Genomic DNA, 60,948 nt, shown 5'->3' with positions numbered 1-60,948 from the left:
GCACTTATATTTTTTTAAAGGAAAAAAAAAAAAGAAAAAAAAAAGAGACTTTTTTGACTTCAGCAAAAAAGTTTTTACGTTAACTGAAACTTAATCACTTCTGTTTTAATTTAAAGTTTAAATCTTACAGGAGCTGACAGGAAATAAGAAATGTATAGTACGAGTGATATCAATAAATAACATATTATTTTGTATAAAATTACAAACTAGTAAAAGTAGTCTTCCCACAACTTTCTTGCATTCTCTCTAATAAAGTTATTTTCCTAGATAATGCTTTGCATGGCATTGGCATACAATAATTAAGAAATATTACGCGAATTTAGCATTTTTAATGAATTTAATTTGTGAACTAATCTAATTTTATTGAATCTAAATAACATTTTTTTGGCGCTTTTACAGATTTAGCATTTAAAAGCAATTAATAAACGAAGCCTTTGATACTCGGACATACGTTAATGTGATTACTAAAATGCATTGAAAGTCTTAGGCCTGGACGTGCTATTTATGACAGTACATCTATGAGATAGATACTTACCATGCTTAATGTTATAATTAGTTCACAGTAATTTGAATGTTTGTCACTCATTAATTCTACGAAAGTGAAGATGTTCAAAAGATGGAGAAAATTACGAGGGATTAAAATTTCTTTTTCATGAACGATTTTCGCCAATACTTTCTTTGGAATCAAGCTTTCATCATTTTCACCAGCCCTTTTAAAAGTTTTGCCCTGCATCTGCTGTTCGGTTTGTCTATCTCTTTTTCTAGTTAAATTTGTTTGATCAAAAAAAAAAAAAAAAAAACTTGAACGATTTCTAGAAGTATTAGCTCAACGGACTTCTTGGTATCTTAGTTAGAAAATCAGAAGGAGTTAGCAAAATAACCACTGAAAGTATTTCGAAATTTTTTTTCTGTTACCCATTATTATTTGTACATTTTGCAACAAAAAAGTAAATAAATACGCATTCCGATTCTCGATAAATCAAAGCACTTTTATTTAAAACAAATATCTTATATTTACCGAGGATATTAATTAAATTGCCACTGAGTCGGTGAACGAATAAAATATTCACTGCAATATTAAAATAAGTAATTTAATCTTCTGGGTGTACATCACGAAATTGTGAAATTGTAAATTTTGATATGGACTAATATATTGTGTCAAATGTTATTCATTCCAAACTTAGAAAGAAATTCCCTGCGATAGGACCTTTCAGATTCCGGTCTTTCACAAACTGGTTGAGATCGAAAAAATTTCGCTTTACACCTGTGTTCTTATCGTCGTCGTTCAACATTTCTCTGTTGGGTTGCTCGTAAACCAGGAAAATATGTCTATGAGGACCTGCAAAAGAAAATTAAATGTCTCATGGTATTTAATTTATTTTCAAAACAAATGTTTTTTACAAATGCCTTGATTTGAAGTTAAAATTTGCGTTTGTTAACGTATTTGAGATGGGGGGAAAAAAAAAAACTTTTTTCTTTAAAAAATATTTATAAATATTAATAATATAATTTATAATATTATAAAACTTTAGCTTATTTATGAGATTTTCTAATGTATTTTTAAAGAATCTTTTTAAAAATAATTTTGAAATGTATCTTCAGGAGAAGAGGCAGAATAATAGAAGAAAGATTTTCTTTCAACTGCAAAAAATGCTTTAAAAAAATTATATACAGAGTGTTGCCGAATTCGTCCGACAAATTCAGAGGAGTGATAGTAGGCATCAAGAGTATAAAGAATCACCATACAACATAGGGTCCCAAACGACGTTTAGTAGGTGAAAATCGCAAAATTATAAGGAGTGCTGGATTTGTTGGAAACTGTGAAAAATTAATAAAAAAATAACAAATGAGGTTTCAACTATGAATTTTTTTCATGTAGATAACACGCCAGTTTGATGCTCTAGGGGGAAGTAAATTACTGAAAACGAAAAAGTAGTTAAGAACCATTATTTGCAAAAAATATAAAAACTTGAAGAAAAATAGAAGCTTGAAAATGTAAAGAATTTTATACTCTTTAATTTGATGTAAGTATGTAATGCAAAAACCGGGGAGTTTTAAAAATATTCAAGAAAACTGAAATGAATACTAAAAACATCGCTGCAACATCGTTGCCGATGTTTGCAGAGTGTGTTGCCAAATTCGAAAGATAAATTCAGATCGGGGACAGAAGGCATTAAGACGATAAAAAATTGTACTGAAACATAGGGTCGCAGTTAACATTTTTCAGTGAAAATTGCAAATCGGGTGGAGTTGCCAAGCTGGATACTTGATGCCACACAGGAAAATTCACACTTTTCTGCTAGATTTTTATTGTCAGATGAAACCTACTTTACGACAAAAGATCTCTTCATTTTGCACAATGCGCATATTTGGTCATTCGAAAATCTCCATATCACTAACTCGTCGAACTTAAAACACAAGTTTAATATTAACATCTGGGCAGGGTTATCTGTTGGAATAGTATTTTCTACCCGAACGCTTCAGTGGCACAAAGTACCTTGTTTTCGTCCAGCACGTTCCTCTGGATTTACTGCAGGGAACGCCGACAGTTGTACGTCCGAACATTTGATTAATGCATGATGGAACACCAGCAAATTTTAGTTGCATTCATGAAATCTGACTTGTTGCTTGCGAATGAACTTTAACGACCATCAATTCTTCAATGCTCATTAATGAATACTTGGTTGTTGCATTTATTTTCCTTGAACTCATGAAAAATGTATATACGAGAAGCTTTTTCTTCTCGATTATCATGTTCATAATCCTCACATTCACAAGGCCATTCTCTTCGCCAGGCTCATTGTCTTTTTGACGTCTGTTTTTGCGATTTTCACTGAATAAACTTTACCTTCGACACTGTGTTTTCTGGTAATTTTTTATCTCCTTAATGCCTATTATCCTTGCTCTGAATTTATCTTTCGAATTAGACAACGCTCTCTGCGAACATCGATACTGATATTGCAGCTTTGATTTCTGATGCCCATTTTAGTTTTTCTAGAATATCTTAAAAACTCCTCAGTTTTCACACGATACGCTTATATCAAATTAAAGAGTATAAAATTCTTTACATTTTTAAGCTTTTATTTTTCTTCAAGTTTTAATATTTTTGCAAATAATGGTTCTAAACTACTTTTTTATTTTCGTTAATTTACGACCCCCTAGATCATCAAAGATGCATGTTACCTACATGAAAAAAAAAAAAACACTTTTAAGAATGTGCTTTTACTTGAAAAAAATTCACAGTTGAAACCTCATTTTTTATTTTTTTTTTAATGAATTTTTTACAGTTTCCAACAACTCTGGGACTTCCTATAATTTTGCGATTTTCATCTACTAAACATCGTTTGGGAGCCTATGCTGTGTGATGATTCTTTATCTTCTTGATGCCTCTGTATGTATTACATAAGTTAAAACTTTTTTTGGTGATAAGTCACCAAATGTGATAACATTTTTTTATTATTATGTTCTAATAACTCTAAAAGCGAAAAAGTGGTGTCTTAAAAGCGATAAATAGCCAATTTTCTGCAGATGCATTTTGTGGCTTCAAAACCACAAACTAAAATAACATCATGTTCTCACATGATAATAAGATTTCCCTTTTTTTAATTTTAATATTAAAGTAGATTAAAAACAAGTATATAAATTAAATTTCAAAAAATATATGATGTGCTAATTTTTTGAAAACTATTTTGTTGACTTTGTTAGTTTTCTATTCATTTCTGAAGTTACTTAAAATTAATAGGCAACAGATTTCATGATTATGATTCATGTAAAAATGGTGAGTAAGCATTTTATTCATAAAATCTTCTCAATATGTTTGATCAAAATCAATTAAAGTTATTAACAAATAAATTATTAGTAATATTCAAAGCGCATATTACAATACCAATACCAACCACAAATATACAAGCACAAGAAAATCGATTTAGGAATGCTACAAAGCTACAAAGCAATGTTTTTTCTAAAAAAATCTTGGATTTTATTTTATTAATTATTTTACTTTACATTTTAAAAATTAGGTTAAGGATTGCGAAATAAAGTGAAGCTGACGGAATTGTGAATTTCAAAAGGATTAGTAAAGCCAATCTATTATGAGATCAATTTCAAGATTTATTATGATTTTCGAAAATACATTTTTTCTGGCCCGAATTTAAGGATCACAGATAATAATACTTATTTTTCATAATATTTTTCAGCCATCTTTAATATATTTTTTTATTAACTTTCTATCTTTAATAAAGTTTTCATTCCAAATTGTATTTTTGTATTTCAAAAATAATTTTTTCCTTAATTTCTATCATTATCCTAAATGCGTGTACCCAACAATTTTTAATTTTCCGTGGCAAAGCCCTCAAACAGGTGCCGAAATCTCCTAACTTGATATACCATAAACATCTGGTAAATACTTTCATTCAACATGTAAAGAGCTATGTCTTTCATACTGCTCTTTTCATTATTGTAATATACATTGAAGTGCCAGAAAAACTGGTATACCAATCTAATATCGTGTATAGCCCCCACGAGCAAGCAGAAGTGGCGCAACATGGCCTGGAATGGATTCAAGTAATTTGGGAAGATATTCTGCTGGCAATTCACACCATGATTCCTGCAGGACAGTCCACAAAGCCATGGAAGTGCGAGGTGGTGGAGATCTCCTAAGGAGAACACGTTGCAAAGCATCCCAGATATGCTCTATAATGTTCATGTCAGGAGAATTAAGTGATCAAGAGGGGGAACGAAATTCTGAAAAGTGCTCCTCAAGCCACTTGGTAGGTACTGTAGACCTGTGAGGTAGTGCATTATCCTGTTGGAATTGTCTGCGTCCGTCAGAATGCACACAGGACATGAATGTATGCAAGTAGTCAGAAAGGATGTTAACGTTTCCTGGCCTGTAACGGATCCAGTCTAGACGTATCAACGTTTCTATTTCATGCTAATTTAACACGCCCCATACCATCACAGAGCCTCCATCAGCTTGAACAATTTCTTGTAGGCATATCCATGGATTCATGTGTTTTTCTCCATACCCGTACACGGCCATCCACCTGATACTATTCGAAACATGACTCGTCTGACAAGACAACGTTTTTACAATCATTAATAGTCCAATAACGGTGTTGGCGAGCCCAAGCAAGGCACAGAACTTTGTGCCACTGAGTCAACAATGGTATTCGAGATGGTCTGCGGTTGCAAAAGCCCATATCAATTAGGGTACGTTGCACAGTTCATACGCTGACACTTGTTGATGGGCCTGCATTCTAATCCGCAACAATCTGAGGAAGTATTGAACATCTCTCTCGTCTAACGATTCTTTTCAGCCGTCGATGATCACGTTCTATCAAGGTCTTTTTCTGGCCGCACTGCTGTCGGAGATTTAAAGTTTTATCGGAAACCTAATATTCGTGGTACAATCCCTTGAAGTGATCGTGCACGAAAATCCAAATTTCATCGCTACTTCGGAAATGCCGTGCCCCCTCTCCCGTCCCCGTTGAAAATCACTTAAATCTTGATAACCTGCCATTGTAACAGCAAGAATCGATGTAATAGCCTCCTCAGACATCTGTTGTCTTATACATGTATTGTCGACCGCATCCCGTTATGTGGGAGGGTTGAACACCTCCATTATTTGTATACAACCTGCTTAACCAGTTTTTCGGGCTCTTCATTGTACATTAAAAATATTTCTTATTGTATCTCAATTTGTGTAACTATTTGATTTATCGTAGTATATAATGCACTTTTCTTTTAAATAAATTATGTTTTAAATTTTATCCACATTAGTCTGCTCTAACATTTGAGATAATGACTATTTTTTTTCATTTAATTGTTCGATACCTTTTGCAGAAAATGTTATATACCTTTGCGGTAGACATAATTGATTTCATCCGTTGATGAGCAAAGAATGAGTTGACAGTTAAAATGTTGGCAATCCTATTAAAAAACATTTGACAGCAACGCAAGATTTGAATGAAATAAAAAACACAGTTTTTTTTCTTTAAATTGTTATATTTTTATTGAATCGTAAAAGGCACAGGATAGGGTTATGCATGGAATAACAAATAGGACAAATTTTCTCCATGGCTTTGCTGACACATACTCACTCTTTTGTCGAAATTTTCCACGACCACTTTGAATAAAAGTGGCTGAATTTCTTTGATGCAGCGTTCATTTCTTACTTCATTGAACTCGTAAGGTCTATTCAAAAAGGTTTATTTCAAATAAGTTTACAAGCAGTAAACTTGTTTGAAATAGACCTTTGATTTCAAAGAATTCCGTAAAAAGAAGTTCAGTGATGTTGAATCATACGATCTAGAGGCCACTCTCCAAATTTCTAACTGCGGCTGCCAGACTTTCATTACTTTTTGAAATATTGTTCAGCAATGAAAGCACGTTGTTTTATCGTGTAAAGCTCCATTTTTACTAAACTATCAACTGTTAAATGTTTTTTTTTTAATAGGGTTGCCAACAGTTTACTGCATGAATGGGGGCAAATTAAAATTTTGCGTTCATTTTGGGACATCCTTTACTAATATCTGATTTTGAAGATTCATATGAATTGTTTACTAGTACGTATGGATTTTTTTCAGTCAATAATCTTTTTCTTAGTTCACTTTAATATTTCCTCTAACTAAAAATAAAAGATATTTTAAAGACGGAACTGATGCGTGAATGTTTTGTTAGAAAGTTAAAAGTGTTAACAATGATTTTTTACGTGGATAGATCTTACCAGAACCAGTGGATGCCGGTGGAGAGTACGTGAGAACAGTATCCCCATTGATAACTAAATTTTCGGGAATATTTTCCATCAGCCAGTGCAGAAAATGGGCACTTATTGGATTCTTTGGATCTGGAAAGTCAGGATCTAGCAAGAGAGAAAGAAGAAATCGAAATATGTAAAAGCCAATGACTCTTCATTTTATTTCAGCAGAAAATGGGTATGCAGTTAATTTGGGCAGTTGATTATATGTTTTGTTAAATCTATTTGAAAATTTTAGCAAATAATAATCAAGTGATATCAATAACCAAGCAACCAATATTAAACTAAAATTTTATTTTGCAATTTATATTCAATCATTATTATTATAAATAATAAAGAGTATTAATTTTTCCTACTGTTTGAATTTCCCCATTGAGAAATATTTTTGGACTCTTTTTGGCCAAAGAAAAAGATAGAAGATCATTTGTGTTAAAATTTTGAAAATACAGGAGGCTTGAAAATGATTTTTATACGTTAAAATATCATTAAAAAATAACAAACAGTAACTTCCTGAAACTTTTTATATACTTTCTAATAAACATGTTATCCTTCCTGCCTCCGAATGAAAATTCGAACTTTGGAAAAGATAGTGCATTAAAATATTTACTATCCTTAGAATTAAAGGCCGGCATGAGACAGACGGATAATTAACAACTCAGGAGGTGAATTCCACATGCCCTTTCCGATCCTCAATATAGAGTAACCAAGTCATGCGTTTGTGTTTTTTGTTCTTTGTCATATAAATAAGTACTGCATTTAATAAGTACTGCATAAGTACTGCATATAATAAGATATGCATTTCAGACATGCATATTCATACATATTCTTTTTAATTTATAGAAACCAAAATTTGAGACGATCTGCAACTTTAAATCGAGATTACACACCAAATTTCCTTTACATAAGTCTTAGAGTATTTGGGTTATTGCGTTTACATACAGTCTACCAACAAACAGTCAAGTTAAGGAAGGAGCAAAATTCGATAAAAATCTAATTTCCGGATGATAAAACAATGTTCAAAATGATGTCCTTATATAACTCTTTATATATTTTTTGGTTATCTCGTTCATTCCTATGGACAGAAAGATCGATATACGAACTTCCTATGGACGGATTTTGTATAAAGTTTATTTCTAATCTAACATTTTGGAGTAAAGATCACGCATTAATTTCATTCGTTTACCTCAAAGTGTTTTAACTTTTTTTTTGTATGCGTAGAAGAGAGAAAATATAATAATTGTCAAAAATTTGAATTCAAGATTTTGACGAATCTCCACGTTTTAGACCTACCTGAGTACGAAAAATATAATTTTTGGAAAATTTCCTTCTTTCTCTCTGTGAAAAATGTAATTCAAAAATGCTTTGAGCTAATCGGATGAAATTTGGTACACGATCTTTATATTAAATTTGTAGATTTATAAAATTTTAAGTAAATTCCTTTCAGTGGATGTCTGTCTGTCCGGTACTTTGAATATAAATTAACACGATAACTGCAAAATGATCTAGATGGATTACATTCTTTACACAGAATTAACATCTGTAGTCTAGAAACTTATCGAACTTTTAGTTAAATCCAATAATCCAATAGTCTATCGGTCTGTACTTTTAGAAATATGCAAACGGAATTATTTAAATTCTTCAAATTTGGTACAGGATTTTGTGACTTCATGTATAGTTTTGATTGAAATTTATTTTTCAATCGAGTGGGAAAAAAGCATCTGTAATACAAATTCGATTTTCGGATACTATTAATAGTACACCAGGGATTGATATCAAAATAACTCGCCAATGATCACACGATAGATTCAGTAAAAACGCTATATTCCCGCCAAAGGCTAATATTTCGTAGCTATACTAAAGGCTATTATTTCGTAGCTATACTAAAGGCTAATATTTCGTAGCTATACTAAAGGCTAATATTTCGTAGCTGTACGGCAAAGCCATGCAAGGCGTTCTATGGAATAACACTTTTATTAGAAGAGAGAGATATGCGAGAAAATGTAAGGGAGACCACTTCCGGTTGCAGAAGGCACGGATTAGATGCTATGTGCATTAGGCGCACACCATGGGTTCCGGATTGAAAGAGACCCATAACGGGTAACGACCCATAACACTCAGCAGCCAGGTTATTATCAGAAAAATATGGGAGAAGTTATTAGCAATGTGAATTTCATTGATAACAGTTGGTATTGCATACTGACCACCCGTATGTACTGAAACTCGTAATTGTGGTTTCGATTTTTGGGGAAAATGCTAACCAAAATTGACCGTTCATTATTCTTCCAGCCCCGAAAAAGGTCCACTAACCAAATACTATCATTATACTTCACAGATGTAATCAGTTCTTCTGTATTTAGAGATTCCTTTCCTTGTTAAAATAAGATATATCTACCAGGTTTACACAGATGTAAAAGCCAAATTCAAATAGTATTTTGGATGACCATGTATTTTTTTCTCAGGAATTTTTTATCTAGAAAATAAATATTCAAAGGAAAATTTAAGATACCCTTTTCTTTTCAATGCATATCAATGGTCATTAGTAGTAAATAGATGACTTCAGTAGATTAGACCCCTATTTTGGGGGTTTGAAAATCTTTCAATCCTAATGTCCATCTATTTCCATTCACATTTTAGTTCAAATGCCTTTTAAGTATCATAGAAGAATACTCATTAGTTTTGTAGATCATGGCGACTAAACAGAAAACATCTGATTAAACTTTGATATAATCTAGTATTTCTTGATCGAGTTAATGTGGGAAATCTACTAAAAATATAATGTATATGCTATGTTCATATAGATGGAATGTGAAAAAATAAGAGAAGTTTTAGACTGTCAAATTTCAAAAAATAATTATTGCATAATAAGTAGGATAACAGCTCCATTTTGAGTGGCAGATGATATGCAATTCTAGCTAGTTTTGATAGTGAATCTAGAATCCGGAAACGACATTTTAGGTAAACTTAATGTCTAAATATAATTTAGTATTTGCTCACTTGAGCCAGCAGTAAGAAGAACTTACCAAACATTATTAAGGTGTATAGTTTGTTTACATCTGCTTTGTAGTCAACGACCGAAGGACGATCACGAGTAAGGTTCAGTGTCAAGGTATTGCCGCAAGTGACTGGTTGGCCTTGATATTCAATCTGTAGAATAAAAACAGTTTTAAAGTAGAGAGCCAAATATTTTAAGAAAAAAATTGAAATTTTATTTGAAACCTGCCATGGACTAACATTTATTTTCCAGTGTGGCCATCAAACTTCAACCATTGACAAGAAATTATGAGCTATCAATGTCAAGAAATAATGACTATTAATGGAAACCGTCCATTCAATTAGTTGATTTCATTTAGCACATGAGAAAGAAATTTTAACTATCCGTGATAGCGTGGAAAGTAAATTTCAGTCCCAGAATCCTATATACACGCTCTACTAGGTACTACAGTACTCTCTTTTTCTTTTCATCGCAGTATATCTGTAAGCTTCAGAGCCACAAGAGTTCTCTGTCATTTGTACGGTAAAAGTGGAAAAAGTTTTTGAAAAAATAAAAGATTATATTTGGTTATACTAAAAATATATGAAAAGGTTAAATTTCGACACAAACTGTGCAATATAAAATATATTTTTGTGAAGAAGGGTGAATTCATAGAATATTATCTCATCAGTTAATTTGATTGAGGAAAAGGCTTGATTAAGAATATCAGTGAAGTCTTCATCTATGTGATCTGAATAGATGGAAATAAAGGCATTATTCTGAGTTTGGATCTATGAAAGGAATGTCTTCGATAACCAGAACAAACTATTATTTGTTTCTTTTATTTGAATTTTGATCAACCTTTGTTTCATGACATTGTTACATTTAATCTGGTTTGATAACGGAGTGAGGTAATTGGTGGATTTTTTTGGCTTAAAAAGATATGGTGAATGGGCAGTGGGTGGCTTAATGCAATGTATTATTCACTTTACCATAGTCACAGTAATGAAACTATTTGGAATTTTATAGGAAAAGCCAAGGCTGTCGTAAAAATGGTGTTTCAGTTTTTCTTTATCGCAGCAGTTACCTGGTTGAGAAGGTAACTTTTATTAACGTTCTAACAGTTAATATCTGAATTGATAAAAACTGATTATGCTACCTCTGTGTCCTTTTTTCAACTTAATATAATCAAGCACACTTTTTGATAAAGAATTTCTACAAAAATTTTAAGTTATAGGTCAAGAACTTTTCACTACATCTCCGCAAAATTGGTTATTCTTTAATCAGTTGTTCTGATAAAAACCATCCAAACAGTCTTAATGAACTAAAATTTAACAAATTTCGAAAGCTATTCCTGTAAAAAATTCGTTTGGCAATAGTACATTGTTTCGAGTCCAGCCAAATTTTGATTTAAGATTTAAAAGCAGAATGTGGTGCTGTTACTTACTAAGTGCTATTTCTAATCGTAGTAAGTCTGCTAAATTGACTTAGGTATGAAAACAGATTGCTGTTCTGCCATCAAGTTCATCAAAACTTTCTGTGGTTAAACTTATGATTAATGTACGGTATCCAAAGTTGGGTTATTTTGGAGCAATTTCTCGTCAAATATAATTTTGGCAATTTTTATTATAACGCTGAAGCCGTTTATTGGTATTTCTGGTATCAATCTAAGATGGTGGACACTTGTCGAGTTTTTAGACAATTGGCATGGTTTTGATTCGCTTGGCGAGAATCCGTATATTAATTTTAATGCACCCTTTCATCAACTATTAAAATTGCAATGAATCGTCACCATAAAGATTATCGAATCTAATAACAAATTTCCCGTTTTGACACCAAGTATATACAAAAGTGCACATATAATTAGTTAAAAAATATATTTGTTTATAAAATATAATGACAAAACTTTTTGTTTGAATTAGGAATTAAGTTTAACCTATTTTTTATGCATAAGCATTTTCATAAAATGTAATTTATGCATCTTTATATGAAAATATTACATATAAATATATATGTAAATATATTTTGAATATCGTAGAATCTTATATCAAAGTTCGGTAAAAGTTTACAATTGGGTGCCCCTTGTTTTTTTTTTTTTTTTTTTGTCAATTGTTTTGGCGGCAAGATCGGTGGTAACGTAACAGTAACGTCAATGAAAACAAAACATTATGGAAACCAGAAGCAGCGCTTCATCGCTGAAATTTGTCGCCAATCGAAAGGGCACCCGAATCTACACTAGAACCCAAAGGTCATCTAAAATTAATGCAACTGTATTAAGTTATTCGCTACCAAACGTTCTAAATCGAAAAAAACCCCTCAATTTAAGGGATTCCTCATTTGTCACATTCATACCAGCCATTTTACACCACAAGAAAAATCGACGAAAGTAAGAAAAAAAAAATACTTTACAAGCAGAAGAAATCAGAATAAATCCAATCGTCAATTAATTGAATAGAAAATCTGCCCACGAAAAGCTGCCAGCACAAGAGAAATCGAAGAAAGTAAGAAAAAATACGTTACAAGACTTGGGGAGCAGTAGAAATTAGAAATTCCCCGCGAAAAGCTGCTCTTATACCTAATTGGTTGATATTCAAAGTCAATTCATACCTGATTAGTTTATAATTACATCACCGACATCACCCCATTCTCTTCACAGGGTTGCCATACATTGCAGGCGTAGAGGGGTTGCCATATTGGCAACTTTAGCTTTAAAATTTGGCGCCAAACTTGGCGGTACCCGTCTCTAGAATTTAGCCATAAGTTATTACACAAATTAAATATACTTTTATAATTTTAACGGGAAAGATATATTAATAAATGTCACCTGTATAGAATTTGGTGGAACAGCTGCTATTAAAGTGGGTACAATATTACTGGTTTGGAATTTGTTCAAATCACATTGGCTTTTTTGAGCTTCAGTGCCTACGAAGAAAACAAGAATAGTCCAGAAAATTAACTTGTAAGCCATGACTGAAGACGACAGATTATTAAAAGCGCAAATACAACAAAAAAATATCCACGCGTCGTGAACAGTTGCGTGAACGAGGAAACTTAAAAACAGAATGCGGTTTCTCGCAAAGCAAGCACACTAAGATTAAACCAACTAACTATGCAAAGATTTGTCATTTTTGATGGCAATATAAAATGGTAAAAAAAAAAAAAAAAAACAAAAAAAAAACGATTTTTGGGAGGTGCAAAGAAAGTTGTTTGGATTAAGATATTTGGCGAGTAACTGCCAAAAAATTCAGCTTTGATGACCTCACCTTACTTTTAAATGGAGACGCATGAATTTTTAGTCATTTCAAAACTGCCCATTTAAACTTTCACTTGATTCTTATTTTTATAAAAACTTCCTTTTTGGCATGGTGACAGGAAAACAATTCTTCTAACTAATTTGCAAATTCTCTTTTATTTTTAACTGGTGTTATCATATGTTTTTAACTTTTCATTTCTTGTTTTAATTTCATATTTAACATTGCATTTTTATTTTAACTAGGAGTTTCGTAATTTAATTAATTTATGAACAGAGGTCTAGCTCTGAAAAATCCCTCTTCATTTATGTTAAATTTAAGACAAAAATATGCTATTTATCTTTAAAATGCATGGGTGATTATGTGAATTGATATATGTGATTATGATATATGGGAAAATGTTCTTGAAAATAATGTCCTTAATGTTTGTGCGTCTTTTGGAAATAACAGCATCAGCGAAAAAAGTGCTGTAAGTGCTGTCATAATGTGATACAAGCAAATGGGGGTTGGATTTTTTTTTCATTTCTATAAAACCATTTATTTAGTATTGAAAAAAAAAACAGTATTCCATTTGTATTCTATCACTTCTGAATTTAAGTCAACCTAATAATAATATTCAGCTATGTAATGCATTTATGACGTATTATAATTGAATTTTTTTATAATGGATATTTATAACTGCTGAGAATAAGTTTTTAAGGCAACCACAAATCATGATTATCTCTTTTTTATTGAAATTGAACTTGAATATAAACAGTGAGGAATATAGCGATAAAGGCTGTTATCCAAAAATATCTCTTTATTAGTTTCCTCACATAACGTTATTATAATTTGCAATTTCCGATGCAGATTCTTTTTCATAAAGAGGACATGTTGTTTTGACAACTTATTTTAAAATAGTAGCTAAATTATTTTTCTGAAAATTCCACAAAAACGAGTTTCATGGAAAGAATGAATAACGCAAATTTCTAAATAAATAATTCGAATACATTTAAGATTTTAATAAATGATGAGATCAATTTGTAAGTTAAAAAAATACCCCATTAACCTGCTATTCCAAATCCCAATTCATTCGAAACAATGCTCTAAAGCATTCCCTTTCTTAAAAAAATAATTATAAAAAGTATTACTTTTTATTAAATAGTTAATAGTGTTACGGATATACTTCACTTCAAATCCACTTCTAAGTCCGTAAATTCACCGAGGTCGCCTGTAGTGAGTGTATGGTGTGAAAACAATCAGCAGACCACAATAGCGAACGACAGCGACGTTTATTGAACACGAATATAAAGACGACAAATACACAGCCGAGACGAACACAGGACAGCACAAAGTAACAGTAGCCCATAAGTAGTAATCGACCATAACACACAAAGCGGCCAGACAGATCTTCGTAGCTTCACTCTACTGTCTCTCCAAACGGCTGTAATTCTTCCCTGTCTCCTCGCTTTAGCTATATCCAATTGCCGACACACTACTACACGACTGGCTACTCCTCAGAGGCACGATGCTGCTTCTACAGTAAACAACAGGACTCGGCAGACAGTTCAGTTCAGCATTTGCTTGAGTTCCACACAACGCTGGTCTATTCCGCCTTTGCTTCGTTATCCTCTCGATGACTCGTTTCACGGTTCCAATTCAATTCACTGCAGCTTGAGACTGCTGGCCTTTTATAGTTCTCGAGAGGCTGGCCGAGAAGGTTCTGGGCAATCAGGCGTATTTCAGTTCCTATTGGCCGGATCACTAAAATTATCGAAGTTTCCAGTAATATCTATTTTGTAGCCAAATTCGTCGCCAAGTTACAAAATGGTCGCCAAGCTCTGAGATCACTGGCTTGTCACCCGAGCAGCATCCAATACAGATGATTGCAAATCGGTTTCTCCGGTGATAAAACTAATCGTGCTGGGAAGCAACATTACAGGTTTGTAACAATAGTTTTTAAATATAGTAATTCTGAGATATATTACTTGAAATTTTATAGAAAATTTAAACACTTAGAATATTCCAGAAAAGAAATAGTTTGAAAAATAGCGTTATTTTTTAAGAACTTTCTTTTGAAACAAGAATGATAGATCTCTTCATTTATCTGACGAAAATGGAGAGTATGGGTGCATGCTTAATTTTTTATGTTTACTTTATTCTAACGATTTCACAGTATATTTTCCCATTGAATTTAACTTTTGTTATTCTTAACTGAATATGTCAATTCTAAAAAGTTTGTCATTATTGTTTCAAACGCCGATTGTTTTCCAAAGTACAAAATGAAAATTTTCTTTTCTAATAATATTTCTTACGTTTTTCTTCTGTAAATAAGCACAGCAATTTATTTTCTACATAATATGAAGTTATTTATGATCTAAATAAGATATTATTTTTAAAGAAACATAGTAACTTTATATTAACTTCAAATTTTTGTTGTAATTCATAAGAAGGAATTGAAGTATTCTTATGAAGTAACTTCATAAGAATACTTGGCTAGAATATCTTTCTGAGTAAACATTTCTCAACAGATTGTTTTGTTTGTGTACTCCCTGACTTATCATCACCGTTCCAAGTACTCTAACTTCATTCCATTATATATAATTACAAACATCTTAATAATATTTGCTTATAATAAGGATGAATGTATGTACGTTGGCGCTCTATAGGACAGACCGCTTGATCTACAGCAACCAAATTTGGCAAATATATATCTTGGAGGGTGGAAATGTGCACCTTGGAACGTTTTTTAAAAAAATTTAATCAATTAAAAATTTTGCTGCAATTTCCAAAAATATTATTGCACGAATTAAATTTTATACCATGTAAAATTTAAAATATTGCCTTTTTAATTATTGTCTTTTATTGTTTTTTTTAAAACCACTTTATTAATTGTACAAAAGTTTTCCGATTTTTGGCAATTTTTAAAATATTTTTTGTGCTTAAATTCCCACATTAGAATACATTGTTGCCCTAAAATTCAAACCATTTTATTATTTCATCAAAATGTGTTATTATTTCATAAAAAATGACTATTTCATCAAAATATGTTATTATTTCATAAAAAAAATCATTATTTCATAAATCAAATGTTTTATTATTTCATAAAAAATGACTATTTCATCAAAATATGTTATTATTTCATAAAAAAATCATTATTTCATAAATCAAATGTTTTATTTTTTAATAAAAAATATTTAATCACTGATTTTCTTCCATTGTTGAAAGCTAAGTAAGAAGGATTCTGTTTAATAACTGTGTTGTTCACTAGACAGAAAAAAGTGGAGTCGAAATGCCACGAAATTTAGAAGATAGATGAACCGTGCATTTCCCTTTTTAATATCGCTATGATGTTGTACGGCTGGTCAATATTAGACAGGTTCATTCATACAATGAACAGAACATGTATAAAACCAAACTAACTAAAACGGCTTTAATGTCTTATAATTTGGTGGATAGATAATACTATGAAAATATATCTAAATGATTTAACTGGAATTAAACATAACCAATATCAATGGCGAACTAATTGATTGCTAAAGTTTAATAACTGTATAACGAGAGGCAATTTTATTTTATGAATAACTGTTTTAAAGCATTTATTTGTACCAAAATCTAAAAAAATTATAAATATTGTAATAAGAAGAAATATTTAAATAACTTTCGCATCAGACAATAAGAATTCTACAAAAAAATTGCTTTGAAAACATATTTTGAAATAGTATGTTTTATTCATTCGCCCATATTATCTTATTTCATCATTGTTTGGAATTTTGATATCGAATTCGAAATGTATTAATCGATTCCCATTATTACTTCAGTGTAAACTTTCATTTTCTTCAAGTTATTGCAAACGATTTATTTATTTATTCATTCCATGCAATTCATCTATTTGGTTAAAAGTTATTTGAAATACCATACTCTAAGCACAGCATGTATATTTAAAACAGTAAGAATAGCATTAATAGATGTTTTGAAATATTATTGTAATATTATTTATGAATTTTTGTTTTGGTTTAAAATTTATGAGAAATTTGTCTCTATGAAGTTTTGTGAGGAATAAAGAAATAATATTTTATTTTACGATTTTTATTACAATTTTATTCCCTGTTTACAGATGAAATATGTTTGATTAAATTTTAAGATTAAGGTTTCTTTTTAAAAAATTTTAATCTGATAGAAGAAAATTTCTGTTTATTCCTCGTAGAGTACTTTCTTACTATTTCAAGTAATCATTTTGAACAGTGTTTTATGTTGACATAATCATCAAATCAGCACGCTTCAAGTTGTGTTTCAGAAATTTTATTTGAAGTAGAGCCTAAAACTTTGTAGATGTTAAATGTTAGAAAATACCACAGAAAAAAGGATAAGCCACTTAACAAATAAATATTCTCAATGGTATTAAGTTTGAGAGAGATACGTACAAAACGTTTGTCATTGAATCTAATTTATATAAACTATCAAATTATGTCTATATTCTGAATTTGGAAATGAATGAATCATTATAAATGACTGCTTGTCTCTACTATTTTCCTGCCAGCAATCTATGCGTAGTTCTGTGATGGCATGACGTTCGGCCGCACACAACTGTCTCTACTATTTCAGGTAAAAGAAATTGCCAGCGATCGGCCCTGTCAGCTTTCGTTCTTCTACAAATTTCCTCAGATTGAAATAGATTCGTTTGTCGTGATCAAATTGATCCTTCAGTCTTGCTGGTTGCTCGTAGGCTAGAAAAATGTATCTGTGGGGATCTGAAAAGAAAAAGATTTTCTGGAATAAATATCTGATCTTGATGAATTGTCAGTCGCGATGTAAGAAATGCGCTATAGCAAGCGAGTCTATTTTGATAAATTAGAATGTCATTAAAAATAAACCAAAAATTCTATTATCCGCGTATTTCTGTTAAGTTCTATTCTATTAAAAATTCTCATTATCATACTATTTAAGCAAGAGAAATGAAGATATAAAGGAAATCAAGAGAAACAGGCTTCAAACAGGAAGTTTAATCGAGGCCAAAAATAGGCTTAACCGTACCAGATAGGGAGTCATTTTAATTTGTATATGAAATCGATGTTCATATCTTTCAAACAATTATCTCACGAAAATGTTTTTTTTTATTATCTTAAAGAGTCAAAAAATGCATTTCTAAGGATGTAAATTTCATTTCCTAATATTTTTTCCATTAATTTTTGATTCAATTTGATACACTATTCGTAATACTATTTCTGTTATGATGGAATTCAAAAAATTCATCCCTCAAAACTTTCAAGAACCTGCTTTTGCCAATCATTAACACCGTTATAAGATTTTCATTTCCATTTTTATTTCTTAGTATGTACACTTCTTAATTTGTTGTAAAGTAATTAATTCAATTGAATTCAAGTTTTTTAGTTGCATCAAATAACAAGGGCAACATTTTTTTTTTTAAATGCATTCTCATATGAATCATTTAACATCACAAAATGTCAATCTGGACGAACAAACTAATCGCTAAAGACGGCTGTTAAACATAATTTAAAAGCCAATTGCACCTAGGAACCACTGTGAAAGCGGGTCATGTGCACGTTAAATCTATCGGGTACAAATTTCATTTAGCTGGTGTGAAGCGGAAGTTGGAAAGGGGAAGGAGGTTCAGTTCAGGTTTCGTTTTCGTCATCTGACTGCCGTTCAAAATGACGAGGTCTGTCCCCAAAACGGCATATTAATATAACTAAACTAAACAAACTAGAAATTAAATTAAATTGAGCTAAAATAGAAATTAAACTAGACTAAAAACTAAACATTAATATTTTCTTTAATAACAGAAAATAAAATAATATTTGAAATGAATTGATGCTTGATTTTCTAGTCAGCAATCATTGATTCTTTATGAAGAGACCTTACCCGAATGAAGGGGCGGATTCGGTGGATAGTAATCAAGAACAATGTCTCCGTGCTTCACCGCATTTTCTGGAATATTCTCCAACAGCCAATGAACAAAAAACGCAGCGACGGGATTTTGCGGAGTTGGAACATCAGGATCTGATGGGATGGAAAAAAGAAATTAGAAACAAGCAACAGCGAATTGCGGATAATCACGTTTCACCGAATATTCTGGTATCTGATGCACACTTAACTGTATCACATATTAATGGGTATGCCCATTAATATGTGATAATGGGTATGCCCATTAATATATAGTGGGAGTGGTCTCCCCAAAACTTTCTCATATGTCCGCTAATAAAGATGTTACCCAGAACGCCTTGCATGGCATTGGTGTACAATAGTTATGAAATATTAACCTTTGGCGTGAGCATAGCATTTTCACTGAATATATCGTGTAATCCTTGGCGAGTTATTTGGCGATTTATCACTGCATGCGGTTAATGCTACCCGAAAAACGAATTTTTATTTTTGATAAGTTTTTCCCCAACCGATTGAAACAAAAATTTGATACAGAACTATACGTATAGTCACAAAAGTACCTGCAGCGATAAAAACATTTTAAATGCAAGAGTTAATGGAACGAACTCACTTAGCGTTACTAATTTTTCTATTTTAAGTTTTAAGGAAATTACAAGGAAATTAAAATTTCAATCTTCCATCATGTCCACTTTTTTTGAGCTAGATGACCCATCTATAAATTGGTTCCAGTTTTAAATTTTTGACATTTATCGCAAGCAGGTTAAAATACAACCAAAATTATTCTAATTATCAAAAATGACTGCAAGATAACATAGGCATATATATGTATAAAGTTTTGAATGAAGAAAAGTTTTAGGGGGGTTCTAGGGACTGATGAAGATCTGCAGAACTTTTTTTGAAGTCTTGTCATGAGAACCATTAAACATGTAGTTTTCCTACAGAAAATTTGCCTAAAAACAAAATTATTCGGGTAACAAAACAGTCACCTAAGTGTGTTAAAAAATACTATTTATAATGTTGGAGCGAAATTTCTTTCATAATTCTTTTCCATAATTCTTTCTTAACCCACCACTGCCATTTCCATTCGGACAACAACATTTAATTTTAATATTTAAAAGTGTCTAACAACTGTTACCCTACTAAAGAAAAATATCATTTTAGCAAATCTTTTATGACTGGAATAATATTTCATATCTATACTTATTTTATTGATTTTCCCTTCCCTCAAAGAACAAAGGATGGAAAACATTTAAAACAATAAAATTAAATAAGTCAGTTAAAGTACTATCGCTAGAAGAAGTATTCTTTACTAAGTCTTCAAAAGTAATAAAGTTGCTTAATACGACATTTGTATTATGCAACCAAAGACAAATTAAATTTCCGCTTGATTTTCGATGATTGGTCAATAAGCGATTCGATTGTTGCTGACAAATCATTGCCATTACAAAAATTAGATGTAATTATGCAACTAAGAACAAACTCAGAAACAACAACTCATTACGAAATAATAGATTTTGCAGCATCTATTATTCCAAAATGTTGAAACTGTATGGAAAAAAAATCATGCGCTGCAATTTTCAAAAATTAATTATTACATTATAAATAATCTATCATAAACATAATTACAGCATCTATTTTGGGTGCAAATGAAACGCATTTCTTCATGTTTTTGATAGTGAATCTATGCTCTATTAGAGGATAAATAATGCGTAATATCTTACAGCATTTTCTCATCAGAACAAAGAAGTAGGAAAACTTACCTAGCATAATTAAAGTGTATAACTTATTTACGTCCGCTTTGTAATCAGTGCTCGTAGGACGCTCATGAGTTAGGTTCCGTGTCAAGGAATCACCACAAATGACTGGCTGATCTTTATATTCAATCTATAAAATAAAGAAAGTTTTTTAAAAAGAGCCCCAGTTATTTAAGGATAGAAGTGAAATTTTATTTGAAATCTTCTTTATAGCATGATTATTACATATCACTATTATTTAGAGATTTCAAGTTAAGAATGTCAAAAAATTAACGGTATACTAAGATATAATTCCTCTTGAAAGGATTATTCCTTTTTTTGTATTCGAACGAAATTTGAAATATCTTTGCTGATGTGGAAAAATTTTAATCCCAGAATCCAGTGTACACACTCCACCACAGTTAGTCAAGTATCATCACCAACTCAATATAAAGTACATCAAGAGTATTTTTTTCCTTCTTTTTCACTGCAGTATAATCCCGAATTCTGAATCAGTATAATTTCCAATCAGTAAAAGGGGAACACGAAGAAAAAAAATTTATTGAAGGGGGGGGGTGTTGCAAAAGGATACATAACAATGTAGAATATACAATGTAAAATATGTGAAGTGAAGAACGATGAATTCATGAGATATACTGTAAAGTTTTTGATTGAGGATAAAGCCTGATTGTGAATATCAGTAAAACCTTGATGTGAGTGATCTGAATTTTGGTGGTATTAATGAAATTATTTTTATTCTAGATCTGCAGAAAGAATGCCAGTATTATTTTCGAGGAACTGCTCTGGATTTTTTTTCTATTTTAATTTTTCTGTTTTAATTAAAAGAATTAAAACCCAATGAACTAAAGTAAGAATAAGAACTTGGCTCAGCCGTTTACAATGATCCTCAGCAGACGTATTTATCAACTATAGACTTTCACTAAACATTTTAGATACTCACTATTTTTTCTATAAATTATTAAACCAAACGACTTGGTGTTAAAATGCAGGTTATATCTTTGAAACTTTTTAGTAAATTGGCATTTAAATAAATGTATAAGGTTAATACTACCGAACGGAATTGCATGGTCATGTATGTGGTCCAAGGTTTTTTTTTTTTTTTTTTCTTTTTTGCAAATACTGTATAGACAACAATGGACCGAGGGTTGTTAGGAATAAGCAATTAATAATGAATTAAAAAGTTTGTATTCATGCAAGATACATAGGCCCGAAGTCCCACTGTATTCATCCCAGCTGCACTGCCGATCTGCCCAGCTGATTTTGTAATGAAGCGGATAGTTAGATTTGCATTTGAAATATGATCAATGCGGTCAGGGCCGGTTTATGGAGACTAAGTTTTGTTTGTGTATGGAGCTGGATGAAGGGAAACTTTGAGTATAATGAGGTGGATGCTTTTTACGATTCAAAATATATACATATTCTAAGTTTTTATCATTCTTTCTGCACTCCTTCAGTATTATATCATTATACATGTTATCATTCTCCCTGTACTGCAAAGAGCACCATGCTTGAACAATCATGTTGGTGACTGGAAGAGTGAATATATTGGCTTTGCATAGATTTCAACCGGAAATTTAACTATGATCGAAAAGTAAGATAAATAATTCAGCGTTGTGTTTAACTGCTCGAAATAGGCCGTTGAGGAATTACTGTGCAGATTTTTTTATTTTTGCCGCTTTTATCACTTAAGGAAAAGTTGTGATGATTGAATAAGAATTTGAATAAGAGAGAAAAGAAAAAGCAATTGAAAAAAGAAAAGCAATATCTATTTCAGTTCAGTGCGTTTCAAAGAGAAAAAATTAATATCTTTTCATGCATGTTATGTATTTATTTATAAAAGAATATTTTAAGATATCGAAAACATTGAAACATACATTATTAATAAATCAAGAAAATCTCAGCACAGATGAAAGACTGAAGATTAGAGTCTGCTTTTTCACCAAGCACGACAAAATCATGTGACCTTCCAAAATACACTAAATGTCCAATGTCTTGGATATGGTAACAACTGGGTTTAAGAGTTGCTATAAAAATAGATCACATGTGGCGAAAAATCGCTCCAAAAGCTTTGGCGAATGGAATATTATTTTTAAATTGCATCCGGCAGAAAAAGATGGATTATTTACGCGAGCCGAGTACTAGAAATACATCTGTATCCCTTTTTCTGTTGATTTCAATATTAAGTGATATGATATAATAAGACGAATTTGTTAGAAAAATAATAAGTTTCACATTTCATTTAAGTAAAGTTTATTTTTAAATTAATAACATTTTAAAGTTGGAACATTCTCTATGAACTGTACTACTCACTGACCTAAAGCTACTAGTTAAGGCACGAATTTTTGACTAAGAAAATAATTTTTGAAAATTCCAATTAGATTCTTAATTAAAAAGAAATCAAGTAAAATTTTAGCATTTCTTTTCAATAATTAAGGATCATATTATCGAACAAAGCCTTTTAACATCGCTTTCAAATTCAAAAAAATATTAACTTTTAAGATATATTAATTTTATTTCGATATAATTGTTGTAATGAAATTTAAACCAATTCTATTGATTGTGAAACCTTTTATTATTAATGTTACTAATATTTTATTAAATACTTCACTCGCGACTTTTGCCAGTATTGCGATAACAAGATTGCATTCATCGGACGTTGAATATTGAGCGAAGTTTTCACTTCCTCTTTTATCAACGTGAGCTTTTATGCTGACTTTCGTCCTGCAAATTACGTTAACAAAACCATTTGCAATATACAGAATGCAATAACTCATGCAGTAAAACCAGACGAATCAAGCTTATATTACCGCTCTACGAATATCATTACGATGAGAGATACGAAATTTAAGGAGATTTTTCTATTATACTTTTTTAAATTTAGCCTGCATATTACAATAATAATAATAAAAAAAATCTGTTATGCATCTGCCCAAGGTGGATCGTGCGAGTTTGCCAAAAAGGTGCCAAGGCTTAAACCAATCAGAGCACGTCGGTATCCTTTGCCATAGACTTAGTCAGTACAATTTGCGAACTCGCGTGGATCGCTCTTTTACTAATTGTTTTGCTGAAAATCTCTATAGAAGATTTAAGCGCAATAATTTTTAAAATAAGCTTCGAGAGCCATCGTTTAAAGATTTCAAATTTCGCAATGACACATTGTTAAAAATCTCACCAAATTACTTTTAGATTTAAAAACAATACATATCGTCGCAAACCTTGCGAATATTTCGCCAAGTATATGACTACCAATTATTTTCTATAAATTATTAAATATAATGCCAAATTTGGTGAGATGGGAAAACGCATTATCGTCACATTAGATAGGTTCGCCAAAACTTTCATATTTTATTAAGATAGCCGCGGACCTCTAATATTTTAAAATCTGATCTCAAATGGAACAGCTTTGATATACAGTCATTTCCGCCACACACAAAAATAGTTTATCGCCAAATTTTAGCGAAATGGACGAATGTGGGGCGAAAAAGTAAAAGCGCCACCGAAAAACCTCGCAAGTCGCCAAATGACTGTATATCAAAGCTTAGCTTTTAAATAATGTCAAATGTTTAAAGCTTGAGTTTAGCGATGTGTAAGATATACTTAATATATATTTTAATAAATGTAATTAATGTATCCTCATATAAAAGTATTATATATAAATATATAGATTAAAAACATATTTTGCATATCTTAAAATTTTATATCAAATTTTGTCCTAAATGATATGGTTGTTATTAAGTTATTTAATTAGTTGTTAAAATTCAGTTTGTTTTAGTTATTATTAGTTAAAGGTTACTTAAAAATTAGTTTACTAAATTATTATTATTAAATATTAAAATTAATTTATTAAAAAATTGTTTATTAAAAATATGAAATATATTTTTATAAATCTAATGGGAAAGATAGATTAATAAATATCACTTGTATAGAATTTGGTGGAACAGCAGCTATTAAAGTGGGCACGATGTTGCTGGTTCGGAATTTGTTCAAATCACATTGACTTTTCTGTGCGTCAATACATGCAAAGGAAACAAGAATCGCCCAGAAAATTAACTTGAACGCCATGATTAAAGACTGCAGATTATTTAAAGTGTAAATACAATAAGGCAAATATTCACGCGTCGCGATCAGTTGCGTGAACGACGAAACTTAAGAACAGGATGATGTTTCTCTTTAAGCACGTTGAAATTGTGCCAAGAGTCTAAAAGCTCGCCAAATGCTTGATATCTTGAAGGTTTGAAATAATAGTTATCAAAATTATCACATTTGGAAAAATACTGCAAAATATTCAACTTTGGCTTTCACATTTGATTTTTAAGCCGAACATCGTTAAGACTTAAAATTATATCAAAACTGTCGATTTTAAGTTTCAATTGTCTCTTTTTCCCAACACTTTCTTTTTAAAATCGGATCGCAAAACACATATTTTTATCTAATTTTCAGTTTTTTTTTACTTTGATCAATTTTGCCATTCATTTTAAGCTTATTATTTCATATTTGACTTAAAATTCAATATTTCACATTATATTTTATTTTAATTTGGAATTTGGTAATATAGTTAGGTTACGATTGGATTTCTAACACCGATAAATCTTTTATAAAACTCTACATTTGAAATAATAGATCAGTCGAATTGTACTTTTCTTTTTTGGAAAAAATATATAACAGCAGTTTTATTAAGTTGTTAAATTAGTTATCCAAAATAGGCTTTAAAGTTTGCACAAAGAAATGATAAGACATGGTATGCTGGGGTGGAACTTTTAATATCGGTTTCCTGTTTCTAAAAATAAAGCTATTAATATTAACAGAATGTTTAAATTAAAAAGTGTAGGTATTATGACCTGTAAGATGAACATAACTACAGACTACTCACTAAGATAATTACAAAACATAATGAATAATGTAATTTAATAAAATCAGCACGAATTTAAACCAAGAAACCAATAAAATTGTTGTAATGTATTTTCCCTGAAATGTACTATTTTTAATGCCAATTTGACTGTTATATAAAGAATAAATCGGATATATATATATATATATATATATATATATATATATATATATATATATGTATGTATGTATGTGTGTGTGTATGTATATTTTCCATTTTCTATATTTAAGTCAGTAAAGATAACAAAATTAAGATTATGTAAAAAATATGTAATGAGATCAATTTATGGATTTATTGAATATATGCTTGATTTTATTTGTATAAATAATAAAAACTGCAATTATAAAACACAAATAAATCGGATCAATGCTCCAAAATCTTTAATTTTTTTTTCAATAATTACAAAACGCATTAATTTTTACTAATTAGATGGTTTTAAAATGCTTTATATCTGGAATATACTACCCAGTGAAATGTTTCAGAGTGTTATAGAGTTGTGGTGAGTTGGAATGAACGAGGATAGAACCTGGGACTTTATGGTTCGCAGTCCAGTAACATGAGCACGATACAAAAGCAATTGCTCAGGTAGCTTAGTTGTTAATTGGCTTATATGCTATTCACCACAGACTCTTCCTCCAGTGAGTCGGAGGTGAAACGAACGATATGGCTGTTGAGTGGTGATGTATTAGCCGTTGAATCTAATGCGCCTGTACCCATTTGAGAAGCGCCAAGCGTTATGGCGAGAGTGTGTGAGTGAGTGGTTGTTGCTGCGTCAAGTGAGCCTGGCGATTTTGGATTGCAAAGATATTTGAGCTGATAGAAAGGTTACTGGAAATACTTAGCTTCACATTCAGATAAACTTTGTAAAAATGCCATTTCGAAGTTTTAGAACTTTTCTTTAAAATAAAATAAAAACATTGTTCCGATCTCTTTAAATAATAAAGAAGAATATATCTGTGCTTATCTATATATGTATCTGCACCATACAGGCCAGACAATAGTTATCAGACAGTTTGACTGAGAGCTACTAAATTTGGTACCTATATAATTTAAAGATTGAGAATATGTAAAAAAATGATATAATTTAGAGACTAAAAATAAGCTAAAATTATGTAAAAAAAAAAAAAAAAAAAAAAGGAGAACTTCATTTTGGTTGCTTGACACTTAATGTTAAACATCTAATTAGTGTATGCATGGCAGCAACAAGCGTGGGCAAAATTTGTGTAATTAATGCAAATATAAATGCTAAAAATACATAAATGAAATAATCTTACCAAACATTACTGCCTTCTGCGAGCAATCTTTTCCATGAAGAATTTATATTTCAACAGGATTCAATGTCATGTCATGCTGTCGCTGTATGTAAAAACTGGTTTTGAGACAGTCATATTTCTCTACTGGAATCGTCTAGCCTTATCTCAATTGAAAATTTAGGGAACAAGCTAAAACACTTGTCATACAGAAGTAACGAAACAATAAAATTCAATTAATTGAAGCAATAGTCCAATCTGAGTATTATATAATAGCAGTTGAGGAACTAGTATCACTGATGAAATCCATGGAAGGTAACTGATGCTAAAGGTTACCCAGCTACGTATTAAATGACTTAAACGTGAATTTTTGGAATGTCATTATTTCTTTGTTCCCTTTATTTTTCTTATAACTGCTTTTCCAATACAAATATATTCATAAAAATGATTTTATTAATTTTATGGTTAAATTACTTTCTAAATGATATAAAATTTTATGGTACTTCTCTTAATAAAATTGCTGCTTTGAGTCATCAAATCTAAAAACAATACTGCTTTTCCAAAAGGTTTTCATAATTTTGGCCACTATTGTGCGCTTAGAAATTTAATCTCCATTCCAAATGTATTGTTTTAGTTGATTTGCATTATTACTTTATTATAAACTTTCTTTCATGCAAGATATTAGTAACAGCTACATCGGAATCTATTCGTTCTATATATACATAAGAAAAAACGAAACGCCTATACTTCTAGGTTGTAGAGTTTTTACATTTTATCCATTAGAGGTTTTCACTCCAATCCCAATACATTACTGCTCGAAAGATTAAGAAACAATTTTAACGTTAGCGTTTAGCGTATATAGTATTCCCTTTTATAATGGTTACACACATTTAACTTCTAAACAGTGACAGGTTAGGCCATAAATTTAGTATCTAGGCATAGTAAAAAAGGCCATGCGGTACTCAATGAGATGGATTTAACTGTCTTTTCCCGTAAACGACGAAATATGCGAGAAGAAATTTTTATTAGAAAGTTGTAGAAGTTGTACTCTTGATTTAGTACGAAAAGATACCTTGCGCACATTGATACTCAAAACAGAATGAAAAAAAAATAAAAATGAATATTTGTTTGATTGCGATATTCAACACTATGGTGACGAGAAACGTCAGCGGCATGATGTTCCACCATGACGGCGCCCCTCCGCACACGATTTGAAACGTTAAGCAGTATTAAAATCAAATTATCAGGTGTGCGGCCCCTCGCACGCCTGACTTGACTCCATTGGTCTTCTTTTTATGGAGAATCATAAAAAGGCAGATATATGCAACCCATCCACCTACATTGCAGAATTTTTAACAAAGCCTTATTGACACTTGTACTTCTATTATACCTGCCATGTTGCACAATGTAGCATTTTGTGCGATATAAATAAATGATCCTGAAGGAAGACAAGGAAATATCTATTTTTTTCTTCAACTCATTATGACATGATAGTTTTTTTATGACAGTTTTTGCATCCAGTTTTGAGTATGAATGTGCACAAGTTATTTTTTCGTAACTACATTGAAAGTGTTCTACAACTCTTTTATCGACTTTTTTTCCCTCTTATCTTTTAGCGTTTACGAACTATGACTGCTAATTCCAAAATGTGTCAATAGATGGCGTTGTAACTCGTCTCAATGAGTAGCATATAGCCGTTTTACTATAGTTAGACAAGAACTTTATGGCGTAAGCTATCCTTTTAAAATTAACCATTTAAAAATGCTTTTAAAAATTAAGGGTGCGTGTAACAAAATAAGTGGAAACCCTTTATATATAAAAATTTCTTTGAGGAGTCCCCTCCTCTCTTCTAGAATCTAGTTACTTATAATAATTTTTTTCATAAAGACTTCATTATAAATGTTTTAAAATTCTGTATTGATTAAGTAATTAAATAAACACACTTCAAACTGTTTTTGAGAATTTTATTTTAAAGTGCATTCAAAACATTACAAATAAGAAGCATTAGAAGAGGGTATAGAAAAAAATAAGTCACTTAAATAACATGATATAAAGTTTGTAAGAGATATGTATAATACAATATGCATGTAAATCAATTTATATAAACTATCTAGCTATGTTTACTTTCTGAATTTGGATGGCAGTTAATTACTAGAAATTACTACTTATTTTTAATGCTTAAGATAAAAGAAATTTCCAGCTATCGGTCCCAAAAGACCCCGATCTTTTACAAATCTCCCCAGATTGAAATTGGTTCTCATGTTGTTATCGAGATTATCCTTCTGTTGTGTCAGCTGTTCGTAGACTAGAAATATGTATCGGTGAGGATCTGAAAAAGAAAAAAAAGATTTACTTGAATAGTTACAAAAAAGGAGATTGTATAGCTGGCTCTGATGAGCTGGAAACTGTAACATCAGAATTGTGCAATATTAAACGAGTCTATTTGGATTTAAAAAAAATGCAAATCAAAGTTCTTTCAAATATTTTTTTCTCTTCTTTCTTTCAAAATACGCGACTAAAAATATATTGGTAACAAGAAATATGAAAAAAAAAAAAAAAATGTATCGAATCGAAGATGATCAAATTTACTATTGTTTATTATTTTTTTATATAATTATTTTTATTTCCCTATTATTTTTCCAAGCCCAACTTTCGGGGTAGTGGGACAGATGCGTACAACCATTTGCGTACAGCTCATAAAAAAGCCAATAAATCACGCGTAGCTCTTTGAAAAAAGGGGGTAGGGAGTAATTAGTCTAGGTTTGCTAAAACATATGTTATCTGTTGGCAAGAGTATTTGGCGAGAAAATGTATTGGTATTTTAACTAAATTTTGATGCTAAACACAGGGAAAAAACTTTTGTCCCTATGTGTATATGCTGGCTCTGTACACACCAGGCCGTCTGCCTATCAAATTTGGCAAATATATATTTTGGAGGGTAGGAAAGTGATTTTTTGAATTTTTAATTAGAATTTTAATTTATCAAAAAATAAGAGAATTATTTGATAACTTTCTAAAAATTTACAGTAAAAAATAGTTTTTACTTCGAAATCATATCCATTCTCTGCATTATTCATTCACAGCCAAAGTATGCTGAATATAGTTCTCAAATGAAAATAAATAAAGTTTAAAAGAAAATCTGGAACAGGAACACCTGACTTAACTATTACCATCACAAGCGATTCCAATTGTTTTAAGATAAGTGGATTATTTAAATGTGCATTTCAGCTAATTAATAACACACAAGTCAATAAGAGAATTTAACAGTTGATAAATTTGCTACTATTTGAAATTAAATTTGTTCAAAACTTTTGATAAATCTGGTAATCAAATAAATAATTCATATACACATGAAATAAATAACTTAAGAAGCCTGATATAGTAATAAAAATACATTTTATCTTATATTTAAAAATCTAGTTTTTCTCGTTTATATGAAAACTTTATCTTTTCATACGTAAATATAAACGGAAGATCTTGACTATAAAACTTACATGCTATCTAAGATCTGTATTCTTTTTACAGAATAAAAATACGCAAATACGAATAAACCAATAAAATGAATGTTGTTTAAAAAATTTTAAGATAATTTACATTAGAGATAACATTATTTTTTGTATTAATATTTTTAAATGCACAGAATTGCACATTTCTTTCCCCCAAACATACGTGTGTTAAATTTAGTATCTCTACATCCAATGGTCGATATTTTAAATAGATTGATAGAATCATATATATACATTCACTTTTATTCTTGGAAGAAAATCTTATTTTGTAATTAAAACTTCTAGATTAAAGTCTGAATATTCCCCACTTTAATTTTTGAATAATTTTAAACGAAAAATTTGGAAATACCTGTGAAATTTAAAGTATATGCTTCCGTGTTTAAATTCAATTTTTTCCATTCCATTCCCTCCCCTCCCCCCTCCTTTGTGTGTGTGTGTGTGTGTGTGTGTGTATGTATGCGCGCGCGTATGTTATCAGGTATTTTGTTATTTCAGTTCCTAAATCATTCCTTATTTTATTTTATGAATTAAAAATAAAATTCGGGATATTTTAATGGAACATTACAACTGAAAATGGAATAATAAAACGTAAGAAAGCATTTTTTAAACTTTTCCCGAATTTACTATTTATTTGATTTTTAAAATATCGCAATGTATTGAATATTATTTTAAAATATTCTTAGTATGATTTCTTTTATCTTTTGTGACATTGTTACAAATTTAGATAATTTTGAAACGCTGTATTCTCTTATTTTTCCATTAATGATGTAAATTTTGAAAGTAGAATGCATAAGAAGCTTATAAAGAATACTTATGATAAATATTAATCGTAAAATGCATATGCAGGTAAGTTAACATAATATTCTAATTGGATGAAAAAGTATTTAAATATGACGAGTCTGATTAAATGACAAATCTTAACAAAGAGTGATTAGTTAAAAAAAGCAACAAAGAAAACTACCCTCAGCTCTTGATAATTTTTAGTAGTTGTAGAAAGGTATTTAGTTTTATACTTTCATTTATGACAGACGGCCCTGCAGTCAATTTATTCAAGTCATAATCAAGTATTTATTAAATTAATTTTAGAATTTTATTCTAGTTATATTCCTAATTACCATTTACAAGTTATTCGTTATGCTGTTTTATAATTCTAAAAAATTTGGATCTTTACAGTTAAAAAAAATATATTTCATATTTCCTCCTTTTACAATATTGTTTAGAGTGTTATATAAAGTTGTATTTTGTTTTCGATATTTTGCTTAAAATTAATTTTACGTTTTGACTGTGCACTTTTTTTATTTGTACAATATTGAAATGGACTTTTTAGAAAGGGACATAATATTGCGACTTCGGTTTTCAAAATTTACTACTTAAAATTGCTGAATAAAAATTAAATTAAAATCAATTAAAAAATTTGGAGAGAAAAAGGGCTTTGAGATTTGCATTATCTCAGGGCCCCTGGAAGGTTTAAAACGGCTATAAATTCTTCTGAAATAAGAAATAATTATATTGATTAAAATATGGATAAAACGCATAGCTAATCAGTAAACATTTTAATTAAGTTGTAGATGTATATTGTTGAAGAGTGTATTACCAGAACTTCATTCAAAACTATTTTTAATGATTTATTGTAAATATAAGAACGATCTTCAATAAAATTAAAGTTACTGAAGAGCATATACTACATATATTAATGTAAAAATCATTTTTCTTAATTCTATTTTATTTTTTAACAGTAGATTTGTATTATGGTTTAATAAATAGTGCAACTAGAAAAAAAATTAAATTTGAATTCAGCTAATATCTCCTACAAATTTTCGCAGATACAAATGATCAGTTAGCAAAATATTAATATACTTCTGATTTAGTAAGTTGCTTATTTTATACACCGTATACTTACAATATTTCATATACAAAATGCAAAGTCATACAATGAACAAATAATTTATCTTTATCAGAGTACAGATTTTTAAAAAAATGTAACAATATTTAAATTATATCTACGATGACAAACAGAAAATTTTAAATTTGTAATGGCTTTCTACTCTGGAAACTGATTTTTTAAAAATTGATATAGCGTGAAAACTTAACATCCGTAATTGGAAGCTTTTCTTACTACTTACGGAATTTCAAGAATTTCTACTTTTTTATTAAATTAATTCTAAACACGCTCTGAAAAACTGATCACTTCAGTATTTTCTCACGCTCCGAGTAAAGGGATAAAATACCCCAATTCTTACAATATTCTTTTTAAGATACCTAAGTTTCATTTTCCTAAGTCGTCCCGTAGAAAAGAAATGCCTATCAAAATCTTATAGCAAAATCACTGATGGGAAAAATTTCTGTCTCTTTTGCATTCGCGTCACGATGTAGACTGACGCATATTTTATAATCTTTTGTTTCTTGTACAAATTAGACCTTCCAGGATAAAATAATCGAATCGAAGTTAAAAATTAAAAAAAATCTATTCCATTCGGCATATATATATATAAACTGTCAGAATTCAGAAAAACTCTCACGACTGTTTAACTAGTATCAATAAAAGTTCTTGAAAAAATATCGAATTTATTTTTGTACAGTAATATTTTTATAAGTTGTCGAAATAAAACGCCAAAATTCAGCTTAATTTTTAATTAATTAAAATTTTAAATAATATCGCTTCGGAGTGCACATTTTTACCCTCCAAGGTATACTAAATTTGGTAATCCTGGGGTAAATGGTCTGACCTACAGAGCACCAACATACACACACGAAGATGCGCGAGCTCCCCCACATCCATCTATATATGAAATTTTCTCATCTAACTCGCTCCACTTTGCAGTTATTGTATTAACTTATATTGAGACAGTCAAATAGACTTCTACTTAATAAATTTTGGCTCAAAATGGATGAAAATTTACTGGTTTATTGCTAATTTCATACACCAAATTTCATCCAACTAGCTCAGAACGTTTTGGAGTTATCATGTGCACAATCAGACTTAATGCCAAAAATTTGTTTTTAGAATGTAGGTAGATTTAAAAAGTCAAAATTGACAAAAATTTAGATTTTTCTTTCTTTTTTTTTTTTTTTTTTTTTTTTTTTTAAGATTGCAAACTTCCTCTACACTTCGTATAAGACAAAGTAAAAATCATGCAAATTAAATGTAAACTTACCCGAATACATTGGTGGTTCCGGCTGTTCGTACCAAGTAACTATATCTCCAAAATTCACCAAGTCTCCAGGAATATTTTCAACCAGCCAGTGACGATAACTCGCGAGCGAGGGGTTTTGAGGAGTTGGCATATCGGGATCTAAGTAAAATAAATAAATAAATGAATAAATAAAGATAGAATTTATAATTTAAGATAACCTGTGGGGGTGGTTTCTCCAAAACGTTCTTTCATAATCTAAAAGTGAAAGTATTACCCCGCTCGTAAAATTACAGAATTTCGGATGGACCATGAATATTTATTTTCGGCGTCCCAAAAACGAGTGCTTTGTAGTAATGAAAACCGGTAAAAGTGAATTAATTGCATGGTAATAGCGGAAATTATCTGGTATGACTTTTAGTGTTTTTACTGAATCGACAGTGCCAATCGTTGATCAATTACTGGTGCGCATTTAATACAAAAATAGGAGAAAATCGAATATCTATTTTGGAATCCTTTTTTTCCCCCTGCTGATGGAAATTAAAATTTGACATAGAACCGTGATTGGCATGAGTAAAAGGCTTTTTATCAGCTGGAGCTTAATCTCCTTCGCTTCATATCAAAATTTCAAATTTAGGTAAGATGATAGAAAATTAGGGAAAGGCATAATGCAACGAACAGAATAGTGTAAGGCTTCTAAAATAGAACGAATTATATGACTATCAAAATTCGAAGTTTAAAAATATTTTGCTGGGGAAGACATTAAGACTAAGCTACATGAAATGAACTTAGTAATGGAAACTTTTAACAATCATTAGTCCCAGCAAACCTGCTGGTCGCCAAAGATGGCTAGTTCTGAATAATAATATTTTTTGATAACTGAGTTGTCCTTTTTACCCCTTACTGTTTTACATATCTATCGAAAATAATCAAAGGCATAGAATGAGAAAAATATCTAAATCAAATTAAAAAAAAAAATCTAAAAAAAATGTCGCCAGGAAGATATAAGTTGTCACTCAATATACAAAAAGTCGTATTTCAAAAATTTTCAGTTGGTTGAAATCCACTTATCCGTACCCTTTTATATGCTAGAGATCGTTGTTTTTACAGTGTAAAAAGGACGGATGGCAGTTAGGGAATATGAATGCGAAGATCCAAATACAATTCATGAGATTCAAAAATAATAATTTTAAAAAAATTATGAGTTCGTTGGTAAAAACAAAAATTCGCTTAAATTCTGAGAAGTTAATTTCTAACTTTGGATTCTTCATTGCATTATTTATAATTTTCTTGTTTGGAAAACTGAAAATTGGCATCGATTGGAGTTATGAAAGAGTGATGAATTGTGACTTTTCAAGCATGGAATTTTTGATATATGATTTTTGTATTTTGTGGGAAAAATGCATATTTTTTGTACTGATTTGTACTGATTTTTTGTACAGATTTTGTCGCTGTAACCAACTTCTACTTACTAAATTCTGTACTTATTTCTGTATTTGATACTACAATGCACCACTCAACCCTAAATTCCGTATGAGTGTAAATTTCCTGATGTAAATATTTGCTACTGGAAATTTGACAGGTGTAGGAAAATTGTGAAAATGAATTAAAAAACATAGATATGCTTTTTTTGTGTGTGTGTAATGGTTATGGTGTAAGAATCATGAAGATGACTATGCTGCAACAAACAAAAAGATAAAATCATATCAGTATAAAAATATAACACTTTTTTATGACGTGAAATGTAAAAAGTTCCTCTAAACTAGTATCACAATTTAAATAAAGGAGATAAGACTTCATGGATTTTTTTAAAAAAATGCAGAAAATCAAGTAAAATTGATTGTGAAATTTAAGTGTTTAAAAATACTGCAATTGATAGGCGTTGAAATGTGAGCATTTTAATAAAACGTAGTGGATAGACATTTAGCAGTTGTATTGTGAGCACAATCGTGGTTATTCACCTAGCAATAAATAAAGACGAGTAATTCTGGTACGTCTAATGCACAGATGAGTAAAAAGAGTACTTTCCCTTTCGTTAATAAGAGACAAAAGTGGTTTGATTACATGAAATTTTTTCTTTGACTCAAGGTCTCTCTATTGCAGTATGTTTTTTAAATTACTTGAATATATAGTAATGGTCTTTTTAATGTTTAGGTACTTATTTATTAACGTTAAAAGAGTCAGAATTCGCCAAGTGTAGCATTAAAACTTATACTAATAAAACTAATACACGTTTTGTTTGCTTTAATAAACATTAATAAGCAAATAATAATAATAATAATATACATTTTGTTTTGTTGTTTATTTTCGCCAACCCTGCTCCTTTAATTAATAAGTACCGATTTTTCGTTATCAAAAATTTTGCTACTTGTCGGCTTTAACGGCGGCCAAAAAGCTCCAAGAAAAAATTTCGCCAATTTGGTGATTTTATTTGTCAAACTATATAGCATGTGTTTCGACCGTTAAAAAATTTTCATAATAAATAATAATGCAATAGAGTATATTTTATAATTTGGTGAAATTTTTTCTTGGCGCTTTTTGGTTGCCGTTAAAACCGAACTGTACCAAAATTTCAACACGAGATGGTAACCATCAGAGTAAATTAGTGCGAAAAAAGCAGATCTTGTAAAGACTGTCTCAGAAATCTCGGATCGGATCTCTTCAGCGGATGTGATTTTAATTTGGAGAAAGAAGTTGATATTCAGAAAATTGTCAGAGGTGCAATTTGAAATATGAAGCTGTGATTAAAAAATTAACAGATATTTTTACAGTCACTAAATGTATTCGAAGCAGAGTACAAAGTGAACTTATTGACCAACAGTAACATGTTCCTAAAATCATCCCTGTAGTACAATTTCAACTAGGGATTGCAATACCGGACCAAAATTTCAATACCGGTATTCGGTATTTTTTAAATCTTAATACCGGGATACCGGTTTTAATACCGGTATTAGAAATTTTAGAAAAAGAAAGAAAACACAAGTGTTTCTTTGTTTTATTTGCCAGTTTTGTTAGAGAGTGTAAATATCACAAAAAATAATTTGTAACTTATAAATTATAACAGTATATAACCACATAAAAAGTAAAGGAACATCTTATTTATTTAAATCACAAAAAAAGTGTAAATATCACTATTCAGTCTGTGGTACTATTACAAATTTTTAAAATGTGATCTTAAAAAAACATAATGTATCAATTGTACTGTCATTAAGCCTGAAAAGTAATTTTGTGTAAAAATGACCAGCTGTCGAAAACCCTCTTTCGTCTTACGTCAGCTGGTGGTACTGTTAGCAATGCGCGATATATTTTTTTCAAGTATTTACCTCTAAATCCCTTATCTTCAAATAAATCGATTTCTCGTCGGATGATTTCGGATATAGCTGATTTCTGTATTGTATTTTGGTTCGTTGAAATGTTTTTTTATCTATCGCTAATTCTAATTTTTGTTCAAGAGACAATTCCTTTTCACTATCGACGGTAGTGACATCATAATTTTCGATAATTGAACTGAATTCTTCTGAGTGTGGATAGGTTTCTGGGTAAAAAATTTTAAGAAAATTTACTCTAAACTTAATCAGATTTGAACTGGTTCTTTTCTTTTCTTCTTTTTCCTTTTCATTTTTAAAATCATTATAATTATGTAAATACCATAAGATATTTTCTATTTAGGTATGCCTTTCTTCTGTGCGATTTTTCAATGTAATATATAATTCTTTAGATAGTGATGTGTGCTGTTCTTTCAGTGACTGCAACATGAAATTTATTGTTGCATTAGCTGTTATTAGAATCTCTCCGACATAATGCCTCAATAGTCAGTTTTATTGGAAGTAGAGCTGATATATTTCTGGATATTAAGTCGAATTCACTATCTGAAAAAATAATTTACAGGTTTAAGTCGATTATTGCTTTTTGGATTGGATTTCTCAGTTTCAAAAATCGTTCCATCATTAGGAGTAAACTGTTCCAACGTGTTTTAGAATCTAATATTAACATATATTCTGTTTTATTTTCAGTTAGTATATATTTTAGTAATATATCCTTTTTTATAGGGGAACGTTTAAATATCTTAACAATTTTTCGAACTTTATAAATTATAGGAAGCAATTTTTGATAGATTAATATTTCATCGTCATTAGCAATATTTTCTTTAACAATTACATTGTCATTATCTTCATTGTCAATATCACTCTCACTTTTACTCTCTTCAAAGTTGGAATCGTAAGTTTCTATATCCACAGTATTTGAATTCTTCTGTTTTCTATTTTTTTGGTATAATACATCTATTACTCCTAATTGAATCCATGTGCATAGCACAACTGCTGATTTGCACCAATCAACTTTCCAACTTTTTTCACAATTGTTGCTCCATCAGTTGTTATGGATACAATATTTTCTTTCAGGGATAATCCATGTTTCGCTAATTTAGATTTAAACAATTAATTAAGCCATTAATTAGCTAATTAATTTCGCCCGTTACGGAGACAACAACAAAAATGTATACTATTTTGCTATGTTCGCGATCCCTGAACATATAGTGGAGACAATTTTAAAAATTTCTAGTAAATACCGAAAAACCGGTATTTAAACTTGTGAATACCGGTATTACAAAATTGTCAAAATCATCACAAATCATCAAAATACCGGTATTCGGTATCACGGTATACCGGTATTGCAATTCCTAATTTCAACCTTTCTGACAACCCGTTACGCATCATTGGAAAAGATGCTATGACATTTCTCAGATCCAATTAAAATGCTCGAAACATTCAGCCTACAAAGCTGTGTTCTGGAAAAAAATTAAAATCTTTTAATTTTACAGTTTTTCTTTCTTTTGTCTTAAGCTCTTGCCAATAAAGATAATCTAACCACCTTCCATTTAATACTTTGACATCCATTAATTGTAACTTTTTGGCCATCAGGGGATAACAGCCTTTTTTGCTATGTATTCCATGGCCATTACATTTAAGTCTAAAATAAATTAATGAAACCATGGAAAGCCAATTATTAAAAAGGTCAAAAACTCTAAAAATCAAAGAATTATTATCAGTATGAAATGATTTTAATAAATTTAAAACATTTAGAAACTCGATGTGAACTTTTTGTTTATTTGCAAGCAGCTAGAAATTTTTTTTTAAATTCTAAAAGAAACATCAATTTCCCTTGATGGGGAAACTGAATAGCCGAATAGGGAAAAAGCCGAAAAAAAATTTTTGTTTAATAATATCTGCTATAGGATTTAGTAAGGGTTTTATATACTGCACATTAGCGATTTTCTGAACAGAAAAAGTACTTTGGAGTTACACATATGCATGCAGAAAAATAAAAAGTAAATCCCCCCCCCCCCACAAAAAAACGTATGCATGATTTTTTATCGTATTAAATCAGAATGAAATTAAAAAAAAAAAACATGTCTCATTTGATATAGTTTTAAAACAATAATAACAGCTTATTAACCGCTATTACCTATTCATTATTTTAAATCATATAAACATACTTAAAATTTCTGGGAAAGAAATATTCAGTTTCTCATATTTTTTGTAATGATATTTTAATTTGGTGATTTTCCCAATTGAAAGAATTAAAGGAAATTAATTTTGTTACGACCGCAGTTTAACCCCCTGCTTTGCGCAATTTTCAAAAATCGCCAACTCGCCGACAACGGTCTTGCGCCGTGTTTTGCGAAAGGTTCAAAAGCGAGGGAGCAATGTCCAATCATAGCGCATAATAAAGGCGGAAAATAATAAATTTGCTAGTCTGGAGGTTGCTGGCGAAGGGGGTTAAACTCCGGTTCAACCTTAATTTTCAATTTGCGTCATTTTTACTATTAGTACTTGTAATCGTTTGATAGGTGTATTTTTTCAAATGAATTTTAGTGTGCCCCTTGCTGCGCCAACAATGCCAAGTCGCCAATAAAGATAAACAAATACTTCCGCGGAACAATTACGGTTACCATTTCCCGCCATATAATTAGGACTTTTTACTGAAAAGTATTTTTTTTTTCAGACTTCCCGGTGGCATCTGTAGATGGCACCGAGCAGAATTTTTTAACTTAAAAAATACATCCTACGGCTTCGCTAGCAGAGGCAGCGGGAACCTAGTAGCTTTGCTAGCACATTGAACATAAGGACTGTGGGGATAACTGGAGCAGTACGTAATCAAAAGAAAAGAAAGAACGGAGGAAGAAGCAATCGAAACATTCTCCATACAAAATTTCAAACAAGTATCTGTGGTGGTAACATCAAAAGCCAGATAACAATTTCCGGACAGAAGTGTACACTTTTGTCTAGTGGCTTTGTTACTCGGCTATGAATCCTAACGTTGCGAATTCGAACCACAAACTGCACATTGGTGACCCTGGTTCTGAACAACCGCATCCTTCATTCAGCTGTCATGGCTCCATCTACCGGCAGCAACCACTCACACACGCTCGCCGTCGCCCGCCATAACACTTGGCGCGATAACAACGTTCGTCGCCCGCCATAACACTTGGCGCGATAACAACGTTCGTCGCCCGCCATAACACTTGGCGCGATAACAACGTTCGTCGCTCGCCATAACGCTTGGCGCGATAATCACGTTCGTCGCTCGCCATAACTGGCACGATAAACTCTACCGACTCACTGGTGGGGGACTATTGTGGTGGTAACATGAAAAGCCAGATAACAATTTCCGGACAGGAGTGTACACTTTTGTCTAATGGCTTTGTTACTCGGCTATGAACCCTAACGTTGCGAGTTCGAACCACAAACTGCACATATCCTTTTCTCAACTTCATCAACTCTTGCTAGAAGAGCGTTCCGATGGGTTGCCATATTAGCGACAAACTCGGAAGCACACTATTCTTCACTTCACCCAATAAATTTATAGTTCGAAAACAAATATAAATGTGACTTACCAATCATAATCAATGTATGAAATTTCTTTGAATCTCCTTTGAATTTTATAACAGTGGGACTATGTCTTGTTTCCTGTAATGTTAATGTATCTCCACATCTCACTTCCTTATTTTTAAATTCAACCTATGATTTGTAGAAAGAAAATTTTATTAAAAGATGAATTTGAATATAATTTTTTAAAGAAAATTCCTTCCTGAATTAGTTTGATAACTGAAAATAGTAACAATATCATTTACAGTAGCAAGCATATTTTCGAGATAATATACCAATTCAAAGTGGCTACTTGTAGGATAAATGTGCAATATAATTTCTTATTAATATTTTCAACCAACTGGTAGAGTACTCGACACTACACACCTTGTTTTAGGTAAATTTTTGAAGAAGAAAGAAAAGAGCAACATTATGTAAATGACATAATATTAATATATTAATTGTGGGAAAAAATTTATTGAAATTATTAATTTTATTTTATTACTCGAATTTCATTGAGATAGTTCGTAAATAAATAGTACAAAAGTTCACTTTCAGTTGAGCATATTGTTGAGGAGTAATCACAATATTAGCAATTAATTAGATATTTTATATGATTCCATGCATATACATTGAAGAAATACCGACAGACTTATATAAATTATATTTCTTTTTCGTTGCTACATACTGCGACTCGTTACTGGTCACTGCTCCCCGCTTTGCTGAAACTCAATTTTCGTTCCGTGCTCTCGCTTTCTTGATTACGTCAGTATTTTCTTACCAGTGATTGGCTAAGAACCAACAGAGGTAAGATCAACATGCGAGCTCATTGGTGCTGGACAAACTCTGAGTACTTCTTATAATAAACGACATTTCATATGTATCTTACATAACTGGATGTATTTTGAAATCTTATTATTCCAAGAAACCTGGTCGCAACAATTTTCTGTCGTTTGGACCATTTTTTTACTTTCTCGTACACGTGTAGCAATTGTCAAAAAAGTTGAACTCGAGATGTCGATGAACCTCTAAGTTTTAGATCTCCCTGAGTTCGAAATACTCATTTTTGGAAAATGTTTCGGTACGACAGGAATTCAACCCCCTGCTTGCGCAATTTTCAAAAATCGCCAACTCGCCGACAGCGGTCTTGCGCCGTGTTTTGCGAAATGTTCAAAAGCGAGGGAGCAATGTCCAATCATAGCGCATAATAAAGGCGAAAGATAATAAGTTTGACAGTCTGGAATGAATTAAATACCAAATTTCATGACGTTAGAGCTTTATTGCGCTCGTCCAAACTAGTTCAATTAAATTTAACTTTTCCCTAAACTAACAAATTAAAGTATCTATTCCAAATTATGATGTGGAGGTGCTCGTGACCACTTTGTCACATCGCGGAACTCCGAAACATCACGACGTTGCCGTTGCCGACAGTCTGGAGGTTGCCAACTTTGGCGCGTTATCGTAATTTGGCGAAGAAAGGGGTTAAACTCCAATTCAACCAAAAATTCTTTGAGCTAGACGATTGAAATTTGGTATATGGTCTTTACACCAAATTTGCAGATTCTTATCAAATTGTGAGCAAAATCCACAGGAAGTTCGTCTGTCCCGCTGTTCAAATATAAGTTAACACGATTATTACAAAATGGAGACCTAGATAGATATAATTCGGTACACAGACTTAACATCTATATTGTAGACACTTGTCAAATTTTGAGCCAAATCTGAAAAGGGAATGACTGTCTCTTTGTCTATACTTTCAGAAAGATGTTAATATGATAGTGCAGCGACTTAAATTTATCAAATTTGATATGAGACTTTGTGACTACAAGAGCAGGTTTATGCCAAATTTTTGCTTCAATCGGTTGAGAAAAAGTGTGTTTAAAACACAAATTAGACTTTTGGGTACTATTAACGCATGACAGGAATTAATCGCCAAATAATACGCCAAGGATGACATAGTAGATTCAGTAAAAGTGCTAAATTCAAGCCAAAAGTTAATATTTTGTAACTGTTATATGCCAATGCCATGTATTTTTCTGGCATGACAAGTTCATTCGAGAGTATACGAGAAAGCTTTGGTTTAGACGACTCATGCTGGTTTAAATGTCTTTTGATGAATCGTTTTCATACAATCCGTAATTCTGTTCAATGTAATTTATGGCACTGTTTTATTCTTCTTACTTCAAAACATAACAACTGTCAGAAAAAAAAGCAAACTTATTGACTATGTATTTAGATCACAGACGAAAAGAGCAGGAGTTCCAAACAATTGAAATTTCGGATAGCATCGGAAATGGACAATCCTCTACATGACTTCGTCTCAATTAAAACTATCGAAAGGGGAATAACCATAAAGGTAGAAACCATTCTGGGAACATTTATGTTAAAGTACCGATTCCTAAGCAGTACTAAATATGCTTGAAAGTAATGCAACCAGAACTGATTAAACTAGGTTCCACGAAGTAGCATGACAAGTTCATTCGAGAGTATAAGAGAAAGCTTTGGTTGAGACTACTCATGCTGGTTTAAATGCCGTTTGATGAATCGTTTTCATACAATCCGTAATTCTGTTCAATGTAAGTTATGGCACTGTTTTATTCTTCTTACTTCAAAACATAACAACTGTCAGAAAATAAAGCAAACTTATTGACTCCGTATTTAGATCACAGACGAAAAGAGCAGGAGTTCCAAACAATTGCCATTTCGGATAGCATCGGAAATTCACAATCCTCTACATGACTTCGTCTCAATTAAAACTGTCGAAGGGGGAATAACCATAAAGGTAGAAACCATTCTGGGAACACTTATGTTAAAGTACCGGTTCCTAAGCAGTACTAAATATGCTTGAAAGTAATGCAACCAGAACTGATCAAACTAGGTTCCACGAAGTAGCATGACAAGTTCTGGCATGACAAGTTCATTCGAGAGTATACGAGAAAGCTTTGGTGAGACTACTCATGCTGGTTTAAATGTCTTTTGATGAATTGTTTTCATACAATCCGTAATTCTGTTCAATGTAAGTTATGGTACTGTTTTATTCTTCTTACTTCAAAACATAACAACTGTCAGAAAATAAAGCAAACTTATTGACTCCGTATTTAGATCACAGACGAAAAGAGCAGGAGTTCCAAACAATTGCCATTTCGGATAGCATCGGAAATTCACAATCCTCTACATGACTTCGTCTCAATTAAAACTATCGAAAGGGGAATAACCATAAAGGTAGAAACCATTCTCGGAACACTTACTATGAACTGATCAAACTAAGTTCCAAGAAGTAGCAACAGATAATCTGATACGATGAATCAACATTTATTCATTCTATATCATTGGGCAATTATGCTTAAAGAACGTCCAAAGATGAGCTTGAATGCTCTGGCCGACTTTGAAGCTTGGAGGTGGCTTTATTTTCATATGAGGTGTAGTATTTTGGCGTGATCTTGACCCACATATCAGTCTATATTTGAAAGTTGAATTAATCTTCAGTTATATTTTTTGCGGAGACTGCGAAAATCGAAACTAATCACTCTCTTTCTATTCATACTTTATTACACGTAGATTAACATTTTTTTCAAGATGGCGATTTTCCTATCTACTGCACTAATATGTTATCTCGACTGACTCTCTCAATTCTGTGATTTGCGCATTATTTAGGATGTGATAGGTAATTGAAGACGAAATTTAGAATTCCAACTACATATCCATCTTCTACTTCGGAATTAAAGGTTATTCAGCATGAAGAATGCCTCAAAAATAATTCTTTTAAATGCTGTGCACGATCTTTTTGCTCCTACTCCATGGACATTTCAACCAAAGAGTGATTAAGTCCCCAATGAGTATATATTTTCTCATATTCTTTAATTGCTGATTTTATTTTATGCTATTATGAACATATTCTGGCTCATTTTAGAATTCTCATTCTTAAAAGACTGGCATTTTATGATCCTTTTTTTTTTAAGAATCTAAAATTGTAATAATTTTTCCCACTTTTTATGAGCTTTTCATGAGAATGACATTTTAAATAGTGGTAAAAATTATGATATCTAGATGTTAAAGTAATAAAATATTCTTGTTTAGTATCCATAAAAATTCTTAAAACCAACCAAAATAGTTATATAAAATAAAAGTAATTACATTCCAGAAAAAAAAAAAAAATTCCATTGATATTTTCACTGGATGTAAGCAATGTAAGCATATTTATTTACGTTTGTCTTTCGCGGTCAGAGTCTACCATTTTTATACGGAGGGAAATAACGTCTTTATTCAGGAATATGTGCGAAGGTTTTCTGTGAAACCACTATTTCTGATTTATAGAGTAAAAAATGAAATTAGTTTTATTTAATATCTATTGATTTAATCTATCTATTGATGTGAATATGAAAAAAACTCGGTACGGCCAGAGTTTAACCCCCTGCTTGGCGCAATTTTCAAAAATCGTCAACAACGGTCTTGCACCGTGTTTTGCGAAATGTTCAAAAGCGAGGGAGCAATGTCCAATCATAGCGCATAATAAAGGCGAAAGATAATAAGTTTGCCAGTCTGGAGGTTGCCAGCTTTGGCGCGTTATCGTAATATGGCGAAGAAGGGGGTTAAACTCCGGTTCAACCAAAAACTCATTTTCAATGCTTAGACGTAATTTTAAAAGTACTCGTCAGTTTTAAAGGCGACCAAAGAGCTCTAAGAAAAAATTTCGCCAATTCGGAGATTTCAATCGTCAAACTATATAGCATGGGTCAAATCCTAGTATCCGATTTTGAAAAATGTCGCCAACGCCTAAATGACGCAGACTCACCCATGCTCATCATCAGGAAAATCAAACCGCAATACAACGAATGCAAATGCAAAATGGCTAAAAAGTAATAACCCCCTGTTGCCAGGTTGTAAAAAGTAATAGTAAACAACTACAGATTGCAAACTTTATCGCACTCCCAAATCACGTCAATGTCGCCAAATCGTCCTCGTAACGGATACTAGGATTAATCCATAGCATGATTCGCATGTTCAAAATTTTTCATAATAAATAATAATTTACTTGAGTATATTTTTATAATTTGGCGAAATTTGCTTGGCGCGTTTTGGTTGTGGTTAAAACCGAATTGGTCTATTTTAAGGATGAGAAACAGATATTGCTAAGTTTTGAAAATTCCGAGTACCTTTACATGTTTAGAGAAATTGTAAAATAATGAGACGTATGCAATTACATACATTGAAAAGAATACTTACCTGCAAAGGATATTGTGGAACAACTGATACTATAACAGGTACGATGTTTTCGGTTCGGAATTTATTTAAATCGCACACATCTTTTTTTGCTGAAATTCCCGAAAAAGAAATCAAAATTATAAAATAAACTAATCCGATTGCCATGACTGAAGACAACGAATTCTACAGATATTACTTCGTTGTAGGAAGCAATATTTTAATACTGAAAGTTCAAAACGTGCCTTTATGGAGGGTATACACTCGGCCAGTTATAAGACGGCAAGTAGGCAGCGCATGCGTAAAAAGACTGAAAAATGCTGTTCAGTCTATGGCAAGTAATTGTCCCGACGGGACAACTACAAGCCTCTGTATTGTATTTTTTCTTACTGCACATGCGTTTGTAGAATTTGGCGGGTTTTTTTGGCATTGAAAAATTTATCACTTATCATATATTCCAACATTTTTTACTATTTGTTCTTCCTAAATCGAGGTTTTTATCATTGAGAACATTATGTTGTTTTGGTTTGAGGTTTTAGAAGCGTTATTGTTTCAAACCGGTTTAAACTGGTTAATGACTTAAATTAATTGAGACAAATAATGACTTAAAAAATAATAATGTTCTCACATGATAACTTGAAATTATCGATCTTAGATTTCATTTTTTTTTCATTTTATTTGCCATTTTTTTTTCTATAGTTTTCCACATTTAGGTATGTTGCCTTTTTTTTTTTCATTTTACCAAGTTTTTTTTGTATAAATATACATAATTTTAATACGATATGCAGTGTAAAAGAAAAATTCAGGGGAGCAAAAACGGCAATTTATAGCCGAGCAAGGAATGACTGAATCTATCTTATGAAATTGTGGCAAACATAAATCAGTCCGTTTCTGCGAATACGTTGCCTACTTGCCTGTCTTATAACTGTCCGAATGCAAACCCGACATTACGTACAATCAAAAAATTGAAATGATAAAAGTTATATTTCAATCTAATCTTATTTAAACTCCTTAATTTATTTTTATATCATTTATATGCACGTAATTTTTTTCCCTCTATGCACTTGAATGCATTGTTGAAGAAGAGTCACGAGTCATATTGTTTTAACCCAAGAAACTTTAGACGGAAATTTATTTTCCTTCTCCCGGCGTTCAAGAATTAAGCTAATTTTCCCTAATGATCACTTTTGAAATCTCATTGTTGAGAAACAAATTTCTTTAACAGTTTTAACGATGAAACGTGTTTGAAACATTTTTTCATTTTTCTTAAAATTAAATAAAAACAATGATAGAGACTATGATATAGTCACTTTTTTTTGTAAGTTTTGTCCAAACACGCATTTTAAATTTAGATATCGATTGAATTTTTGTTCTTAGCAATTTAGTGATTAGGGTACAAAAAAGTGTCTAACTCTTAATTTGCCGTCTAGATAATCGGATTTCAGTCGGGTTCATTAGGATGGGTTTACATTCTGCCCGGTACAAATAATCCAGTAAGACCATGCATGCGCAGTAGCAAGTACAGTCCTGTACAGTAGCAAGTACTTGTTCCCGTCGAGACAAGAACTTGCTGTTTGTCGCTGTCTCTGCGCATGATCTATCTTCTTTCTGCGCATTAGTAACTTACTGGAATCTTATAACGGGCTGAATGCAAACCTACCTTTAGAGATGGGTTTACACTCGGTCCCTTATTAGATGGTTAATATTCAGCGCATGTGTAGAAAGGCTGAAAAGTGCTATGCCGCTATATTTTATTTATTTATTACTGCGCATGCATTTGTAGAATTGAGCAGATTTTTGTTTTAGCTTTAAAAAATGGATCATCTATCATAGATTTATTCCGACAGTTTTTGTTCTTTGTTTTTATTCATGCGAGGTTGTGTGTGTGTGTTTCATTTTATTTGCCATTTGTTTTATAGTTTTCCAAATTTAGGTATGTTGACCTTTTTATTTTTATTTTATCATGTTTCTTTGCGTAAATATTCACCATTTTAATAAGCATGGAATTGTGGTAAACATAAATCAGATCCTTTCTGCGCATGCGTTGTCTTACTGGCCATCTTATACCTGGCTGTGTGTAAACCCACCTTTAAGCTGAATTATCGATGCTCCGTCAAATGTTCGATGTAAATAGCATGGGATATTTGAAAGTTAAATGGGAGATATATGGTTCTGCATATTAAATGAAGAAATAGCTTCTTAAAATCTAGTTCATCATAAGGAATTAACCTGTTTTAGAAAATTGCGTTCCAAATTATCTTAACTGTAACAAAACATTAATTTAAATCAGTTGCAGAAAAAAAATTGAGCGTGAAAATAAAGGTGAAAAAACATTCTGTATTACGGTCGCAATTAAAATGGAATTAATGTAGAAATGATAATAATATTGTTACAATTCTGTAATTTTGCTACCCGGCATGAATAGTGTCATTGTGAGAAAGACCGTTGTAAGATCTGTGCTGAGCAGCGTAAATGACCTGAGAGCTTAGAGACGAATTTGGCGACTAAATGGATACTACTGGAAAGTTCGAGAACTTTCACGATCCATCCACTAAGACCCGAGATACAGCCTTCTTCCCTGATTGGTCTGAAGATTCCAGCCCCGCCTCCCGGAACTATAAAAGACAGGCAATCTGAATCTGCAGGGAAGAAGTTGTGTGGATCTTCAAAAGTTGTGTGTGTGTGAGAGGAGTCGGAGTCGCCGACAAATAAGAGGTCTTGGAGGATTAGACAGCAAGAAAGCTGCTGAACTATAGCAATTAAATGTGCTGCGCTATTACAATTGATTAGCGGTATTTGTTGTAGGAGGAAAATTTTGTAACAATATAGTTAAAAATGAAACAATCTGTACTTATAATAAAGCTCAATGTGTGTGTTGGTCTGAAGTGGACACCTGAAGGCACTATTGGACTACCCTGATATTCGGTTGGTTCGATGGGAGAAGTTCAAAGTGACCAACCGACCATCCTGGATTGAGTTCGTTTCGGAGAGTCCTGTTGCGACACCATGTTTGGCTCCATGGGACATCCTGCATTTTAAGGAGCGGAATCAAGTCTGGATGTACAATCCGAAACGACGAAGAGATCCGGGTCAAAAGCATTGAGAAGGTTCGGATGGATCGTTAGTCGCCGCCAAATTAGCGAATGATGTCATCTTCGAAAGTGCGGAAGTCGCCAAAAGCATCAACATCATCACATCGTTCGGAAGCCTACGCCAGCTGCTGGATTGAAGTGGAACTGCCGGGACGTCAGTCTTTAAAGAGGGGAGCAATGTTACAATTCTGTAATTTTGCTGCCCGGCATGAACAGTGTCATCGTGAGAAAGACCGTTGTAAGATCTGTGCTGAGCAGCTGCCGCGTAAATGACCTGAGAGCTTAGCGACGAATTTGGCGACTAAATGGATACTACTGGAAAGTTCGAGAACTTTCACGATCAATCCACTAAGACCCGAGATACAGCCAGCCCTGATACAGCCTTCTTCCCTGATTGGTCTGAAGATTCCAGCCCCGCCTCCCGGAACTATAAAAGACAGGCAATCTGAATCTGCAGGGAAGAAGTTGTGTGGATCTTCAAAAGTTGTGTGTGTGTGAGAGGAGTCGGAGTCGCCGACAAATAAGAGGTCTTGGAGGATTAGACAGCAAGAAAGCTGCTGAACTATAGCAATTAAATGTGCTGCGCTATTACAATTGATTAGCGGTATTTGTTGTAGGAGGAAAATTTTGTAACAATATAGTTAAAAATGAAACAATCTGTACTTATAATAAAGCTCAATGTGTGTGTGTGTGTGTGTTGGCGCTCTACAGTCCAGACCGTTCGACCAACAGCTACGAAATTTGTCACGTGTATACCTTGGAGGCCGGGAATGTGCACCTCGGGGTTATTTTTTCGAATTTTTTATTAGAATTTTATTTATTTAAAAAATAAGCGAAATTTTGGCGTGTTTCTGCTATAACTTCCGAAAATATTACCGCCCAAAAAAGATTTTTACATCAAGTTAAAGATCAAAAATTTATCTTTTAAATGATACCAATGTTTTAACCTTAAAATTAAATTTCTATTTTTAATTAATTTTTAAATAAATACTTTAACTACATTTTTCAACAATTTTTTTCGTACAAAAAAAAAAAATTAAGCTGCACGAGCAAGTTTCGCATTCATGGAGAAAAATTAGCTTTTTTCAAAGTGTTGCCATCACATTGATTAAAGCTCCAATTAAAAATAAATTAAATCTTTTTGGAAATGAAATCTGCAAAAATATAATTTTCGGCACGTGTCTGTAGGAAATGAAACACATATGAAATATTATTTTTTTCTAAAAAATAAATTCAAGAAAAATTATTTTATGATCTTTTACACTCTCTATATTATTAATCCAATATATAAGTTTTATTTTAAGGCAAGTTTTGTTTAATATGAACAGAATATCCATTCAAATCAGGGCCACACAGCTAATTTGCAAACCTTTAGTAATAGACACAGATCTGCTAAAATGGTCTAAATGGAAAATGATTATATTTTATGTAACTTGATCCAATAAATGCTCTAATAAATAATGAATTTTTTTATTTTACATAAAGCTTCTGCTGTGGAAATCACGTTTAACAAAATGTTCTTGAAACACTAATATTTTAAATAAAAAGAGTTAATTTCCAATCAACAAAATCAATCACTTAAACTGACTGATTAATGAAAATTTGAATATCACTATTCAATAAAAAAGGATAATTTTAGATTTTCCATCGATCGTTTCAAAGAAAATACTCCAATCAGCGTGCAGGTTTCGCAAGATTAATTGGCCTAAGATTATGAAAATGTTGAGTTTTTCTAAATTTTTAACATTCAAAACTTCATAAATCAGTCTTAGTTGATCGTGGAAAATAGAAACATTCATTCATTTATTTAAAATTTGGTGTGTCCAGAATATTTCTGAGAATATGATACCTTACTGCATTAAATTTAGACTTCATAATTTTTGAAATATATTTATAGACCGGAACAAAATATTATTATTGATTTCATTTCAATCTTTTTGAAAGCCAAACTAAAAACTGAATTTTATGCTGAATCTGAGAAATTTTTGTTGAATTATTCTTTGAGATATTACATAAATTATGAAAAATATTTTGTAGTTCACATAAGACTTAAATATCGAGCGATTCTGTTTGCAGTACTTATATTCAATAATAATAATAATAAATAAATAACAATAAAAATGATAAATAAAATAAAATGCTTGGTTTCATTAAAAAATATCTTTATATTAATCGCAATCCTAGCATTTCCACTTTAAATTAAAGTTGAAGTTTTACCGGAAATGACAACAAATTAGCAAAATATATATAGTAAATTGAACGAAACGATCTAAACAACAGTATAAGTTTGGTATGACTATCAAAATTTGAAGATTAAAAATGTTTTGTTTGAGAAGTTATTAAGAGACAAGTAACTTAAAATATTTAATTGAAAATTGTAGCGAGCGGTAATATTAGTGAACTGGCTGGTCGCCAAAGGCGGCTAGTAATAAAATTAAAATGAGGAAACTAAATAAACAATTAATTAATAAATAACAGTTTTCCAATTTTGTTTAGCTAATTATCTCTAGTAGGAATAAATGTTAAGCAGCGATTAAAATTTTCCCAGACATTATTATTGTTACTAAATGGACTCGAAACAGTACAAAATAGATTTATTAAACATGTCATTATAAAAATGATCTTTTCGCACAAATTCAACTTTTCTGACAGCGCTTCGGGCATCATTTTCAAAGAAAACGATATTACTACATTTTAATAAGATGCACAAAGTATTCAGTCTATACTGATGTGTTCTGAAAAAAAAAATGCAACCCATATACTGGAGATCAAAACGAGAATTACCTGAAAATGTTTAAATTCACATAAAACATGAGAAGCGCTGCTGGAAAAACATGAGAAATATAATTACAAGTATTAAAGTCGCGTTAGATCAGTTTAAGCTCTCACATTTCTTTGACATCTACTAACTGCAATCGTTGGGAAATCAGGGCTAGCAGCTCTTGTTGCTTTTACCCCTGATTTCCATCCCATGCTCTTCCCTTTCTCCCTTATTTCATCATATGCTCTTCACTTTTAAGTACATAAGTTTTATGCTTCTTAATAAGCTTATTTATCAGTCTAATGTGTAGTTTATAAGTACGCTCAGTTCTAGTGCAAAACAATTTATATAATATTACCATATACTATAAACAATATTAAATAGATGAAATATTAACTTTTTTCAAGAGCTTATGTCTTGAGATTTGTTAAAATCCAAAATCACACCAATGACTTGAAGAGAATTATTAATGTCATGGTAAATGTGATGAAGCCAGTAATTATGTATAAAAAACGGTGTTGTTCATGCGAGTTCGCAAATTGTACAAACTAAGTCTATGACAAAGGATACCGACGTGCTCTGATTGGTTTAAGCCTTGGCATCTTTTTGGCAATGTTTTGCCAAAAAGATGCCAGACCGAAATATATTTTTATAAAAATATATATATATATATATATATATATATATATATATATATATGTGAATTTATCCCCCCCCCTTATTTTTTACGGTTTACATGTAATATTAATCTGGAACACATAAACAGCAGAAAAGATCAAATTATGAAACCTAAATTAAGGAATTATAAAAATTTCAATTTATTAAAAATATTTTTGTTTGTGTTTCTTCATAATATTATTTTGATATAACTAAAAAAATTAGCTACGAAATCACATATTCCATTAAAGCTTACATATTTATACGTTTTGGTCATTAAGTAATCCTCTACCTATATGTAGTTGATGGGAAAGTAACAAACATTCAGCAACAAGTTTCAATGACTGCATAAATTATCTAATAAAGGAACGAAAATCATAGAAAAATAAGAATTATTTAATTGCTGCATCATATGTTGAGTAATTACTTTCATATTGTTTTTATACTTCTGTGCATAAACAACATTAGTTACTTGTATTACTAGTATTATTTATAATTATTATTAATAATTAGTATTAGTAGTATTACTAGTAATATTTAGAGAAAACAATTATATTAATAAAAATTAGATCGTTTTGATATTCACTCGTATCTTCCATAATACTAATGAAAGGCACAAGGTTTGAGCCAAATAAGCGAAAACTACACTATTATGAGTGCAAAACATTGCCAAAAAGATGCCAAGGCTTAAACCAATCAGAGCACGTCGGTATCCTTTGTCATACATAGTCTGTATAATTTGCGAACTCGCGTTGTTCATAAACACCGCAAGGTAAATGTGATACCTTATAGAATATTTATGAAATTTACTGGTTGATTTATGAAAACTCAACTCGGCGATTGTATGCAATATACTGGCGATTATTTATCATCACTTTTTTAGAAAATTGCGGTAAAAGTGATTATGATTAATCACCGATAGTTATATATAATCACCGGCTTATTACTTTTATCGTAACATAGATACAACTTTTCAAGTATGGCTATACAAAGGAATCCAATTATGTCAGTTGTCTGTATAAATATTCAGACCCTTGCATAGCTAGAATAAAAGCAACAAACTTGCCAGTACAGCAATTCATATTAATTCTATTACATCATGTTACACAATGTTTACAACAAGCCTATCCCCATTTTAATCTTTTTTAAGCCTATATCCTCATTTTAATGAAAAGATTCAGATTATGTGAATTAAAAAAATGACACATTCAATAGTATTGACTCCGTACAAAGTCGGGTGTATTAGCAAGTAATTAATAAGTTAATGTTTAAGCCTTTCTCTTTCTTACAGTTTATTTTTAAACAAATATCTAGGCTGACCGTAATATACACAGCTTTAACCCTTTCGGAACGGGAGGCCTCTAGCTATAAGCAAGCACGGGAAGGAGCGTATGCGAAAGGAATCATCCCACAGGACGGGGGTTTTGCATCGCTAAGCCTAACTTTGAAAAAAAATCATAAAAAATAAAGTTTAAGTCCTAACGTCGTCAGTTTTTCTACCTATTTAGATTATTAATTGATTCATAAAACACAATCTTCCTCTGACAAATCACGTTTTTTTTTTTTTTTTTGCCATAATAAACTGAAATCTAGGCTTTCCGTTATAAAAGAGAAGTGCGCGAAATGTATCTGAAAGCTACGAAAAATACAACGGAACTGATGGTAAAAACCCAAATATATGGTTATATAGCAAAAACAAAAAAACAAACAAAAAAAAAGAAGAAGAAGAAAGAAAAAGAAGAAACTCGAATGATTCTATCAAGTGGAAAGTTACACAACCCAGCTCTGTTTATTTACGTAACTCTTACCCTCCCTCCCCCCCCCAATCATAACAGCTGATGAGTGAAATATCAAATTCTGGTTGAATGTGAGCTAACTGAAGCTTTCGATACTAAATCTATATTTATTTCAAAAGTAATGGACGCATTGAGCCATCCAGTGGCGTTTAAAAATTGTTCCAGTTTAAATGCACATATGAATCACATTTCTGCATTTCTGAGTTCGATTTCCAGAAATGCACGGTTGGTACTTCCGGCTATGAGAGGCATTCACTGGTGATGCACATATGACAAGCCCGTCGCGAAAGGATTAATTACATCTTTCTGGAAACTTGCTGCACCAATAAAAGAGAAGAAAATTCGTGTTTTCCAAATTAGAGTATTAATAAATAACTCTTCTTGATGTGAAGGGTAGTTGCCATTCTCACAAATCACCGTACTGAATTTGCTAAAGAACGTTTCGAGAATCTGTCAAGGATTTTTTTTAATGAGTACTGTAAACCATTTCAGTAGTTTAATATCTATCCAAAATTTCTTCATTCCTTCAATATTGGAAACATGGACGCCATATTCCATAACGGAATGGCCTCTCATTGTCAATTCGTCATAAATCGTCAAATAGAACAAATTTAATAAATTTTTGCCAATTATTACATATGTAAGATATATCTTTTCTATTTAAATTAAAATCCGAACGTAAAAATAAAATTTGAGTTATCATTTCCTAAGCTATTTTATTTTTTATGCAAATTATGTTCCATGTTATTATGTCCATTTCATGCAAATTATGTTGATTCCATGTTCGAAACATTATTGCACGAAGACCGCTATGTAAACGGATCTGGTACATGTTAGGTCTGTCAGGATGAAGTGTCCTGCTGCTGGTGATAATGTACGAAAGATTGGGAGAGGGGCGTCTTGCTCAAGTGATGTCCTCGATTTCTGATAGCAGTTCAGAGTCACAATATTGCTTTAAAATACGACATTAATGTGATTATCTAAACTAAAATAAACGAAACCAGAATTCTGAAAGACTGGAAGAACGCACTATTCACTCTTTCTATTTATATGAAACTTGTTGATATATCCGGCGTTGCTATTTTAGTTGAAGCAGAAGGCAGGTTTGAAGACATAGACGAGACGCTGTATTTTTAATTTCGTTTTATTCTCTTCCGGGTGGCAGACATGATTATTTACAAGAAGGCGCAGTGCGGCACAAAAGCAGAAGTAAGAAAGAGAGAGGAAGGGCCGAAACAAATGATCACTAGTTTTATATAACAAGGGATTTCAGGCGAAGCGCCAATTCAATACACATGGTAACTTTGAGAAGGGCAACGGAAGTATCACTTTCACTCGATACGTAGATTGATGGGCAGTACTTTTTACACAGCTTCAGTTAAGTTAATTAAACCGAAATTGGAATTGTATCAGGAAATAAGAGAATGAAATTACTATGGGCTAAATTAAGATAAAGTTTTGGTTTAAATTAAGAGTTTAAAATATCATTACTCACACACACACATATATATACAGGAATTCTGGGAACAAGGAATCATTCGGCTCGTTAATCAATGGGATCGTTGTGCTCAGGCCTATGGTGTATACTTTGAATTAAGTGTTCATTTATACCCACAGTGTCGTTTCGTACCTTTTCATTTGAACACCCATTATATATATATATATATATATATATATATATATATATATATATATATATATATATATATAAAGAAAGAGAGGGAGAGAAAGTCTATTATAAGTTTAATAAATAAACATGTACATCTGTAAAACGTTTAAGAAATTTTATTCAAAACATAATCTAAAAAATTACAATCTTTCATGAATAAAACAACTTGAATTATAAATCCGATCTACATTGAAAATTTAAAATGAGGAACTGAAATGTTATATTCTATCCAGATAATAATAGCTTTCATTTTTTGTAAATTGTAGGTTTCGAATACCTTACTTTTTATTTGCATCAACTAAGAAGAAATTCCCAGCTATCGGACCTGTAAGTCCCCGATCATGTGCAAATTGGTTTATATTGAAATTTTCCCGTCTAATAGTTCCCTCTTCATCCGACAGTTGTCTTGATTGCTCGTAAGCCAGCAAAATACAGCCACTTTTTTCTGAAAATAAATAAATAATGGCTTATTCTATAGTTATGCACTATAAAAAAATCGTGAGTTAAATTAATCCTTAAATGATATGAAAAATTTATACTTAATATTGATATTTGATTCAAATTAACAGTTTCTGAAAATTTCAGCATAAAATAATCGACTGCCAAATCAATTTGAGGAGTCTCTTATAATAGGAGTGCAGCAAATACAGTTTTAATGTGATATTAACCCCTTTCGGTAAAATTCAATAATGAAAGTTTGTGCATGAAATAACCATTTAATTTTTATTTAAAATAATTTTTATATATTGTTAATTAAAATTACATCATTGATATGGATATTATTGTAATTCGTAAATTCATAGCCAACATTTTTTAAAAAACCTAATGACTTCGGATTAGCACTTAGTTTTCCCAAAACTAGAGCGTTTTCGCCAGGTACTCCCTTAAATGTCTTTATTTCCTTTAAATTTCTTTATTACATTATCTATTTTCTTCCATACCTCTGATGGTGTGTCAGTATCAGGTAAACTTATTTCTTCCGAGTTTTCAGAATCCCTCTAATCACTTTGATCTTCATAGTCTGCATTACTCTTATCCATTATAGTGTTTATTTCACAATACGTTTTTCTTGTAGTAAAATTATATATTGACTGAACCGATGTTCACTCTGAATGTGTATCCGAATGAAATCCCACCGACTAATAACAATTTGGTCGTGATTTATATCAAGGAATTCTAACGGTTTATAATATGTAATAGTCATCTTTTATATCAACATAAGCAATAAAGAAGTGTTGTCGGATTCAGTACACCAGATATTTTAAACCAGATCTATTATCATATTCGAAATTAACTTTAGTTGTATGATGAGTGTAGCTCGTCTTCGTGCTATATGCCATGGGAATTCAATGACGAGCTATACTCGCCATTTTACTGGAAGAGGTTTAAGAAAGAAAGAATATCAATTTTAATAACTGAACTTCGGATAAATTTATGTTTTGTACTTTGAAGGAATAACATCTAAACATATGCATCTATTAGGGTGTCCCAAAAATATCTTTCTCATCGCGCTATGAATGGCCTTATCTGGCTCTGCTTGTGCAAACATGCAGACGTATCTATTAGCCATCTATGTCATCGATTTCAGTCGTGCCAGAGTTCTACTACACCCCAGAACAGTTCTTTTGTCCATTTGGTAGGATTGGAAAGGCTTAATTTCCTACGAGCTCCTTGCTTAAGGTGAAATAATAAATTCTATGAAATACTGTCATTAACTAGATCAATTAAAAGCTACCAAAGCAAAAAAAAAAAAAAAAAAAAAAAAAAACTCGGTCCGAATTAATGAACCAACGATGCGTTGTTTTTCACCATGACAAAACGAGACCACATATTGCATTAGTCATCTGAGAAAAGCTCTTACAGTTTGATTGGGATGTTTTACCGCATCCTGCATACTTTCCAGATCTCGCTCCATCTGATTATTACTTCTTTTTGCCCTTTAAAAAATTCTCTTCGAGATAAGCGCTTTAAATCCATCAGCGAAATAAAAGCGCGCCTCGAGGATTATTTCTTGTCCAAAGCACAACAATTTTGGAAAAAAGGCATAATGAGGCTTCCCAAGAGATGGAAGAAGGTAATAAAGCAAAAAGGTTCTTATACAACAAAATAAATATCTTAAACAGTAAACATTGTGTATTCATTTCATATTAGAAATAGGAATGGAATAGGATAGGAACTTATGGGACACCTTTTTACTATTAAGAAAAGAAACATTATTCTTCAACATCAGTATTCTTAATAAGTTTACCTATAAAGTTAATTTTGCACATGAAAATTATGCAAAAGGAATTCAAACAATTACATTCAAGAAATATCGAGACACAGCTTCAATTAAGAAGTTAAATATTACATTGTACTTGCACGCTTTTAAGCAGGTTCGACATGGCCAAGAACTTCGTTGATGGTATTAGCTGTCTCAAATTCCGGGTGGTAAAGTCTCGGCTCTGGAATTGTGTGGTTTCGGGTTCGTGACCCGATTCCACCGAAGAATCATTGTGCAAGCGAGTCTGTAAATCCGTCGGGTACAAACGTTATCGCGTTGATGTGGCGTGAAAGTTTCGAGAGGGGAGGGGTCCTCATAATTTGATCGCGGTTCAAAATTACAAGGTCCGTCCCAGAATAGCCGCAGTGTTTCTTTAAAAAACGGGCCGTTTATATAAACAAACCAACCTGTCTCAGATTTCGCCAGACTATAAACATCATTTCCTATTAGCTAGCAAGAACATGATGTTTCGGAATAAACTCTTAAATCACATTCGGAAATGTGGTAATAAATCAGCTTACAGTGTTCGAAAATTGCTATTGAATGAATATTGAGAGGGAGCATTGTGGAGCTTGCATTCAGTAGCATTTGCGCTCACTCATTAAATAGTGTCATTTGGCTTGCGTTATAGGTTTACTAGGATTTAATTACCTTTGGCAGGAAAATTTGGTGCGCATCTAGAGAGGCTACAGAAAACGGACATATTTCGTAGGGAAAACGGGGCAAGTTGACACCAATTTTGAATGATATTTTTTTTGTTTTTGTAATTACTAAATAGTTGAAATGAGTTCCAACACATTCTTATATCCTTTGGCTAGTATAAAACTGAACTAATAACAATTTGATTTAATAAATAAAAGTGCAGTTTCGAGTTGAATGAGCTAACCCCTCCAGTGTCAACTTGCCCCGGGGCAAGGGCACGTTGGCGCCATACGCGGTGCAGGTTGACATTATATATTTGTACTATTTTTAATTATACTGTAGTCTAGAAAAGAAAAGAAAAGTAAATGCTTTAACTAGGAACTTTTATTGATCTAAAGTTTCAATAACTGAATTTAATTAAAATTTGCTCTTTTGTTTCGGATTTAAGAGCATTTAATTAAGGTACAATAAATTGAGATCGACTTCGAATCTCAAAAACGTTTTTTTTTTTTTTTTTGTCTCGTTTTTGCCCATTTTCCAATGGTGGTGGCAGAACTTTTTTACATTAGCTCTTGAGATAACCGCTATTTCAGGTTAATGGAAAAATAAATATTTTAGAACTTTTCTTGAGGAGGTTCACCTTCTATACTTGGGTGGCTGAGTTAAACTCCGCTAAAGGGACAGCATCTTATCACTGTAAAAATAATTAATTAAGAAAATATTTTATTCCTAAAGAAATTCAAGGTTGATTCAAAACTTATTCGCAAATCAATAATTTTACTGGAAAAAGTGATTATTTACCTCGTTTTACATCGTAAACGGCAGCTAAGTGTCCATTTATCACCTTATTTTTTGGAATATTTTCGATACACCAAGAGAGATAGATGTAATCAAATGCGTTTACACCTAGTAAAATGGGAAAAACAATCAATTACAATCTAAACACACTTCTAAAGTAAAAGAATAAAATAAAATTAAAGAATATAAGTTAAAAGTAATTGCGATTTTCAAAATGAAAAAAAAAATGATTCTTTTCACTCAGCTGGGCTCTTGACATAAATCTTCCTAAGTTTAACGACAACTCGCGAGATCTTGGATCTAAATTACTGAAGTTAATTTATATACAATAGAAGAATAGAATAGAATAATAGAAGTTAAAGAAATAGTTCCAAATCAGAGCTCAGTTGCAATTAAAAACCAGCGAAGGGAACAGAATTGAAATAATTTCGTTAAAGACATGCATATACTAGTGTCTTTTTATTTTAGAGTGACACTGTCTAATTAAATAATGTGAACAAATGCCTTATGTCATTAATAAATGAAACTGTTTCACATAATCGATGATGATGAAATAAACAATGATGACGATTTCATCCTTTAGGAAGAAACTGATGTAGGTGCTGCCGACAGCTATTCACTCAATGAACAAAATAGTGACAGAAAACCGACAAACGCACCAGATTTCACTCTACAGAACCCCGTTCTGGATAAAGATAAGGAGATTCTCCTAATAATAGAACAACACGTTCGTTCGATGAGAACAAGAAAATGCCTTTTCATTTAAAAGATTATATAGGTGATTGACATCTTCCTCCACGGTCGCTTAGTTTAGTTATATTAACGTCCCATTCTAAAGTAACACTTGGGCAATTTTGGAACGGACCTCGTAATTTTGAACCACGGTCCGATGACGAGGACGACACCTGAGCAGGCAGCCCCTTCTACACACCGCACCACACCATCGGGAGGACGTTTGGTCAGACGGATTTAATGTGCAACAGACCCGCTTACATGACGGTTCTTCGGCGGAATCGGGTCACAAACCTGAAACCCTACGGCTCATCAGCCGAGACCTTACCGCCAGGCCACCGCGGCCTTCCCTTCATGGTCGCAGTCGCCCATTTGTTAGAATGGCCGAATGTAACGGGACTTGAATATTTGTAACTATATCTCTCATGTTTTTGCTGCATGTACACGTGGTTTAGCCATTTTCAGATAATTCTCATTTTGAGCTCAACTACATAAGCTGCTTTTTTTTTTTTTTTTTTTTGCTTCTCGTTATAAGTTAGATTTTTCAATAAAGTTTTCTATATATATTTTTTAATTGCGTTACATTGGACTAAAAAATTCTTTTTTCAAAATGCCGCAATGAAGGCTGAATATTTTGGGCATCTTAATAAAATGTAGGAATGTCGTTGTCTTTTTTGCAAATGATGCACAAAGGGCTACCAGAAAGGTTAAATTTGGACGAAATTATCATTTTTGTAATGACATGTGTATTAAATCTCTAGTCTATCTAGACCCCATTTAATAATGGTAATGTCTGGGAAAATTTCTAATCGCCGCTTGACATTTGTTCCTATTATAACGAATTAATTAAACAAAATTGGAAAACTGTTATTTATTCATTAACTGTTTGTTTAGCTTCCTCATTTTTATTTTATTAGTGTTTCATTTTTAACTATATTATTATCATTTCTACATTAATTCCAGTATAATTGCGACCGTAATACAGAATGCTTTTTGGGCTTTCACTTTTATTTCAATTCACGCTCATTTTTTTTCTTTCTGCAACTCATTTAAATTAATGTTTTGCTACAGTTAAGACGATT

General features: G+C 31.5%; 3 protein-coding genes across 3 annotated transcripts; all 3 read right to left on the bottom strand.

Annotated features, from left to right (window-relative positions):
* Positions 1 to 1,169: 1,169 nt before the first annotated feature.
* LOC129962875 (protein D2-like) lies at positions 1,170 to 12,781 on the bottom strand. The gene is made up of 4 exons (XM_056076875.1): positions 12,553 to 12,781; positions 9,778 to 9,901; positions 6,728 to 6,862; positions 1,170 to 1,339 (listed from the first exon to the last, which is right to left on the bottom strand). Exons 1-4 carry the CDS (start codon positions 12,694 to 12,696, stop codon positions 1,170 to 1,172), a joined length of 573 nt encoding a protein of 190 aa, XP_055932850.1. The 5' UTR covers positions 12,697 to 12,781.
* Positions 12,782 to 17,244: 4,463 nt separating this feature from the next.
* LOC129964258 (protein D2-like) lies at positions 17,245 to 24,680 on the bottom strand. Its single transcript, XM_056079007.1, has 4 exons — positions 24,535 to 24,680; positions 20,623 to 20,746; positions 18,842 to 18,979; positions 17,245 to 17,709 (listed from the first exon to the last, which is right to left on the bottom strand). Exons 1-4 carry the CDS (start codon positions 24,676 to 24,678, stop codon positions 17,555 to 17,557), a joined length of 561 nt encoding a protein of 186 aa, XP_055934982.1. The 5' UTR covers positions 24,679 to 24,680; the 3' UTR covers positions 17,245 to 17,554.
* Positions 24,681 to 28,925: 4,245 nt separating this feature from the next.
* On the bottom strand, positions 28,926 to 33,545 carry LOC129962874 (protein D2-like). Its single transcript, XM_056076874.1, has 2 exons — positions 33,416 to 33,545; positions 28,926 to 29,083 (listed from the first exon to the last, which is right to left on the bottom strand). Exons 1-2 carry the CDS (start codon positions 33,543 to 33,545, stop codon positions 28,926 to 28,928), a joined length of 288 nt encoding a protein of 95 aa, XP_055932849.1.
* Positions 33,546 to 60,948: the final 27,403 nt, after the last annotated feature.

Source organism: Argiope bruennichi, chromosome 3, assembly GCF_947563725.1.
Source record: "Argiope bruennichi chromosome 3, qqArgBrue1.1, whole genome shotgun sequence".
Classification (NCBI taxonomy): Eukaryota; Metazoa; Arthropoda; class Arachnida; order Araneae; family Araneidae; genus Argiope; species Argiope bruennichi.
Note: the sequence above shows the minus strand (reverse complement) of the source record. Positions and strands in the feature narration are given on the sequence as shown.

Excerpts from the sequence above, each read along its gene's own strand:
- LOC129962875 (XM_056076875.1), bottom strand. The coding sequence starts at position 12,696 with ATGGCTTACAAGTTAATTTTCTGGACTATTCTTGTTTTCTTCGTAGGC. Across the intron at positions 6,863-9,777 it reads ATACACCTTAATAATGTTTG|ATCCTGACTTTCCAGATCCA; the intron begins GTAAGTTCTTCT and ends CTCTCTTGCTAG. Across the intron at positions 1,340-6,727 it reads ACCGGCATCCACTGGTTCTG|GTCCTCATAGACATATTTTC; the intron begins GTAAGATCTATC and ends TTTCTTTTGCAG.
- LOC129964258 (XM_056079007.1), bottom strand. The coding sequence starts at position 24,678 with ATGGCGTTCAAGTTAATTTTCTGGGCGATTCTTGTTTCCTTTGCATGT. Across the intron at positions 18,980-20,622 it reads ATACACTTTAATTATGCTAG|ATCCTGATGTTCCAACTCCG; the intron begins GTAAGTTTTCCT and ends CCATCCCATCAG. Across the intron at positions 17,710-18,841 it reads GAATCCGCCCCTTCATTCGG|ATCCCCACAGATACATTTTT; the intron begins GTAAGGTCTCTT and ends TTTTCTTTTCAG.
- LOC129962874 (XM_056076874.1), bottom strand. The coding sequence starts at position 33,545 with ATGCCAACTCCTCAAAACCCCTCGCTCGCGAGTTATCGTCACTGGCTG. Across the intron at positions 29,084-33,415 it reads GGAACCACCAATGTATTCGG|ATCCTCACCGATACATATTT; the intron begins GTAAGTTTACAT and ends TTTCTTTTTCAG.